Genomic DNA, 71,526 nt, shown 5'->3' on the forward strand with positions numbered 1-71,526 from the left:
TAATAATTCCCCCCCCAGAAAGCTCCTCTCCTCGGGTGGGGGTCTACACAAGGCTTTGTGGAATTTTATTCCTTCAAAATCAAGTGTTCATGTAAGGTAGTATGGGATACATGATTATTAATGAATGATTAAGCATGTAGGGCAAGGGTGGGTGCCAAGCTCCTTTCTCGTCAGACCTTTCTGGTGAAAAAGGAAAATTGAGAGATACATAAAGCCTTGGTTCAGAAAGGTGAGAAGGGTTGTCAAATTGCCTAACATACCCTTTGTCTGGCCCACCTGACACGAAATCATGACAGGCTTTGCTTTTCAATGCACATGCGTGTCAGGATATAAAACCAACCACGGGACAATTGTGTGTTGGCCGAATATTTATTCCGTATAACTTACATAATATACGGAAATGATATAAGATATTAAAACACCAAAATACCTATTCATTTTTCACATAATTTTTTTTGGTATTTATTGCATTACTATTTATGCTACCATAATAATTTTATTTTAATTATTTAAAATTTTTATTGTTTTTTAAAACTTTTTTTATATAAATAATTGGAAATCAATATTATTTTCTATTTTAGATTATAAATAAAGAAAAATTAGGTTCAAAAACTATTTTAAAAAATACTTTCTAAAAAAAATGGTAATATGATATATATTTTTTATATTTTCTTTTTGAAAAAATATTTAGTTAAAAAATGAAAATTATTTTTAAAAATAAAAATTGAAAACCTTGTTCAATGTTATTTTTTATATGAAAATAATAAAAAGAATTAAATTTCATTCATTGATTATCCATTAAATTTTATATGAAAAATTTTTATCATTATTTATAATAAGAGTAAAAAGATTTAATATCTTTTAAAAAAAAGTTAGAAATGAGTAATACTTAATAGGGAATAGAAAAGCGAAAAAAAAATTGAAATTTACACTCATTATGTGCCTATATAGGGGTTAAGGGTATTTTAGGAATTAATGAAGGATAATATCTTTCAACTTAATTTTTACACTTTAATTGGGTTTTGAACTTAAATGTGCATGAAGTATGAATCTTAGATCAATTTTAGGTCCATCTCACCACAAAACACAATTCTCCCTCTAACTTATGCTTTTACTTTTCTTTTTCTTTTTTTAAGTTTGAAGATTTTTATAAAAAAAGGGTAATGATTTTAAAAATTATCAGAAATTTCAAAGTATTATGAAAATTTTACTAATCACATTTTAAAATTTTTTAAAAAAATATACGGTAAAATATATATATATATATATATATATATATATATATATATATATATATATATATATATTATTCTATATATTTTTATATAAAAAGTTCATATTTTAAAAAATAAAAAATTAGAAGGAATATTTGATCCAACGCTTACTTAATAGTTTCATAAGTTTTGGTGTTTTGGAATATCAAAAAATATATTAAATTTTTTTTTTCAAATAATTGATCTTTAAATATCTCTCTTAATTATTTATTTTCAGATATTTGAGAATATGTCAAATAATAATGTGTATAAATTCATTTTTTTCAAATATTTTTATATTAATTATATAAAATAAGAAAAAATAATAATTAATCTTATAATCAAGTGGAATATTAACAGGTTTAATCAAGTGTTTGATGAAGGGAGTTGAGCTAGACTAGTGAATGTTTTTTGAAAAGTCAAACAATTACAATTAAAGAAATGAAGGGAAATGAAGGGGAGGGAACGATTAGAGTTAGGATTAAGGTTTGATGGTGAAGGTGGATGTAAAAAGGATAAAAAAAAAGTGAACAATTTTAACTTTTCATAAATTTTGATGACTATATTTAATAATAATTTCAATGAAAATTATCCTAATTATTCATTTTCTTTAAAAGTATATATATATAAAAAAAAAAGCTCTCAACAGTCATTTTGTCCAAAGTCATACATAATAATTTTTAAAATAAATCTCAATTTTTTCCTTTCAAAAAAAATATATTTTTCTTAATTTTATAATAAAATCTCTTCTTCTTTTTTTTTTTTTCTAACCTTTCTCATTACTTTTAATTTATTTTTTTTTAGTTTTCTTAATAATTCCTTTTATTAATAAAAAAAAAAAAAAAAACTTTTTTCTCAATATTTTCTTTTCAAAATCTTTTAGCAAAATTAAAGTGATCTAAAAGAAGAAGAGATGTATATGGAAGGGATCTAAAAGAATACATTTTAATCGAAGATTTTTTATTTTAGAGTTCACATTCCAACTTTAGACTCAGAGAAAGAGATAATGATTCATAACCCTAAGTCAAGGAGTAAAGTTTACTAAGATCATATTACATTTTTACACCAATCATCATCTAGCATTTAAATCTAAGCTAGAAAAGAAGTTGGAGGGAGTGGATATACTATATAGAAGGTTGTCCAACCAGTATAAAAAGGACCGTTTGCGCTCTCTCTCTCTCTCTCTGTTCGAAGATCCACTCTTGTTCACCCCTAATCTGACAAATTTGAAAGAAGTAATATAAATGAGTATGAGTGATTTTGGATAAATGTTTTAATCGACTATATTCAAACAATTTGAACTTGGAAGATGAAATCTGAATCAGTTTGGCTTTTCATATCACCCTCAAATCCTAGTGGAAACTTTTGTTGAGAAGATCAAGTAATGTAATTTCTTTCCGGAGTGTTCCCAAGTCCTAACCGGGTTTCAAATTATGGATGGTGACCAGGATGGAAAATCTAGACTTGAGAGTCCGCAGTAGTCGCGCCAAATCTATTGGCACCATAATGTCCATCACAGGAGCACTCACTATGACGATGTATGAAGGTCCTCCAGTTGCGTTCACCTCATTAACTTCTACCAAACTCAATGGAAATGTTACGTTGCCACAATCAAACTGGGTTATAGGAGGTATTCTCTCTGCAATTGCTGCCTTCATGCTTGCAGTTTTGTTTGTTTTCCAGGTAAAAAACCATACCAGGGCATACAAAACTCCTCTAGCATTAATATACATTCCTGATCATCCTGCATGCTTATGAATTCCTTTTACTTTCTACAGACCTCCATTATTAGAGCCTACCCTGCAGAGCTGATGGTAACACTCATTTGTTGCACCTTCGTGGCCATGCAATCTTCCATAGTCTCTCTGATGGCAGAAAGGAATCCAAGCGCTTGGAGATTAAGACCAGACATAGAGTTGATAGCTATTGTATACTCAGTGAGTGCCTGAACCATGACAGATCTTCTTCTTTAGCATTTAAAGCGGCCCGTCTCTCTTCATGCCTGAAACTGCAATAACTTGGCATGTTGCTTAATCTCTAGGCAGTTCTTGTAGTTGGACTTCGAAGTGTTGCTTCTGCATGGGTAATGCGCAGAAAGGGGCCTTTCTTTGCAGCCATGTTTAAGCCAGTTGGGATCATAATTGCAGTTGTGATGGGGGTCACTTTTCTTGGAGATACTCTCTATCTTGGAAGGTATCATCTTCTTTGTTTTCAATTCTTAAATGGCTAGTAATCATGACACCAATATTGACACTAATATTTCATCATTTTTCTTTCGGATGACAAAACTGAAATGTTTTGCAGTGTGGTTGGAGCTGCTATAATAGCTATTGGGTTTTATACAGTGATGTGGGGGAAGGATAAAGAGGAGACGCTACTTGAAGACGTCCCAGCCCATGGCATGGAATCATCCTCCCACAACGTCCCTCTTTTGCAAAACAAAACTTTCCAGGCTTAGAATTCTGGTAGGAAGCCATGTTAAACACTTGCGCCCTGAATTTGTCTTGAGCAAATACTTTCTGATAGCTGATTTAACATGTGATGTACAATTTTCATCTTAGTTATTTATTAACCATCTTCCCTTTTTTTAATCAATATTTTGTACGAAATTTTATTTTAAATAATAAAAGAATGCAATATTCATGAACATTTAGGTTTTGTCTAAGAAATGCTTTCAGAGACAGTTTTTCAAAACAACTTTTGATCATAGTTTTTTAAAACTGTTGTCCAATGTTTTATACAACAAAAGTCATTTCGGGGACTTCAAATGTTTTAACTTATTTTCTCTGTTTTTAAATATGTTTTCAAAATAACTTTTATATGACATTATTTTTAATTATTCTCTAAATTTGTATAATTATATATATATTTTTAAACAATCCTTAATAAACAAGTAAAAATAACTTAAAACAAGTCAAAAATATTTTTCTGAAAATACTTTATTTTTTATTTATGGTGAAAAAAATTTTAAATTTATTTTCTATTTTTATTGTCAATCTCCCCTTTAAAACATCATTGTCATTTTAATTTTCTTTTTCATTTTTTTTCTTTTTCATTAACCCATTGACTACTTTTTTCTATCGGTATTTAAAACATGTACCTTTTTAAATATTTTTTAAAAGTAACTTTAAATATTATTTTCTTGTTTTGAAAGAAAAAAAAAAAAAGAAATGATTGTAACTTTTGTAGAGAATGTAAACTTTTTTAAAAAATTTATCTGAATTTTAAAAACTATTTTAAAAAAATGGAGGTATAAAAAAATATTAATTACCCATTCCTACTAAAAAAAATACAAATGAAAAAAATGTTTAGTAAAACCTAATATTTATTACTTAATAATTTAAATTAATTTTAAATTAAATTATAGTTAAGTTGATAACTTAAAACTTATTATTTAATTCTTATTTTAAGTATTAAAGTTGTTTGATAAAATTAACTTAAAAAATTATACTAAAATTAATAACTTAAAACTTAATTTGTATTTTAAATATTAAAATTGTTTGATAAAATTAACTTAAAAATTATTCTAAATCATCAAATTAACATATTTGTCTTCATAAATTATAATTAGGGTAAAAGAAATTGAATAATAATAAAAATCGTGGAATAGTAATGAAGATTGTACAGGTAATTTAAGATAAATAAGAGTAAAAAAGTAAAATAAAGATATGAATTTAAAATTAAATTAATTATTATTTACTTATTATTTAAAGTTGCTTTAGACTTTAAATCATATCATTAAATTATTTTACTAAACATACTTAATTTATTTAAAAATTTAAGTTAAATTATTAAGTTACAATAAGTTATAACCAAGTTAACCCAAAAATTTATTGACATCTCACCATTGCCTATCATCTAATAAGATAATAAAATATTGACATGATAAGTATTTTTCTTAAAATTATTATTGAAAAAAATAATTTTATATTAACAAAGGACTAAAGGAATCATTTGCAAAAAAGACAAATTGGTCACCGAAAAGTTTGAGATAATATTTAGTAAGTAATTTGGATTATTTGTCACGTGGTTTACAGCACCCAAATCCATAATCCAAGCATCATGACTTGAAAATAAACATAAGAAACAAAAAATGTCCACAATTTGAATAGAGAAGGAAGGGTTAGAAAGTTACAAAATTTGGAAGTTGATCAAGTTAAGCAATTTATATTGAAATATTTGGTATGCTAATTTACAACCCATTTTCTCAATCTGAAGTGTTTTTTGAAAAAAAAAATTATGAAAAATAGTTTTTGAGAAAATGCATTTAAAAATGTTTTATAAAATAAAAGTCTATTTGCAATGTCGATGTTTTTAAATGTGTTCTAAAAATATTTTTTATCCATAATATTTTATTTTTAATCATTTTTTATTTGTATGGTTATTTTTAAAAAATAATTAAAAAAATGTTTACTTAAAATATTTTTTTCTATTTTTTTTAGAAAAAAAACTGTTTTTCTTTTCAGAGTAGAAAACTATTTTTAAACTTGTATTTAAAAAAAAAATCATACATGTAAAAATATATCTAATATGTAATCAAAGGTAATATTAAAAGCATGGATGACAATCTTTCAAGTCACCGTCAGTTTGGAATTTTCCATCCTTAGGAGTTAGAAGCCATGTAAAATGATAATCCTTTGTTTTTACATGCATAGATAGTCTCCTTTGCACATAAAAGGGGTTGAAGCCAAAAACCCTTGGGTTTCAAAACATTCATCTTGTCGCTACCTCGCCTTTGGGGATTTAATTTTTAAATTGAAAATGGTGTATGATATCATTCTCCAAAAAGAAAAAGAAGAGGAAAAGAAAAAAGAAAAAACAGTGTTGAAACTTCACAACAAAATGGTGTATGATATCATTCTCCAAAAAGAAAAAGATGAGCAATGCTTCTCCTCCCTATCTCAATCAATCAACTTCTTAGCCTTTTCTTTGAATGCGTTAGCTAGATTCTCTGCAAATAATTTCTTCTTTGGACTGATTTGGAAGGGGAGTGAGACCTCCCCCACTAACATTATATCTTTGCCCATCAATGGTTTTTATTAAAATTTAATATGAAAAAAAGGTTTAAAAAAAAAATGTCCTTATGTTACCCATTAAGTGATTACACCCACCCTACAAAATTACTCCTTATATTTTAGATTTTTATAACCTTAATTATTTTTCCCTCTTTTTTTTTTGAAATTTTTTTATGCTGGCATTATAGCTAATTTCATTCATTGATTTAACTTTTTTTTTTTTAATAATGTTCGAGTCATATCATATTATTTTACTCATTAATATGTATATTAAAAAAATATGATAATTATGGATATTAATATACTACATGGCAATGATCCTAGCTTGAGGGTTTTGAAAGGATGAAAAGTATTTTGCCCTTACTGGTTAAAGACTCAAAATATTCCTTCAGAAAACCCCTTCGGATGTATCCTTAGACTACGTTTGGTTGACCGGATATAGAATGAGATAAGATATAGTATATTTTATCTTATATTTGGTTAGTGATGAAATAAGATAAATTATCTCATCACTTATACTATTTTATGTTTTAACCAAACATGGGATAGGATAAGTGATGGGATATATTATCCATCCTCTATTTTTCATTTATTTCATATAGGATATATTAATCACATAAGAAGATATGAGATATACATATCTCATGTACCAAAATTTTTTTTTTTTTATTAATTCTTTATTTTTAATAAATTTATTTTATAAAATAAATTTTTTTATTATAAATTAAATTTACGATTAAAAAAGAAAAACTAAAAAAAATATTTATAAAATAATATTAATATATATATATATATATATATATATATATATATATATATATATATATATTATTTATATATATTAAATAACATAAAAAAATTATTTTTAAAGTTTAAATATTTTAATCATAAATATGGTTAAACATAAATGAAATTTCATTTTTTTAAAATAAAAAATATTTGAATGTGATATAATTTTTATTTTAAACCTGAAAACATAATATGTATTTCATATTAATTTTTATTCATTTCACAAACTAAATATAAATATAATATAATATAACATATTTTATTGGATATGTTATTTGAAAATATTATATTCATATAATATGTATATCCAATAATATCATATCCTATTGGAAATCAAATCTTAGGATATACATATCTTATTCAATGGGATATGATATCCTACGATGTATAAATCTTATTCTATCATATCCCACCAACCAAACGTAACCTTTATGATATGATAGAGGTTAAGGACGAAGGCTCTTGAGCGTGAATGTTAGAATAAACACTTCTAATTAATTCATTAATCATTTTTAATTAAATTTAATGCATGATAAGATGAGTTGTGGAATAAGATGCTATACTTTCTTATGCTCTTTTATTTGAGTTATTAATATGGCATATATGATAAATTATCTATCGGGGCTTCTTTAAGATATGTTGTATAATATGACTTTTCTTAGAATCAATGGAGTCTAATTAATATGAAATTCATATCTTTTCTTCTTGTTCATATTTTTATAGGTTTGAAATCAAGAGCGCGATGTTGATCTTAGGCTTGACGATCAATTCAAATTTTGGGATGTGACAAATCATTTTACTTGATCATCTACACTTCACACTTGTTTTTTTATTATTCTTTTTCTTTCCTTTTTTTTTTTTTTTTGGGAAAACCTCACACCAAATTAGTTATTGCAAATATGATTGATACTAATTAAATTGACTTTTAGCCTTTCAACTAAACAATTGCTCCTCACCAAGGCTATGTTCCCATCTCTAAGTGTGGCTTCCTCAAATGTAGAGCAAAATTACTTATTTTTAGTCATATTATAAGTCTTGAGTGTTATTATAGGTACTACACTGAATCATTTTTCATCGCCCCCACTTGTTTAGCATTAGGAGTTTTGCTTACTTGACCCTTAGACATTCTAGGAATAGTACTAGAGTTTCTACCCTCTTTAATATTTAAGATATGATTTTTAAAGTTAGACTCATTTCCTAGTTAATGCACTTGTGTAATCTATTGAATAACTTGTTATAGCACCTACTTTGAGTATTCTTTTTTTTTTTTTTTCTTTTTTTCATTTAATGACAAAAGTATATTCTAGACATTTTTTGTTGATTTGCTAATGGTAACGAAACTCAGGATTGTTCACACTAAAAATTAATATTGTATAAGGTTTTAACATTTTACATTCTCTATTTGAATTATCTTATGTATCTCGTTCTTCTTTAGGCTTAACACCATCCAAAACCCTTCAAAAATTTGTATTAACCAATAGAGGTGAACATAAAAATTCAATGGCTTTAAACTTTTTCATTTGACATTATATTCAAAAAAAAAAAAATCCCTTCTTGAGTTTCCAATGGTGTTTGTTATTTTTATTGATGAAAGGTGGATAACTAATGAAAGAGTCCATACTTTGTGGCTTCATAATCCTCCAAAGAAAAGTGGGGATTGGGAAATAGTTTTGACCCACTATGATACCAATGGAAAATGTGCATTTGATTATATAACTATGTAAAATGAGGTTAATAGATAGAGATTAGATTTATTTATTTATTTATTTAGTTTTTTATTGGCCTCCTACTTAGCTATGATTGATTTTCAACCAACTTTAAATCCAATTTAGAGAATGAGAAACAGAGCTCAATCAATTAAGTTCATAATCACACATATTGACAACAAAATTTAGTATGAAAACATTCTTGAAAAAGTCTAATAATAAAATTTAGTGTGAAAACATTCTTCAAAAAGTCTTTCCTTAGTAAGTTAGTACTAGCCTTATGTTATAAAAAGTAGTCCAATAAATGATATCAAGAGTTACAAAATTTTACTAGATTCATAATGTGCGCGTATATCATTCATGAGATTTGTGTTTGGCAAAACTTAACACTTATGACTTCATGACTTTAAGTTTATTTAAGTTAAATTATTTTAAAATTGTTAACTTTAAACTTATTAATTAATTTTTATTTTAAGTATCAAGTTTGATTGGTAAAATTAACTTAAAATTTATTCGAGATCATCAAATTTACATATTTAACTTCATTAATTTTAATTAATATTTATTTTCATTAATCTTAAATAATAAATTTGTTTGTTAAACATGCATCCATATTTAAAATATTGTAGATATATAAGATAATAAAAAATATATATATTTACAATAAAAAATGGGTTATGGATGTGGAATCATGATTGTAAAATATACTCTCACTTGTGTAGACAAATGTAGTAAAAAGGTTTGAGATTAAAAATAAATGAATGATTTTAACTTAATATTTAAATTTATTTTAACTTTAAGTTGTAATATTAAGTTGTTTTATAAAATATGTTTAATCCACTTAATAACTTAAATTAAGTTATTAAATTATTATGTTGATTTACAAAAAATCTTTTAATGGGTGTTTGATAAAATTTAATACTCATTACTTAATAATTTAAGTTGACTTTAAGTTAAATTATTAAGTTAAAACTAATTATTTATTTTTTTACTTTTAAATATTAGGTACTAAGATTCGTAAAATTAACTTAAAATATATTTTAAATCATCAAATAACATATTTACTCTCATTAATTTTAACTAATATTTATCTCATTGATTTTAACTTATATTTATTTTTATTAATTTTAAGCTATAAATTTATTTATAAAACATCTATATTTAAAATATTGTAGATATATAAGATAATGATAAAATATTTATTATAAAAAATGAGTAATAAATGTGAAATCATAATTCAAAAATTTACTCACACTAGTGTGGGTAAACGAAATAAAAAATATTTGAAATTGAGAATAAACTAATTAGTTTGACTAAATATTTAAAGTTAAAAGTAAATTTAAGTTGTAATATTAAGTTATTTTGCCAAAAATGTTTAATCTACTTAATAACTTAAAATTAAATTGTTAAAACATATTAAGTTATTAAATTGATTTATTAAATATCCTCTTAATTAGATTTGTACATTCTTGATATTCTCTAATGCAACTTGATCAATGGTTGGTTATCTAAGGGAATGCATTAATATCTCTCTTAAATTCTTCACATAGTGCTACTATATTTTATTTTAAGAAGGTACTTTTTATGTAAAAAATAATCCTAGAATGGTCACCTTTGGGCCAAGATGATTTTGGATATTTTAAGAAATTAAAAATCAAATTTGAATTTAGAAAATCCAAGGAGACCAATTTGGTCCCAGTATAAAATATGTCCAGCTGAGTGAACAATTGATAATCCAAAAGAACCTATTAATCAATCATATCTTATAAAAATGCTTCCAAGTCTCCAATGTGGTTGATTGATCGTCCATAAGAACTGATCAATTAATCCACAAAATCTTAAAAGCCTATTAATGCACCACTTAAAGGAATGATTGACCATCTCCACAAGGGTGACTAAGATTATGTTTGGTCTTCTAAAAATTCGATGAAAAATACAAGTGAAAGGAAATTAAAAAAAATATATAGAATGGATAAATTATTTTTTTGCTATTTTAAACTCGTTTCACTTAATTTAATTTGAAAATACATAAATTCATAATTGATTTTAATTATATTTGATTTTTTAATATTATTTAAAATAAAATCAAATATGAGAAAATTATTTTTCTTAACATTTTTTCTTTTAATTTTTTTAGAGTTAAACATAACATAATTGTGTTAGCCTAGGCTTTTCCTTAATCAAGCTTTAATAAAAAAAAAATAAAGTTAATGATACTAATAGTTCATTAAGCTTATTTTTGAGGATTCTAAAGAATTAATAAGCTATAAGTCAAGTATCAAATAAGGACAATCATGGATAAATGAAGACTTGGACACTTTGAAGACCTTAGGACCTTGGCTTACATTGGCTACGGTGCCTTAGGGTTAGTTTTAATATTTCACACTTAACCTTTTTAAAATCATCCAAAACATGCCTTGAATTGATTTTTTTTTTTTTAAACAAATGGATGAATTCATGTTTTATTCAAAAGTGAGTCCTAAATCTCTCCAAAAACATATTTAGAGGGTCTATAAAATTTATGAAAGCATTCTCGTGGTTTCTCAAATTTTATTTAACTTTAAATATTACAAAATTCTCCAACCGATCAAGCTACAAGGGGAATTAGTTGAGCCAATTAGGAATTGGTCAAAGGGGTTAATAGCTCCTAGGGTTGGCATATTGATGTTTAACTAATTGAACTAGTTGCTCGATCTAAACCGATTGTTCAACTAGTTAAACCCAAATTGAGCATAACAAGGGTTTTGAGCTTCCTACACACAAATATGAGTTTGGAAGTGTTGGGACGTTATTTGTTTGTTTGGCACTGGTGCCTAGGCTAGAGCCTGCGCGGCGCCCAGAGTGGCCTCCCCAGGATTCGAACTTGGGTCCATGCCTTAAGGACCTTTAGTGTGCCCTCCTGGTACCATCTGCGCTACTAGAGTGGCCTCCCTAGCGCAGATGGTACCAGGAGGGCACACTAAAGGTCCTTAAGGCATGGACCCAAGTTCGAATCCTGGGGAGGCCACTCTGGGCGCCGCGCAGGCTCTAGCCTAGGCACCAAGGCCAAACAAACAAATGACGTCCCAACAGGAAGTACATTTATGAATAAGAGAACTGAAGTATTCAATTGCCTACTTACCAAAAATTCTCATTAAGTCTTGTTGACTAAATTCAATTTAAACAACTTGCAAATCTATTAGTACACCTTTGATTCAGTCCTAAATTTCTTTTGTATCTTGTGAGTTTATCTTGCTATCAAGATTGTTATAAATTCTTATTTCTTTTGAGGAACTTAAGAGGAATATTTAAGTATGAGCAGTCACTTATAAAAATAATTGTAAAGGTTCAATGGAACATTAAAACCCAAGCATACAAGGAAAAGCTTGGTTTAAAATTTTTGAATATTAGTGGATTGCTTCTAAAGTTGGATTGAAATTGAAGAGAACGATGAATTGTTCAACTACTATAAATATCATTTGCAATACCTTCTCCCTTATCCTTCTTTACTTATTGTATTGCATTCATTTCTCACATTAGTCAAAGTTTTGAAGAAGTAACCAGCACTCAACTCATATTCTCCCTTACCCCTTCTAGGAGTATATCTAGGTTGAATTGGCGAGACATTACAAATTGTTCCTTCAAGAATGATCAATGGATGATTTTTGTTTTTTTTTTTTGCTCTGATAACAATTATGAACAATCTAACTTTGCACTATCCCATACACAACGATACATCTATATTTACCTAATAATTTAATTTGATGAAAAGTGGCAACTTAAAATTTGATTAAATTTCTTTGATTCATGAACTACACATATAAGTCCTAATGAGGCATTGGAACGTCAAACAATTAATTAGTACATAAATTCCAAGTAACACTAAATAGCTAGCAAATAAATCTTCACGAAGAAGCATTTTAAAAATTCTCACCAATCAAGTATTTTAGGAACATTTAGTACCATAAGTTATAATTTTTCTTTTGAATTTTTTTTAAAGACCTTATTTAGATTGTAAAGATTAATTAATTGAAAAGACAATTTCTAAAAAGGCAATTTGTATTCTAACCATTTATTAATGACAGTTGTCTCATTTTAATGTAACAAAGGAGAAAAGATCTCAACCTAACAAATCAACTAGTGATTGCTGAAAAAGGTCTCCACCTGTCAACTCAAAGGGTGATTTTATTGGAAATAGTCTCCACCTAACTAATTGAAAAATGGGTATGTAAAACCAAGGTTCAAAATAAAATTTTAATTTTTTTAGGTTTAATGATCCGGATATTCTGTTAAGTACATAGTTAGCATTTTTGTATGGAAGCTCATATTTTCTCATTCATCTCCCACTTTTCACAGCTATGATGTACGAGGGAGGGTTGATTTATGACTTAAGAGCATCAAGCAATTTGAAAATAGCGAGCGTGAAGGATATCAAAATGAGGTCGTATCAAAAGTCAGTTCGAAAGGACGTTGTTCCAACCTCTCTCTGATTTTGGAGACGCCATCTTGGAGATGACCAATATGTGGTCCCGTCCCTTGCCGTCCCTTGCCCTGTCAATCATTGTGCCTTGGAGATTCAGGCCGGCCATATAGGTCCCCTTTCTCCCGCATGTTATCTTAAGTTGGAGCTCAGATCAAGATCATAATCAAGCCAAATGATGTGATGATCTATATAACACAGATATCTTCAGGGCTATTCTTAATTCTCATCCCAACACCAAGTAAGGCAATTCGAGAGAGTGAGAGAGAGAGAGAGAGAGGAAAATGGGAGTGATGGGAACTGTTTCACTGCCTTTTCTGGGAATGGTGATTGTGGTGTTTACTCAAGTTACCAACATGATAGTGAGCAAAATGGCTATGTCCAATGGCCTGAGCTCATTCGTCCTTGTTCTCTACTCTAACGCCATCTCTGCCGTCATCCTTCTCCCCCTTTCCCTTCTCTTCCACAGGTCTTTATCTCTTTTTGTTTTTCATTCCTTCATGCAACTGACACTTTTTATGACGTTTTCTTTTTTTTACTCTGGTCATTTCCGGCAGGTCTCCAAGGCCTCCGCTGACCTTCTCCATTCTCTGCAGATTCTTCTTGCTCGCCCTGATTGGGTTTGTAAAATCCAACAATTTAAACTTATTTATGGAATTCTCATGTGGGTTTTATTTTGGCTAGAAATTTCGGATGGAAATGAACTTCCAAGTGGAGTTCCATTCTGGACAGAGAGAGGTTTGGTGACTTCTGCCTCTTTTTTCTTTGCAGATGTTTTGCTCAAATATTTGGATATGCTGGTGTCCAGTACAGTTCTCCTACACTTGGCTCAGCAATGCTGAACCTCGTTCCAGCCTTCACCTTCATACTTGCCGTCATTTGCAGGTCTTGCTCCTGTTTTTAAGGATTAAAAACACCATCCAATATGCCTTAATTTCTAGGTTACTTCTCAAAAAGAGAAAAAAATAATAAGGATGGTGCCATGATGTTGATATATACATCTATAAGCAAAAAGACCACCAAATTTCAGGTACGAGCTCTGAAAAAAATTATGCAAATAAGATGCCTAAAATTATTCACTACGACCAATGATGGCTTTCTTTTTCTTTTTCTTTTTCTTTTCTTTTCTAACTTCATGGTGGGATAATTTTCTATCTCTAAAGTTCTTACCATTGTTATTACATGCTTTTGTAGATTACCTATCTTTTTTCGATATTTTGTTTTACCTTGATATTCAAACTAAATGAGCTCGATCCAACCCAATTCCAAACCATTTTTTTTAAATTTAAATTGTGTAATTTATCTTTTTGGTTAGATTTAGACAAAAAAAATATCAAACCGAATTTAATTTAATTTAATAATGTTGTACTAAATAAATAAATGTCAACTAATAGAATGTATTAATGTCCATTTCATTTTAGATGTTATAGGAAATGATATAACATTGGAATTGATATTACCTTGAAAGAGTTGGCTATTTTGACTTTATGAATAATCAATTTGTCTTTCTTAATATTTCTTTTTGGGATTTTCTTTTGCTATTATGTTTTAAATTACTTCTAGGAGCGTGTTAAATAAGCTATTCTTTTTTTAGTCGTGATGGGTTGTTTGAATAATGATTATTAATTGAAATTTCAATTTCTTCTTAAAATATACATGAAGTATATTGTTGACTCTTAATTTGATTGTTTACTAGGAAATTACTTTAAAATGTCCTATTGGTTTTTTGTTTTATTTTATTTTTGTTTATATTTTAGAACTTTTGAGTCATGTTACTGATTGTTGCATAGAATTATAATTATTAAATTAACCAACTAAAGGGTGATATAAATTTACATATTAACATATTCATCTGCAAAGATTATATATTTTTAGTTAAATAAAATGTTATTAATAGTTTTTTTATTTGTTAAATTTAGTTTGATCAATAAAAGTAATTAGTGAAATAAATGTTAAATTTATATAATACTCATTAAACCGATCAAATTGAGTATATATTTACTAATATGGGTTTAAGTCAGTTTTTTTTTTTAAAAAAAATGGTTGGATTGGGTTTAGAAAAATGAGTTTGAGTTGATTATCAATCTAGCTCATTTGAGTTGCACCCTTGTATTAAAATTTGAAGAAATTTGATAGGTAAATGTTATTGTAGGGTATATTGAAAATACTAGGTTTTAAGAAGTAATAAATCATTTTAAAGGGAAAAAAGTAAAAATAATACTATAAATGTATAGAAAATATTTAGTTAATTGTTAAAAGCACACGTAACAATGATTATTGGAAATGTTCTAACATTTTTAATACTTGAAAATTTTTAAAAATATTAAAAATACTTTCTAAAATCATTATCAAATACACTCTAAAATAAATAATAATTATCAATTAATTTTTTATAAAATAAACTTTAAATTTGTCTGTTGATTAAAAACTTCCATAATGATTTTTAAATCTAAACAACTCTCTTTATGCTTAATTGTTATTGATGGATGATGCTATACTTGGACAGATAACAAGATGTGAGAAGAAAAAATTAGAGGGAAGAATAAAGAAGAGAACAGAGGAAAATAAAGGGGACAAAAAAAAAAAAAAAAGGGAGAATTGGAAGGAAGAATAAATTGAGGTTTTCAAGGGTAGGGGTTATTTTTCTGAGTTGGGAATTATTTTGCCTTTTTAACCAAATAGCCATGGTTTATAATTACAAAGTATGAGACTGATACTGATTCAAATGTGTGTTTTTAGGATGGAAAAACTAGAATTGAAAAAATCAAGTAGCCTAGCTAAATCAGTGGGAGCCTTGGTATCAGTTGCAGGGGCATTTGTTGTGACATTCTACAAGGGCCCACCAATCATGTTCTCATCCTCATTTTCTGACTCATCTAACCAAATTTTCTCATCCCAATCACATTGGGTCCTTGGAGGATTTCTTCTTGCTGATGAATCTTTGTTGGCTTCAATGTGGTACATTTTGCAGGTTGGTTTCCCTTTTTCTTTTGGAGCTGAAATTAAATTCAAAACAAAAACTCAAATAATAAATATAGTTTTCCCCTTGCTTTTGCAGGCCACGATCCTAAAGAAACACCCAGCAGTGCTGACCATAACCTTTTTCTACTGCTTCTTTATTTCTATCATATCTTTGGCAATTTCTCTTGTTGCAGAACGAGACCCTAGCGCTTGGAGGTTAAAACTTGATGTGGGGTTGCTTGCTGTCTTATATTCCGTGAGTAAACAACAAATTCCCTTAATTTTATTACATTTCCAAGCCCAAGGTAGTGCATATCCTCCCCCTTGGAATCAATAAGAATTCAGTGGGGGAATCACATTGCAGAGGATACATATATACCCATGCCTATTTAGTAACGAAGTTGAATTTTCCGCTACGTAGGCAATTGTTGGAAATGTAATCCGCATTAGCATGTGTACATGGTGCGTGCGGAGGGCCGGACCCCTCTTTTGTTCCATGTTCAAGCCCTTAGGGATAGTATTCGCTTTTGTCATGGGCGTCATCTTTTCAGGGGATGCTCTTCATCTTGGAAGGTATGGTTGATCTAAATCTCCAAACTTAATGTACATTAGTTTTTATTTGTGCCCATTTACATGACTATGCTATTGCTAATAGATGAGAAACGAATAGCTAAAAGTAGGATTGCAACTTGAATGGATTGGTTAGATTGACATATCTATATATTTATATTAAGATTTAAATAATAAATGTAACAAAATCTTAAAATGATATATTATGAAAAATATAAAATATAATTATAATTTGATATTTTTTTTAAAAAAAAATAAAAAGAAATAAATATTTTATATAAATAATATATATTATAAATATTATAAAAATATTAAATTAGTTCGAATAGTTGGAATCTTGACCCAAAACCAACTCAATTCAAGTATTAAAAAACATTGTCCAAATCCATTCAAACATAGAATTGAGTTGAGCCAATTCATCCCAGTTGCATTCGTAACCGTAGTAGAAATTTGCATTTAGTAGATGACTCCTACGGTTAGGAGAAGTGGGAAAAGTGTGTTATTTTGAGCTGGATATTCGTTTTTCTTGGATGTATTCTGTCTTCTGCTGGAAATGTGAGTGGCATTGTTGTGGAATGTGGTTGCAGTTTGGTGGGAGCAATTATAATTGTAACTGGATTTTATGCTGTGATGTGGGGAAAGGCAAAAGAGGCAGAAGAAGGTAGGTTAGAATGCAGCCGAAAGGTCCCTCTCTTGCAAAACCAGACAGATGTATCCGTATAGAGAAATAGAAACTAGCATGAATAGTAGGTTTTTGTTTTTCGTCCCTACTGTATAATCATGTTACGTGCCTTCAACACCCAAGTTGAATAAGATTATCACACTTTGTTGCAAATCAGATTTGGTTCATCAAATTCTGACTCCTACTGTAAATTATTGATTTGAATGGTCAATTCAAGTATAAAGCTTTCATGCACAAATTTCCCCATAAAAAATAGCAATTACATTGTGTAGATGTTAATTATCAAGGAGTTTGATATGCATATTAAATCCGAATTCAAATCCTACAAACTTAAACTTTCTAAAAGATTGGTAATTCAACGTGGTATTGGAGCTTGGTTTGACGAGAGGCTTGTGTTTGAGCCGTTTCTTTGCAATTTGTATTTCTCTTATTTGTTTCATTAGATATTAATTTAAATTTTTCTGGAATGAAAACTTAAATTTTTAGAAAAATTAGTAATTCAATGCTAATAAACATTGTTTTTGTAGAATTGGGTGCATGATCCACTCAAACCCTATTAATTATCTTGTTTTTCTTTTTGGATTATTATAAAAAAAAAATAAAATTTTAGGAAGTGAATTTTTTTTTAATACTTATGTTATTTTAATTAATTTTTAAAAAAAAAATGAAAATCTTTTCCAAAATAAGTCTACCACTTGTATAAAAACTATCTTTAAAAACAAAGTGTTGAATAATAGTTTTCAAAGAATTAGTAGAATTTATTTTTAAAAGATAAAACGATATAGAGAAACAAAAATAAAAATATAACAAAATTCTAAAAAGAAGTAAATAAAATAAAATATCATTTTTAATATTTCTCTCCACCAACCACTAGAGTGGAAACAATCTTTCTTTTAATTTCCTTTAATTTCTCTTAATTTTTTATATTTAACGAATATATTTTAAATCAACAACACTTAATACATATAATCTATAAAAACCAATCTAATTAATAGTAAAAAGTAAAGGAACTCAAAACCTATCCAATTAATATTTAAAAGTCATAAACCAAAACTTATTCAGAATGATTTTGATATGTTCCTTCTTTATTCATAATTATATTTCTCTAAACTTTTTTTATTGACCAAATTAATTCCAAATCAAACAAAATGTAATGTATTGGTTCATTAACAAGATTAATAATCTACTCAAATACAAATAATACAATAAATTTATGAGAAAAAAAAAAGTTAGAATAATCATGTTCCTCTCTTCTATATAGAATTATATTTTTTTTTTCCTAATTTTCTCGATAAAAAAAATAGATTCTCATTCAAATAAAATTTATAATGCAATTAAGAATATCTTTATTCCAAGTTTTTTTCTAGACAAATTAATTTTAAATCAAATAAGGCTTAATTTGTTGAACTTATCAATGAGTTAAATAATTAGATAGCATGGTTTTAAAAACCGGACCAAGTTGGACTAGTCGGTCACGGTTTTGGTTTGATCGGATTAGTTGAACTAGAATTGGACCAATTGAACTAGTGATCGGACCGGTGAATTGAACAGTTCAACCCTTTTTTTTTCCTAAGCCAAAAAAACTATTTTTTTTATAAGCCAAAAAAACTTCTTTTTCTTTTTTTTTTTTATGCCAAAAAAAGGTTTTGATGTATTTTGCACCAATACGACAACATTTCCTAAAGGAACTAGGTTACTCTATGAGGAGCCCATCTAGCTCATTTGTCATTAAACCTAATAAGCTTTTAGTCTTATGAGTTAATGATTCTTGCATACCTTTTATACCCTTACAATCCCTACATATTTTTTTTATCCATTTTCGATGCAGGATTAGTTAGTGAGAAGAAAAAAATATTGCAAACGAGAGAGTTTGAGTGGATACCTTCAGGTGTAAAAATTAAAACTTAACCATAACAAAATGATTTTTTTTTTTCAAAATTTTATTGTATAGAAGTATAATAACACTTTCACATTTATTTTTTATAATAATTATATAATGTAATTAAAAAAATAATATAAAGTAATTAATATAATAATTTCAAAATACTAAATACAAAAGACATGCAGATAAAATTAAATATTATAATTTTTTCATTTTAAATATATCTTTATATTTAAATATTATAAATGTTCTATTTTATAAAGTTTAAAATATTAATATATTTATATTTCTCTTGATCATTGAATTTGATATGTCAAATATAAAAATAAAATATTATTAAAAATTTTAATTTCTTATAATAATTTAAAATTGTATATAATATATAAATTATTATTTATGATGTCATCGGTTCGACCACGGTTCAACTATCGGTTCGACCAGTGAACCATGAACTGATAGCTTTTTTGGTTCAATCACTAATCCGATTATGAAAACATTGCTTAATTATGCAAAAAATAATAATAATAAAAACAACCGGGTGTAAAATAAGTTATGACTATCATTCCTCCTTTTGTATGCCCATGCATTTTTTTTTTTCTCATGAGATAAATAAACTATAAATCAAGTAAGACTAAATTAAACTTTGTTAATTTTAATTAAAATGTTATAAAATATTATTTTTAATTAATAATTAAACATTTTTAATAAAAATTCAATTATATCTTGGTCAAAGCATTAAAAATTTATAATTTGATTATAATATTAATATTCATATTTAACTAAAAACTAATTTATTTTTTCATTTATTTGTAATTAAAAAATTATTTTTTATTTTAAGAAAAGCTGAGTTAAATTAAAATAATATTATCTAAATTAAATAAATAATTTTTTTAGAAATCAAGATCCGAAAAATAACTCAATTCAAAATAGATTTTTACTCTTTCCCAAACCTGATGTTTTAAAACAGTATCAAAAAACCGTTATTATTATTATTTTTTTCTGTTTTTTTTTAAGTTAAAACCAATTTTTAAAAACAATTTTAAAAACAACAGTAGCAACGAAGCTAAAATTGGTATTTTGGAACAAATAAATTTTCGATGTCCAAAGATAATATGACGTGGATGAGATTTTCGAATGGCGGGGATGAATGACGGGATCTCTGATCTCTGACTTTGGGTTTGAATAGAGATTCCTAGGTGTAGGGTGGGTTGCGTCTTTGGGAGAATAAGACAGAGTGGTGACTGGTGAAGGCCCAAGGGGCGAGTGGGTTGCTGAGGAAGGATGGGGATGAAGGGCGCAGCAGCGTATGCTGGGATGGTGATGGCAGAGTTTGCGCAGGTGGGTCTGATGATTGCTAGCAAAGCCGCCATATCAAGTGGTATGCCCAACTTGGTCTTCATTCTCTACTCCAATACACTCGCCTCCCTTATTCTCCTCCCTTCTTGCCTGCTCTTCCACAGGTTCTCTCTCTCTCTCCTTTTTTTTTTCTTTCTCTTCCCATTCCTCTTGGAATACCAATCATAAACGACAACAATTCATCTAATTTTTGGCAGATCACCACGTCCTCAACTCACCTTCTCACTTCTCAGCGGATTCTTCTTGCTTGCCCTACTTGGGTAGTCCTTAATCCTATCTATTTTAAGCTTGCAACTGAAATTCTATACTGGGGTTGTTTTGGTTGATCCGTTTTTTGACAGCTTTTTTGCGCAGATATTTGGGTATGCTGGTATTCAGTATAGCTCTGCTACGCTTGGGACAGCGATGCTCAACCTCGTCCCAGGTTTTACCTTCATACTTGCCATCATTTTCAGGTTCTCCTAGCTTTCCACTCACGCTCTCTCATTTGGCACACTATAATCACCCTCTCTAGTAAATATTAAGAATCCTAATTGCCATTCTCTTTGGTCTTGGTGGGTATAATTTCTGGCTAGTTTGTGGAACTAATTATCTCAGGATAGCAAAACATGGGTTTAGTGATGAGTTTAATGTTTCTCTACTAAAAGAGGGGTGATTTGGGATTTCCTGCGAATAGTGGGTCCATGCTTACAGTTTTGTTCTTACAATCTTTTCAGCATTGTAAAGGTGGGTTCTGTTGATTTGAAAAGTTGTGTTTTTTGGATTTTGTTTGAGTTTTTCTTAAAATTTACTCGTTGGATCTTTCATCATATCAGAGCGGGCTTCCATTTATTCATTGTTCAGTGACCAGTGTACTGTGGAGTTAACAATAACCTTAGAACCCGGTCATGAAAAATTAACTCTATGTGATGATCATTCATCCATCAGACCTAATTCCCTTTAATAAGTTTTTAGTCAAATGTTGGTAACAGGGTATCTGTGTAGGCACTTTGGAAGATCTGTGAGTTCTGCCCATGCATTCTTTTAGTATTCAACTTCAGAGAACTCAATCCATTGACAATGTTTGGGACCAACCTGACTATGAAAGGAAATCTTTGAAAGAAGTTAGATTCAGAGAATTATTTGGGCTAAATTCAAACTTTTAAAAGGCATACCCAGTGGTAGAAGTTATTCAGGCTAGAACCTACTGGTTGGTGAGTATTGAGCCTCTGTTTCTCAAGTAAAATTCCATTCCTCTAATGTGAATTGATTGGTCTACAGTTACAACATGGAGTGATGAGGCCCATTGATTTCTGGTGTCTTCAATGCCTTGATAATGCTGTAGGATATTCACAATCTCCATCTTTTGCACCCCCTCCATAAGAATACATGGAAAAAACACTCAGACAACAAATACAACTTCAATTACCATTCATAGGTTAACATCTACGTTAAGAATTTTTCTTAGAGATCATTGTGGCTGTCTGCTTGATGGTATATATTTGACTATGGAAGCAGACTCAACAGGAAAGTATGAATATTTAGCCTTGAGGGAAGTACTTGGGGTGTTTATGGTTCTTATTGCATCCCTAATAACTCTCTTGTTAATTAGTCTTCTTCCTTGGTTCCTTGGGAAGATCACTGGAATCATAGACCATGTTTGGGAACTATTCTCAAGAACAGATTTTTTTTTTCTTTTGAGAATAGAAAAACATGAAAATACATTTAGTTGTCAATTGTTTCCAAAACAAGTTTTTGAGAATTGTTCTAAAAACAGGTTGTTTTTAGAAAACATGTTTGATTGTTTTAGATTGTTTTCACTTGTGTTTTGGGAATGGTTTTGAAAACATTCTAAACAAACCCATGGCATCTGTTCTTGAGATCAAGGCGAGGAATGTTTGAGGAATTCATGGTGCTACAAATTGGGTGGTTTTTTTTTTTTTTTTTTTTTTTTTTTTTTATCTTTATAACCAAAAAAACTGTCCACCTTAATGGTTTCTCCTATTCCAGCTTGTTCAGGATCTATTCTGTTGGTTTCTTTGCCCTTTCAAGAAATTGATGTTTTAAATCTGAACTGCAGTCTTCTTATGGTGTACAATTTTGTCACAGCAACAGACTGATAACACTCTTTGAAATGAACTATTTACTGCTATATATGGCTCAAAATTGATTCAAATGATTTCTTTCAGGATGGAAAGACTAGATTGGAGAGGCAGTAGCATGGCAAAATCCATGGGAACTGTAGTGTCAATTGCTGGGGCATTCATCGTGACTTTCTACAAGGGTTCTCCAATTCTGATGACACCCTCACCTTCCAACTTTCCTGATCAACTTTTTCTCTCACAACAATCAAACTGGGTCTTTGGAGGATTGCTCCTTGCTGCTGATTGTGTGATGTCCTCAGCATGGCTTATTCTACAGGTGAAATTCATGACAACCCCTTGCAGAAAGTGGAAAGCAGTTGCAAGATAAACAAGTCATGATTTTTTTTTAAATGTTTCTAGGCATCAATTCTGAAGAAATACCCAGCAGAGCTGATTATAAACTTTTATTACTGCTTCTTTGTTGCCATTCAATCTGCGGCAGCCTCTCTGATTATGGAAAGAGGCCCAGGTGCTTGGAGCTTAAAACCTAGTACAAGGTTCATTGCTGTGATGTACTCAGTAAGCAGATAAAAAATCCCACTGTTTGTTTGATTTCAACTTGTAAAGATGGTGAAAGTCATGAAGTTATTTTATGGGCATGAGTTTCATCATTTCTTTCAAACCTCGATTATATGGCCCACTAAAATCCAGTCCTTTTGTTTTGCGGGGCAATAAAACCAACTGCTACATGGTCAATGTGTTAGTGGACTGTGAAAATGGATATGAAGGATGATGTTCCTCAAGGTCACAATTATTTCACTTACTGGATATTAATCTTCTGTAGTGCCCATCTGTTGACTTAACTTTGATGTGTAATAATGTAGGGAGTGTTTGGCTATGTGTTTCAAGTTGGCGCTATTACATGGTGTGTTCACCAGAAAGGACCTGTCTTTGTTGCCATGTTCAAGCCAGTGGGTATTGTTGTTGCAGTTGCCATGGGTGTTATCTTCTTAGGAGATACTTTCTATATGGGAAGGTAAAGTTTATATATTACACAAGCTTTTTTCTCTGACAATGGTAATGTATTGTTGATTGATTATGTGTTCAGGAATTTCTCATTTAAAATTATTCCTAGTATTTTTCTCTTATTTTATTACAGAGTGCAGGAGATATCAGTCATTATTGTATTTTAAATTTGTGCAGTTTGATTGGAGCAACTGTAATTGTTATTGGGTTTTATTCTGTGATGTGGGGAAAAGCCAAGGAAGAGAAGATTGATGAGGACATTGGGATGAGGAGCTTGGAATCAACTAGCCAGAAGGCCCCTCTCTTGCAGAACTATATTGAAGGTCCCTCACTTCCCAAACAAAATTGAAGAAATGAACTCTTTGTATGGTAAATGAAGGGCCCTATCCTTGCCAAAAAAGAAGGTAATCTCCATTTATTTTATCTGGACAAAGAATTAACAAGTGAACCACTCTAGGAAACCTGGTGCTGCATTATTTTCAGACGGGCTTTGGTTTTACCTACAGGTCTCTTGCTTATTGGAAAATCCAATGGCCCAGACCAATGCTGGAAAATGGCTTGAGTGAGACCAACTCAATTCTAATATTTGTCGTTGACCCAGTTATTTGGCTAGGTTAGCATACACTTCATTGGAACTTAGGAACTCACTAGAGCCCATTTCACATTCAAAGGCCAAAAACCAATTCTAAGTCTAGTTACAAACATGGATCTTATTCCCTAACAGTGTATACCATTTCTCAAAGTCTGTTGGAAACTTGGTTCTTGCTTTTTTTAAATAATTCTTCAAGGGACACTATAATTAAAATTGTGCTAATATCCTTTCGAACTGTCATATATCCTTTCGAACTACCAAAGGTGATATAATTTGTTAGTCATTCAAATACTATTTTTTTTTTGGTTGGGCTTGAATCGATCCCTTGATGCATTCTTATGTCAATACACTTACTTGGATAGTCTTCCTTTTTTAGTGAAATGTATGAGGCATTATAAATATATATATATATATCTATATATTTCTCGAAGTCTGTTGGAAACTTGGTTCTTGGTTCTTTTAAATAATTCTTCAAGGGACACTATAATTAAAATTGTGCTAATTTGATCAGGTATCTATGCAGGTGGCGGCTGATTACAACTGTCATATATCCTTTTGAACTACCAAAGGTGATATAATTTGTCGGTCATTCAAATACTATTTTTCTTTTTTCTTTTTTGGTTGGGTTTGAATCCCTTGATGTATTCTTATGTCAATGCGTTTACTTGGATAGTCTTCCTTTTTTAGTGAAATGTACGAGGCATTATGAATATATATATATATATATATATATATATTTGACATTTTTCATGATAATTTTTTCTATTTCTATGGTGTTGGCATTAATATTAGCAGGCAGTGGCCTGAAGGGTGGAAGGAGTCCATGTATGGAGTCTATGATGTGGCATGAACGTTTTCTTTTCCATGTAGTGTGAACCAATGGAGTCATAGACATGGGGGGCACGTCCAAGAACTGGCCCTGCTTAAAGTTATTGAGTTTCCTTTGCTCCACATTCCATAGGCAAATAGCCTCCTAAACCAGGCATTGGTTGATATATATACTCTTCTCTCTCATACAAAGCATTGACAAACCCAGTGGGACTATACAATACAAAATATCTTCTCCATTTCCTTGAGTTTCTTTAGCATCTTAAATGGAACGAGGCGAGCTTAGTGGCTAGCTTGGATGCTTCATGAAAACCGAAGAAGGATGTACTCAAATTTGTTGAAAATTTTCTATTGTTATGCCCTTTGAGCTTCTTACTGGCTAGCCCCACGATCGGCAGTATGTTACATTTTTCCAATATATAAAACTAGTTTTGAGGATAATGTGCACGCGTGCCAGGCGGGCGTACATGGACTAGGTATATTGTTTTCCAGGAAGAAACAGATACCTCCTTTGACTGCCCTCTTGAATTTCGAATGCTGAGTTAGGAAATGATGTGATGTCTATGGCCCTATCTAAATCTTGTTTCAGCATCCTTTCTCTTCACATTTTTTATTTGAAGTTCACAAATGTTGATTGAAGGAAGACAAATTTGAGAAGACTTAAAAAAAATGTAAATGTTATATATATATATATATCTTAAATCATTATTTTTCGTCTGATAAGAAAAACAGATGTGATGATTTGTATTTCTGTGTTTTCCTCCCGTTTGAAGGAGTTTCTTACGTGGTAGAATAAGAAGTGTTTGAAGGTTAAATGTAATATGAAGACATTTCATTATTTAGTTAAATTTTTTAATAAAAATATCCCTAAAATAAAATCATTCACACCTAAGTGAAATCAACCAGCTGACCCTTTGAACCCCAGAAATTGGTGATATGTATATATGAACAGTTGAAAAAAAAAAAAGAAATTGTCATAATGTACATTTAGCCGTGGAACGGCTACCAAGCCATCTGGCCCCTCATAGTTTCTGCAATTCATCCAGCTTGTTTGGTCATCAGCATAAAACGATAAGGTAGCTGGCTTTTCTTCTAGTTTAATACATATATTCTGAGTCATTTATAGGCTTCTTGGTTAATCATGAAAAGAACAAGAAATCTAATAAAACGAAAGTGGCTTAAGATCAATAACTTCGATTAAATTATGTGATACATATCTGTGGTTGATATTTGATATAACACCATAAAAAGTGAGAGTAAGATGGTGGGTGGCAATGTTGGTCATGACCCTAGTTGATTACCCATTGACCTGTTGGGTAAGTTTTCTTGTTGCCGAAGCCGGGTCCAGCCAAAACCCCACCTGGGTCCTGGGATATTGCATCTCCCTCAAGTCTACAGTTGATGAGGAGTTAGGTACAGATGGGAGAGCCAAAATGATATACAATTCTCCCCAAGAGGAGAACAAATGCCAGAGGCTAGGGTTTCTAGTTTTTTACATGGTGGGAGTGACATGGCCCCAAAACTGAATTTGATATTTGTTTCTTGGTGGGGTCTTTTTGAATGTAAACCACAAAGAGCCTCCACGAAAGATTACAAGATTTGGGGGTGTGGGTCATGGTATTAATAATAGAAAATTGATAAGAAATTATGTAAATAAAAGGGAAAGCGACTAAAAGTTGAAGATGTGCCTAAGTTTTGCCCGAAATGATACCCATTATCATTATATAATAAGACTTATGCACGTCAGCTATCTCCTTTTGTTTATGGTTTGGGACACCCAGAGTAGTTTTTTCCACATCACAGGTAGCTTCAGCGCTACCTGAAAGGTTATCACAGGCCTTCTCTCATTCTCTCTCTCCCCATGTAAGAAACTCGTTGCTTCTCCATAAATACTAATACTCACTCTCTTTCTCTCTCTATCTATATTCAGTGTGAATAAGATATAGAGAGAGAAGGAGAGATGGAGGTGCGAATGAGGCTATGGGAAGTAATACCATTTTCAGTGATGGTGTTGATGGAAGGTTGCACAGTGGGGCTGACAATTATGACCAAGACAGTGATGGCGAAGGGGATGAGCCAATTCGTCTTCGTGGTTTATTCCAATGCTCTTTCCTCTATCATTCTCCTTCCTTATTCCCTCATCTTTCGAAGGTCTAAGGGTCTTGTACTTCTTTTTCTTGAGGCAAGCCAGTTGCCATAACTGTTGATTTATTAGTTATTAACACTTCATCTTCTTTTGATTTGCAGGACGCAGCAGTCCTTCTTCACCTTCCCTCTCCTCACTAGATTTTTCTTCCTCGGGCTTACAGGGTATGTTCCTCTTTCTCTCTTTCTTTAACGAACACACTCACACAGCCTCTCTCCCACACACACAAGGATACAGACACTGATCAATCTCTCGCTCACGTCACATCCACGCAAACTGAGGAGTTGTTCAGGAATCAGGACACTATCTCGGACAAACTAACCCGTGATCCAGGTGTTCTGTTCATACCGGCCGCGTGGAGCTCCATTCATATTAGATGTCACTTCAGTGTATGACCCGACAGCACACAGATGGACCAGTGGTCCAGGTGTCCATTTAATATTGGAGCTCCATCAAACTTAGACCTGTTGGAGTTCAGCACTAGCATAGCTTTTTTACACTTAATAATTATATTTTAGAAATATTTGAAAATAGAAAAAAATAAAAAAATAAAAATTAGATTTAAATTAATAAATTAATTTTTTGCAAATTTATTATACTTATTTTAATTTCTTTGTGTAAAGAGTAAATAATTTCAAACTTAATTAATTATATTTATTTATTTTTTCTTATTTTTATAATAAAATTAAATATGATAGAATCATTATTTTTAATTTTTTTTCCATACATTATATTTGATTCTCAAAAAATTTGAAGTAATAAATTATTTTTATATATTATCTTAAACTCATTTCACATCTTTTAAGTCATCAATAAAAAAAATTAAATAATTTAAAAATATATAAAATTTTAATTTGTTTTAATTATATTTAATTTTCTTTGATATTTTTTTGTAAAACCATCAAAGATAATTTTAATATTTTTCATAACTAAACTAATATTTTTCGGAAATCAAACATAGCCTCAAATAGTCTATAACTCCCTTGAGCAGTTTTTAATTGCAACTTTGAAATTTGATTGGTTCATTTGAAAATCTTAAGGCAGGGCCATTAGTATACAAAGGCTGGCCGACGGAGCGATCAGTTTTTTGACGTACTTGACTGGGCGCATAAACTTAAGGTTTTGGTGCATTAGTTTATGTGCCTTGAAGGATAATTCAAATTGACTGTGTTTGTGCCTGTTGCAGGATAACCATAGCTCAGATTTTTGCCTTCACTGGCCTAAGCTACAGCTCACCCATTCTTGCATGTGGAATGGGCAACTTGATCCCTGCATTTTCTTTTGTGCTTGCTATTATTCTCAGGTTAATTTTCCTTAACACCCATTTCTTATTTTGAATCTCTATTTTGATTATGCCCATAAAGGGAAAAAGAATGAGAAAATTGTCTGGATTATGGTGAACTGCATCAACACTGGTTTAGGAATCAATATTTTAATGGGATGTGGCCTAATTAACAAGTGGACCATATTTTGGATTGGACCTCTAATGTGGTAGTCATGAACCTTTTGAGGGTTGCTAGATATTTTTAAAAATTAGGCCTTTTTTTTTTTTGGTTTCTTTTAAACGGGGCCTGCTGCAGAGTTGGTGAGAGGTTGGAATGATCAATGGTGATCAATGTCTACCAGTTCATATAGAGAAGCTCAAAGAAGCCCAAAAGTGAAAATTATTGATGAGCTTCGGCCTGGATAAATATGGAGAAATGATCACTTCTCCCCATCGATCCATACGAAGCTCAAGTTGGTCGAAAATGATCAGTTCCCTATATGCTTGTTTGGATTCTTTTTCCCACCGGTTCTAGCGAAATAAAATTGGAGAAATACCTTAGTGAATCTATTCAGGAAACCTGGTATTATTCATCATTCTTTCTCATGGCATGGTATATTGATTCAGTTTGACTGTTTTAGGACAACAAAGCTGGATTGGCGAGTAACAAGTGGCCAAGCCAAAATCATTGGTACCTTTATATCCATCAGTGGAGGAACTCTAATGATTCTTTACAAGGGTCCACTTGTCAGGAAAACTGCATTTTCTGCACCTTTCCATCATCTCGAACTTATTCCTCGACATTTCATCTTCTCCTCAACACCAGAATATTGGGCTCTTGGAGGCATTTTGCTTGCAGTCGCTTCTTTATCTGCTTCAGTATGGGGCATAATCCAGGTATAATTCTTTGAAGTCATACACTCATTGTTTAGTTTCTTGGGAAAGATATGGAGACTCAAAATTTCCTTTTATTTGATCAGGTGGGCACTGTCAAACAATATCCAGAACCGATAACCATAGCCGCTTTATATACTTCAATGGGGACAATCCAAAGTGCAATTGTGGCTTTTGTTGCAGAGAGAAATCTAAGTGCTTGGAAGTTGGAGCTCAACATGGAGCTCCTTCTCATTTTTCTATCAGTAAGCACATACCAAACTTGAATTTTATACATATGCATCACTCTAAAGGGTTTCAATGACCTTACTGATTTAGACATTTGGTGCATTAATAGGCAATTTTTGGGAGTGCAATTCGTTGCAGTGTTCATATATGGTGCATGCACAACAAGGGCCCTTTTTATGTGCCCATGTTCAAGCCATTCGGGATTATCATTGCATCTATTGCTAGTGTAATCTTCTTTGGAGACAGTCTTCATTATGGAAGGTAAAAGACCTCAATTTTCACACTCACCAACTGGCTAGCTAGTAAGGTCCTCAATAAACATTATACTATTTTCTTTGATTACTACGAATAGAAAGGAAAAAAAATGGGAGCTTTTGTCTCAATCTCATATTCGGTTTCATTATTTCGTTACCCTTTTCCTACCAAATCCCAGCAATCTAACTGGGGATTATAAGGAGGAGGTTAGGCTTTAGTGCTGGTAGCTACTTCTAAGGCACTCCCCTTGTATATAATAAGAATACACAGTTCAATCTACTAGCTCTCTAATGCAGACAAAGTTTTTGACCTTTTTGTATGTCATATAAGAGTTTAGCTGTTCTTGATGAAATGAACAAAATGGTAGTGGAAAATCTCTCTTGAGAGCCCATAGTTTTAATTTTTTATCATGAATTTCTCCATTTGAGATTGCAGGTTTCCAGTGAGATCCCATGACAATTGTGGCAAATTCTGCATAGGTTGTCTATTATTTTCATGCAAAACCTTTGAGGACACATAATTTGTACTTCTTGATAGCAAAAATTTCACTTTCCTCTTTGAAAATCAATCTAAACAATAGAGTTCCAGACATGATTATTTGACTTGTTATTGAAATTCATGATCTTTCCTTTTATTTTCTCTTTTCAGCTTATTCTTGTCAATATAACTAACTATTAATCATATGAATGCAGTGTAATAGGAGCTTACATAATTGGAATAGGGTATTATACTCTGATGTGGGGACAAATCAGAGAAGATGACATGAAGGCAGGTGGTGAAGGCATTGATTCTTCTGAGCAGAAGGTCCCTCTATTGCAAGAAGAGGAGCAAGTATAGAATCTCACTGGCTGCTATCAGAAACTTAGGAGACAAAGGTCTCCTGAATTAGAAGCTTTCACAAGTATGCATTCTGATATGTCATTAATAGTTGTTATAATCGATGTTTGAAATGCTAATCTAATCCTTATTTTTGTCTTTTGTTTTCTGGATTTTGTGTTCGCCAGAGATTGGAGGCAGATTCATTGTGCTTTGCAAATTGGTTGTGGGAAAGCATGTATTTTGTGTTAATAGATTGGGAACTGGACTTGCTGTATATATTTGCATTCAAAGAGGTAGGGTTTTGGGGTTGTGTTTGTATTATATCAGAGATAGAGAGAATGTAATTAAACTGTACTTGCAACAGTTTTTTTCAATGCAAGGAGACTCCTTTGATTTTCCTTTCTTTTAGCTGACTTCCAATTACTTACTAAAATATTTATTTACTGTTAGGAAGTGATCCTTGCAATTCCCCATAATAAAATTATTTCTTGCTTCTCCAATATGCTAGTCCATGTTTTGATAAGAAAAAAATGCAAAAGCAAATAAAGTATCATTTCGAGTTGCCTTACTCGATAGTCAATGCACACATATCAATATAATGCTTTCAAAGAGGGTTCACTACCAAATCCATGTATACTAAAAAGTGAGACCAATCATAATGTGTAGCATAGGCAATTGATTTCCATTGCTCTATACCTTAGTCTCATTTTTTGTACTTCAATCCCATTATTTATACTTTCATCCAATGACTTAAATTTCATTATATACTTTTAAGGATCAGACTTATAAATTCAATAGGTACTAATTCGACATCCAAGCATGTTCCTAAGTATCTATTATTACTTATATTTATTAGAAGAGATTGGAATGAGGTAGTAGCATTAGCTTTAATTAGCACTAATGGCTAGTACAATAATATGTAATATTATTTATTTTGGATGCTTAAGAAATAATGTCATGCTCATTGATTTAGAAAAAGAAAATCAAACTAGTGTATGTCATGCTTTATAATATGAAAAACTAAGAAGAAAATTTTGGTTTATTTTCAAGTGATGGATAAATTTATTAAGGTTAAACAAGAACAAGTATTACATTTTAAGTGAGCATAGAAGTAAAACTTCTCCAGCTCACACAAGTTTCAACTTATATAATGATATATATAGTATTGATGGAGGGTTTTAATAGAATAGGAGATGAGCCATTGAGGAGACATCAAAGCTGGAGGAAGAGTGGAGGTCTTAAGGGGGCAAAAATCCAAGGTGAAATAAGTTGAGTCTTATTTCTTTTTATTTTTTTTTATTTTTTTTACAAATTAATCTTGTAATACATATAATAAGGAAGCCAATTGGGTGATGGTCGATTTTTGCAAATTTATAAATCAAGAATAATTTTAAAAGTAAATTAAGATGCAATACAACAAACATAAAGCAAGTAAAAGAGAGAAAAATGAGTGCAAATGAAGATTTCCATACAACCCTACCTTCGATCATGACCTCAAACCCCAGTCCCATCCCTCATAAGGAAACCCACTAGAAATCAAGAATCCTTCAATTCAAGAAATCCTTCAAATTATACTTTTAATTTGGTAGGATACGAATTATCGACCTTTACAATCACTACAAATAAAGTCTAGTAACTTAAAAACACTTTTTCACAAATTATAGTGGAAATTGGTAGTAAAATGTACAATATCTATCTTTTATAATGAATTGTAAGGGAAAATAGCTCCAATCTAATGGTACAATTAAGAAGAGTATTTAAGTTTTGGAATAAATATAAAAAAGTCTTAAAAAAATTCTCAAAGGATGACAATATTAATGTTTAAATAGTTAAAAGCATCATAAATGAAGTTTATGACATTTAAATAGATGGTTGCACAAACTAGCTCTTAGAGACACTTTCTTGCGCTTCTAGTTGATTGTTTGGTCAAAATTTGTCAACATCTAACGAAAATAGTAGGTGACCATTGAGAGCATCAAGGCAATAATCAAATTTTGGAAACCTTGAGATAAGTTATCTAATTGTCTTAATTCTAATTTAATTTTCCATATCTTCTTTTTTATTTATTTCTTTTGATTTTCTTTCGAACACATTAGAATAAGTTGGGTGTAGACAAATTGAGCCACATATGAGTGTTATTAGATTCAACATTTAGGAAATTATTTGATTGGATGTTGATTGTTTGATAAATTATGATTGAGATTAAGTTCATTTTTTTTCTTTTTTTCTTCGAATTCTCTTATCTAGACAAGCCATTGGATAATTTCATGACAATTGGCTTTGAATAAATGCATTAATTTGGTTTTATGCCTTCTTGAATTTATGTTTTCGGTTAATGTATGCTTTTGGCTTACCTATCACAATTCATATACATTTGACACCAATAGATGATTACTTGTCTAGGCTTGATTAGGCACACATTTAGGACACTTTTGTATCATAATTTAAAACCCAAATTAAGAAACAATTAGTTTTGAACACAATTACACCTTAGGTTAATATTTAGGACACTTGAGTTTCACCTTGGCACACTAGAGAATTCACATACACACTCTTACACTTTTCATTGATAGTTTGTGTTTGAGATTCTGTGTTTTAATATTTTTAAAATTATTTTCAACTTTTTTTCATAGCCAAATCAATCTTCTAATTTCATTTTAAAAATAATCTTAGGTGGTCTGACCGGTTGCCCAACTAGTCAACTGATTGTTTAACTAGTTGCCACTACAAAGAGCCTCCATTTTCATGCACATGTCTAAGTGGAACTAGTCATTTGGTCAAGCAAAAAGCCAGAATATAGTGATTTTTACACATTTTTAAATTTCATCAAGTGCCGACTAGATATATAATTGTCTTTCAATTTTAAGCATTGACCATAGAGTTCAGTTTTCATCATTTTAAGCATTGAAAGTTTTTTCAATTTTGTACTTTTGAGGTGAATTATCTCTGTAAATTGATTTGTAATCATAGAATTGCCGTTGTTATGCAGATTCCCTTATAATATTTGGATTAAAAAAAAAACTTTAAAGTGAGACATGCTTTTGACGAGCCAAGATTCTTAAAATAATGCATTAGCCCTAAAGACTATTTTATATAATGATCTTTCTTTCTAATTGAAGTGATGTCATGTCTTCATCTTTATAAAAAAACATTTGTATTTTATAACCTACTCATCCATACTTAAACAAAGGATTAAAAAATAATCACTTGTTTAATTATTATTAAAATATCTTTTGTTTTAGTATTATTAAAATAGATTTTAAGAAACCTTGGACTAATAATCTTCTTTTTTTATGATGGAAAAATCAAAGATACTACATAAAGCTCCTTTTCAATATACAACACTAAATAAATTTCAATAAAAATAAAATACATAAGTTAGGGAAATAAAAATTTTGGAATATCATCAACAAGCTTAAGCAAGATGAGAGATATTCATTGTCACACCCCAAAACCCAATTTAATGATATGACTGTAATTTAATACTTCAAGCCTGGAGACTCAAAGTACAAATGACTCAAACAAGAATCTTATAATTAGAAAGTTACTAATTATCAAATATTTGTTTAGAATAAGTTAAAAAAAAAAGGACATATTACATTCCTAAAAAACACAACTTTAAAAAAGCTATTAAAAGTAAAAACATCATACACAAAACAACTTCAAATATAAATAATCTAAATAGTCACCATTTTATAACATTCAAGCAATGTGTGTCAAGATAAAATTCTAAACTGAAATCCTAGTAGAGAATAATTTCTCATCATAACCATCACTTCTTGTCCTACTACGAGAACCTAAAAAATAGTCAACAAATGGGAATAAACTCAAAGCCTGAAGCTTGATACAGTTTTATAGATTGAAAAAAAAATTAAAATATGAATACAAATTAGAAGATATAATTGAACAACCATTTTCATAAAATTTCTTAAAGTTCAAACATGTCTAGATACTCAAAAATTTCAACCAACATTATTTATGTCAATAGCAACTTCATATAAAATCAAAATCAAATTATTTCAAAATATTTTGACTTTGACTATCAAACAACAAATGATGCCCAATTAAGTTAGACCTTACAAATTGGTGGCTAACTTCAAATATTATTCCTTTTTTAAGTGGATGAAATAAAACTCCCTAGTAATAGTAGGTCTAACCAAACCTCAAGAGGTTAGAGTTTAATGTAAATTCTCCACTAAAGGAATGTATAGGTCAACAATAATTCACTTGCCAATTAAGACCAAACAAACCAAAGTCAAATAACAACGAAAAATATAATATCTCCATATTTTTTTGTTATCAAAGACGATCTAATATATTTTTCATGAAAAAATGTATTTGATTCATAGGAAAAAAAATATAAATTTTCTTATATATTTCTACGATGGATTTTAATTTATTCTTTTATTGCTATATTAATTTTTATTTTTATTTTTTTTTTATAGTACTAAGGATGATTGAAATACATAGAGATAACTAGGTGAGATGGCCTCATAGGAAAAATGTGATTGATAGAACATTGTTTCCAACCCTTAATGTAATCCATATCCATATATATATGTGTGTGTGTAATAAAAAATAGAAAAGAGCTAATTATAAAAACAAAGAAAATTTAAAATGAATTAAAATTAGAAATTTATCATATTATAAATTTATAGTTTTGGTATAATAGGATAAAATATTTATTTTTTAAAATAAAAATCAAATTCATATTTATGACTATCATGTATGTAAAAGTTTTAGAAACATTTAAATTATGAAAAGTTTTAAATTTATTTTAAAAATATATAAATGGTATTCAATGACTTAGTCTTTAAGAAAATTATTAAACTAAAGAAACCTGACAAATTTTAAAAATATTGAGATCAATAAATCATTTCTCTTTGAAATTTATTCTTACTTGTACAATATGATAATAAATTATGAAACTTTTAAAATAATCATGCTCTATTTATTTTTTATGATCTCAAAAAATAAAATAAGAGAATGTAAATCAAATTCACATTTATTAGTACTACATGATAAAAATGCATGAAACATTTTAAGTATTCATTAATAAATATTTTATTATTTCCTCCGTAAAAACTTCCAAATTATTTTCAACACCTAATTCCATAACGAGTAAAAAATGCTAAGATTTAATTTGACTTTTCTGTATATATTTTTCTTTATACTTTTACATTAATAATTTTTTTGGTAAAATTTTATGAAAAACATGGGTGTTTTTTTAGTTTTTATATTTTTAATGTTTTACCATGTAAAATTCTTATGATAGATTAATTCTTTGAAAATTTCAATAATCAATATAATATAGAGTAGTAAAAGTTTGAAAGAATATAAAAATGTATTAAAGAAAAAGAAAGTAGATATTATATGATAGATTTTGGCCTATTTTTTTACTTCTATTTTAATAATTTTTATTTGGTATATAATATTTAGGATAATTGACAAGGTAAATGAAATTAAATACTAAGAGATAATTACATGAGATAGTTTTATAAAAAATATAAGATAAATATGATACTAAAAGTAAAATTATTATAACGGATTAATTTTTAATAATATTGCCTTATATAATTCACATTATGAAGGATTAATTTTAATAATATTGACTTATATAATTCACATTATAAAATTGTCTATAAAAAATTAAAGGAGAATAGATACATTATTGATTGGGAAAATTCTTAAATATGTTGGGTTGAGACGAAAATTACCTGAAAGGTCACTTGCTATGATAATTCTCATGACAAGTTTGTCAAATTCCTCTAAAAGCCATTTTTAAAAATTGTCAAAAATATTTTTAACAACCAAATAAATAAATAAATGTCTCATGACCATGAAGTCAAAACCTCCCCAAGAAAAAAATTCATGTTGTGGGCATTAACAAGGAGTTTAGCAAGTGTTATGGTAAGAAAAAGATATCTCAATTTGTGAAGTGAAAAAAATCTCCAAAATACTTTTTCTTTCATGTGTGTACAAGTAATCCAACATGGATAAGGAGATATATTTTTTTCTCATTCACCCAAAAAATTAAAGAAGCATATGAATATGTGAAGTGAAGAATAGATCTGATATGCTTTATTTATTTATTTTTTATTGTAGAATAATATTTTTTTTTTTAAAAGGTTTAAAACTTATATTAGGGAACGAAATGATCATGGTTTTAACAATATAAATCTTACAAATTAGATCTAATAAATTGAATGAGGTTTTGAGAAAAAAAAATGTCCTTATTTTTTATGTGATATGCTTTCAATTTTTTCTTAGTTGTTTGATATGATTTTTGTCATTTTTTATGTAATCGTGGAAACATATTAGATTATCACTAAAAATGTTTTTGCTTTAACTTTATTGTTGGAACCACTTAAAAATATCATAAAAAATAAATCTTATTTATTTTATGTTTGGTTGGGGCCACTTTGTGTATTTTTGAAAGAATGGTGTAAATAAAAAAATGTTATTTAAATTTCATAATAAATAAATAAAATGTTATTTAAATTTCATAATAAATAAAATTTTAAAAATGTAAGAAGGGTACAAAAAATTGTAAAGATATGAATACTATGAGAAATGTGTAAAAAAAAATGTGAGAAGAGTATAAAGATTTTAAGGAGGATACAAAAATGTGTGGTAAGTACGGAAAATATAAGAAGAGTATGAAAAATGTGAGGAATGTATGAAAAATGTGAGAGTATAAATAATATGAGGAGGGTATAAAAAATGTAAGGAGGTTACGAATAATATATGGAAGAGACGAAGAATGTGAAGAGGGAATAAAGTGTGAAGAGGGGATGAAAAATATGAGAATGATGTGAAAAATATGAATAAGATATAAGGATTGTGAGGAAATTATACTCTCCTCATATTTCTCATACATTTTCCCATTTTTCATTCTCTTCTCATTTTTTTTGTACTCTTCTCATTTTTATTTTTATTTTTTTTTGTATCTTCTTAACATTCTTTGTACTTTTCTCACATTGTTTATGTCATTATCACGTTTTTCATACCATCCTTATAATTTTTGTACTCTCCTTACATTATTTGTACATTCATTACATTTGTTGTACCTTCTTCATATTTTTTTATACAATCTTTACATTATTTGTACTCTCTTCACATTCTTCGTATCCTCCTTACATTCTTTATACTCTCATTATATTCTTCATATATTCCTCACATTTTTATACCTCATCATATTTTTCGAACCTTATTCACTTTTTTTTTTTTATATTATTCTCATATTCTTTATATTCTCCATACATTCTTCATTCTTCCTCATATTCTTCGCATCCTCCTTGTATTATTTGTACCATTCTCACATTATTCACTCTCCTCACATTCTTATTATTATTCTCATATTTTTCGTACCTCTTCACATTTTTGTACCATCCTCACATTTTCTTGTATTCTCTTTACATTTTTTCACTTTTCTCACATTCTTCGTATTTTCCCCACATTTTTTGTATCCTTCATAAATTTATAATTTTTACTTTTTAAAATTTATTTTAATATTCTAATTGAGTTTAAAAAAAAAAAAAAAAAACACTCTCAATATTTCACTCAATACCCTCCATATAAAAATTGAAATATCATATTTTATTAACTATAAATTAAAACTTAAAAACATAATTACAATTAAATAAATTAATAATACTATTTTGGATTGATAATAAATTCAATATTCTAATTTTTAAGAATAAACACTTTAATAAATATATTTTTTTTTAAAAAGTTGTTTACATAGTCTTAGAGTAATAACTTAATATTATAAAATAAATTATAATTATTCTCTTACTAAATTTGTATTAATACTTAAAAGTGGTAAATTTGAATAATCACTTAATATGATCCCTAGACAATCACTTTATAATATATATATATATATATCAAATGCATTACAAATAAGATAAAATATTTACTAAATATGTTGTAAAAATTATTATTTTTAAACATGATTTATGAGTTACAACTTTTTTTTTCCAAATTTGTTTAAACATAACATAATTTTAAAAAGTTGTTAATCTTCCTTACTAATTTTTTTATTTCATAAAATATAAATAAACTTTTTTACCTTAATAATCAAATCTTCAACTTTAAAATGTCTTCATTACCAAAAAAAAAAAAAAATCTTCTAACTCCTTTATTCACCTTTTTATTCTCAATGATAATTCTTCATTCAACTTTGCAATGTTTCAATTTATATTTATAATTTGGCTCTTAAGTAAATTAAATTTCATTTTAAATTTTTACCTTATTTATAAAATAAATTCTTAAATGTTAGGATTGGTTATTATAAATTCTTTTTTTGGTATAGTTAAGTAGGTAATATTAATTTTTAATTCTTAACCAATCAAAAATCAACTATAAAGATAATTGGAATGTTTAATGCATAGGATTTTAACTCTTTGAAATTTACTTTAACGAGTTGGTGATTTGTTCAATAGTTTTTTTTTTTTAATTATTATGATACTTTTCACATGTCCTCATTTTATTAGTTGTAAAAAATAGGTAGTGAATGAAAAGTGTTTTTGGATACCAAAGCAAAACCTTTTTTAAAAAAGTAAAAACATCCTCTTTGAAAAGAGTGGTCATGAGGGTCAGAATGGGAGTAAGTAGAAATTGAAGAGTATTGTGAGTGACCATGAGGGTCAAAATGGAAATAAGTGGGAATGAAATTGTGGTGGATTTCATTTGATGTGTGATGTGTAGTGAAATGAGTGGTAAAAATAAATATATATATAATATAGGGAAAATGCTAAAGTAGTGAAGTGATACCTATGGAATAAAAGTAAGAATAGATCTAATGCATGCAAACCCAACACCCCCTCCTCCTCCCCCTCCGAAATTATTTGAACTTTTTCCCATGAATATGTAAAGAGTGTCTTGTTACCATTAGATTTCATACACATTTCATTCAACTTTTGCCTTCTTGAAAGTAATAGCCAAATTTGCTCCCTTCTCTAGCCATTTTCTGGCTCCACAACTGCATAAGAGATTTAGCTCGTTCAAATATGTATGGTGAAGTCTAGGTCATTAAACAAGGGTACAAATAAATGAGGTTAAAGTATAAGGGTATAAACAAATGAGATTAAGATATAAACAATGAGATCAAAAATTGTATATATGTATGGTGAAATCTAGACCATTAAATAAGGGTACAAATAAATGGAATCAAGGTATAAGGGTATAAACAAACGGGATTAAGATACAAACAATGAGATAAAAAATTGTACATATGTATAGTGAAATCTAGGGCATTAAATAAATGTACAAATAAAAGAGATCAAAATATAAAGGTACAAACAAATGAGATTAAGGTACAAACAACGAGATCAAAAATTGTAGTGTATGGTGATGAATAGAAAAATGAGAGAGAGAAAATAAGAATGGAAGAGTAGTAAGGTCTCATATGATATGTCGTAAAATATGTGAAATAATAAGGGTATGTATAATACTAATACTAAATAATAATTATAAATAAAATTATATATATATAAACACCATACTTACCAAAACAAAATTAGGGGTCTACACCTTCATTTTAAAATGTTTTCATTCATCGAAAAGAGTTAATCTATCTTCTTTAAAACAAAGATATTATATTTGATATATGACTTCCAAAAAAACTCAAACTTTTAAATAAAATATTTTAAAATTAATTAAATTACAATTATTAACTTGATAGGTTTTTTTACAGTCTTAAAGTAATAACTGAATATAATTATAAAATAAATTCAATTAATCTTTTACTAAATTTTTATTAATACTTAAAAGTTGTAAATTTGAATAATCACTTAATATGATCCCTAGACAATCATTTTATAAATTATTATTTCAAAAATCACTTATATATATATATATATATATATATATATATATATATATATATATATACAAATAATATAAAATACTTACTAAATATTGTAAAAAATAATTATTTTTAAACATAATCTATGAGTTTGAATTTTTTTTAAACATAACATAATTTTAAAAAGTTGTTAATATTCCTTACATAAATTTTGGTTTCATAAAAAATAAATAAACTTTCTTACCTTGATAATCAAATCTTAAACTTTGCAATGTCTTTATCTCCAAAAAAATAATAATAATAATCTTCTAACTCCTTCATTCACCTCTTTATTCTCAATGATAATTCTTCATTCAACTTTGCAATATTTCAATTTATATTCATAATTTGGCTCTTAGGTGAATTAAATTTCATTTTAAATTTTTTACCTCATTTAGAAAATAAATTCTTAAAAGCTAGAATTGGTTATTATAATTTTTTTTTTTTTTGTTTGGTTAGTTAGGTAACATTAATTTTAAATTCTTAACCAATCAAAAATAAACTATAAAGAGAATTAGAATGTGTAATGCATAGGATTCTAACCCCTCAAAATTTACTTTAACGAGTTAGTGACTTGTTCAATAGTTTTTATTTATTTATTAATTATTTTCATGCTTTTCACATATCCTTATTCTATTAGTTGTAAAAAAGAGGTAGGATATGAAAAATGTTTTTTGATACCAAAGCAAAACTTTTTTTAAAGAGTAAGATGAATAAAACATCTTCTCATAAAAGAGTGATCATGAGGGTCAAAATGGGAGTAACTGAGAATGGAAGAATGGTGTGAATAGCCATGAGGGTCGAAATGGGAATAAGTGAGAATGGAAGAATGGTAGATCTCATATGATGTATGATGATGTGTAGTGAAATGAGTGATATATATAATATAAGAAAAATGTTATGGTGTCGAAATGGTACACATGGAATAAAAGTAGGGGCAGATCTAATGCGTGTCCTCCCTCTTCGAAATTATTTCAACTCCTTCTCATGAATACATAAAGAATCTTTTATTACCACTAGATTACATATATTTTGTTCAATTTTTACCATTCCCCCTTCCCTGAAATTAATAGCCAAATTTGTCTACCCTTCCTCTCCAAGCCATTTTCTGACTCTACTACTAAATAAGATATTTGGCTCATTAAAATATGTATGGTGAAATTTATGCCATTAAATAAGGGTACAAATGGGACTAAGGTATAAATAATGAGATAAAAAATTGTATGTATGTATGGTGAAATCTAAGTCATTAAATAAAGGTACAAATGAATGATGTTAAAGTATATGGGTATAAACCAATGGGATTAAGGTACAAACAATAAGATCAAATAATTGTATATATGTATGGTGTAATCAAGGCCATTAAACAATGATATAGACAAATGGAGACAAGGTATAAAAGTACAAACAAATGAGATTAAGGTACAAATAATGAGATCAAAAATTGTAATGTTTGGTGATGAATAAAAAAAATTGGGGAAAGAAAAATAGAGTAGTGGGTCCCATATGATATATGGTGATGAATAAAAAAATATAAAATAAAGGAAAATAGAAAAGTAGTAAGGTCTCATATGATATGTCGTAAAATGCATGAAATAGTGAGAGTATATATAATACTAATACTAAATAATAATTATAAATAAAAATTAAAAAAAAAAATATAAACAACATACTTACCAAAACAAAATTAAGGGTCTACACCTTCATTCTAAAATGTTATCATTCATTGAAAAAAACTAATCTATCATCTTCAAATCAAAGATATTATCTTTGACATATGATTTCCAGAAAAAATAAAACTCTTAAATACAATATTTTAAAATTACTTAAATTGTAATTATTAGCTTAATAGGTTTTTTACATATGGAATAAGAGTAAGGACAAATTTAATGCATGTCTCTTCCCCTAAAAATTATTTGAACCTCTTCCTATGAATGCATAAAGAGTCATTTGTTACCACTAGATTACACACATATTTAATTCAATTTTTACGCGTCCCCCTCCCAAGCCATTTTTTAGCTTTGCCACTGAATAAGAGATTTGGCTTATTGAAATATGTATAGTAAAATATAGTTCATCAAACAAGGATACAAATTAATGATGTCAAGGTATAAGGATACATATAAATGGGATTAAGGTACAAACAATGAAATAAAAAATTGTATATATGTATGGTGAAATTTAGGTCCTTAATTAAGGGTACAAATGAATGAAATCAAGGTATAAGGGTACAAACAAATGAGATTAAGATACAAACAATGAAATAAAAAATTTCATATATGTATGGTGAAATCTCGACCATTAAATAAGGGTACAAATAAATAAGGTCAAGGTATAAGGGTACAAACAAATAGGATTAAGTTACAGACAACGAGATCAAAAATTTATATATATGTATGGTGAAATCTAGGTCATTAAATAAGAATACAAATATATGATGTCAAGGTATAAAGATACAAACAAATGGGATTAAGGTACAAATAATGAGATCAAAAATTGTAATGTATGGTGACTTGTTCGATATTTTTATTTTTTATTTTTAATTATTGTGATTCTTTTTACATATCTCCATTCTATTGGTTGTAAAAATGAGATAGGGTATTTAAAATGTTTTTTGATGTCAAAGCAAAACTTTTTTTAAAGAGTAAGAAGAATAAAACATCATATCAGAAAAGAGTGGTCATAAGAGTCAAAATGAGATAAAGTGGGAATAGAAAAGTGTTGTGAGTGGCCATGAAGGTCAAAATGGGAATGAGTGGGAATGGAAGAGTAATGGAACTTATATGATGTGATGATGTGTAGTGAAATGAGTGGTAAGAATAAATATAAATAATATAAGGAAAATGCTAAGGTATTGAAGTAGTACATATGGAATAAGAGTAGGGGTGGATCCAATGCATGTTCATTCCCCTTGGAATTATTTGAACCCCTTCCCATGAATATGTAAAGAGTCCCTTGTTACCACTAGACTACATACATTCTATTCAATTTTTGCACCCCCTAAAATTAATAATTAGATTTGCACATCCCCCACACCACCACCACAATTTGTTCAATTTTTGCACCTCGAAAATTAATAGTCAAATTTGTCCTCTCTCCCCTCTCCCTTTCCTACTCAAACTATTTTTTAGCACCGCCACTAAATAAGAGATTTGGCTTGTTGAAATATATATGGTGAAATCTAAGTCATTAAACAATGATATAAATGAATGAGGTCAAGGTATAAGGGTACAAACAAATGGGATTAAGGTACAAATAATGAGATAAAAAATTGTATACATGTATGGTGAAATTTAGGTTATTAAATAAAGGTACAAATAAATGAGGTCAAAGTGTAAGAATACAAACAAATGGGATTAAGGTACAAACAATGAGATTAAAAATTATATATATATATGGTGAAATTTAGGTCATTAAACAAAGGTAAAAATGAATAGGGTCAAGGTATGAGGGTACAAACAAATGGGATTAAGATACAAATAATGAGATCAAAAATTGTATACATGTATGGTAAAATCTAGGCCATTAAATAAGGGTATAAATGAATAAGGTCATTATATGAGGGTACAAACAAATGGGATTAAGGTACAAATAATAAGATAAAAAATTGTATATATATATAGTGAAATTTAGGTCCTTAATTAAAGGTACAAATAAATGAGGTCAAGATATAATGGTACAAACAAATGAGATTAAAGTACAAACAATGAAATAAAAAATGGGAGAATTGTGTTTTGGGCCCGTCTGGGCCCAAAAATTAACAAAAGGTCCATATAACTCTTCAAATTGAGTTGAATGATATGAAATAGTAACGGACAAATATACCCTTTAAAACACATATAAAATATTTTATAAAATTAAGTTAAATAATTTTTTTTCAATAATTTTTTTTTCAAAAATACTAAATTAAATAAAAGTGGTTTTCAAAAATATTAAATTAAATTTTTTTTCAAAAATATTAAATTAAATAATTTTTTTCAAAAATATTAAATTAAATAATTTTTTTTCAAAAATATTAAATTAAATAAAACTATTTTAAAAAATATTAAATTAAATAATTTTTTTAAATATTAAATTAAATAATTTTATTTTTTTTAAATATTAAATTAAATAAAAGTATTTTTAAAAAATATTAAATTACATAAAAGTATTTTTTTAAAATATTAAATTAAATCAAAAATATTTTAAAAAATATTAAATTAAATAAAAGTATTTTTCAAAAATATTAATTTTTTTCTCAAAATCAACAAAGGGCATTTTTGGAAATACTGAAGGATAATATCCTTCAACTCAATTTCCATACTTTCATTGAGTCTTGGGCTCAATTTGAAGAGTTACACGAATCTTTTGTTAATTTGGGAGCCCATCTATCCCTAAAACATAATTCTCCCATAAAAAATTTCATATATATATATGGTGAAATCTCGACCATTAAATAAGGGTACAAATGAATGAGGTCAAAGTAAAAGAGTACAAACAAATACGATTAAATTACAAACAACGAGATCAAAAATTTGTATATATATATGGTGAAATCTAGGTCATTAAATAAGAATACAAATATATGAGGTCAAGGTATAAAGGTACAAACAAATGGGATTAAAGTACAAATAATAAGATCAAAAATTGTAATATATGGTGACTTGTTCAATAGTTTTTTTTTTTTTTAATTATTGTGATACTTTTTAGATATCCCCATTCTATTGGTTGTAAAAATGAGATAAGGTATTAAAAATGTTTTTTGATGCCAAAGCAAAACTTTTTTTAAAGAGTAAGAAAAATAAAACATCATCTCAGAAAAAAAAAATGGTCATAAGAGTCAAAATGAGAGTAAGTGGGAATAAAAAAGTGTTGTGAGTGGCCATGAAGGTCAAAATGGGAATAAGTGGGAATAGAAGAGTAATGGATCTTATATGATGTGATGATATGTAGTGAAATGAGTGGTAACAATAAATATAAATAATTTAAGAAAAATGTTAAGGTATTGAAGTGGTACATATGGAATAAGAATAGAGACGGATCCAATGCATGCTCATTCCCCGTGAAATTATTTGAACCCTTTCCCATGAATATGTAAATAGTCCCTTGTTATCACTAAACTACATACATTTTGATCAATTTTTGCACCCCCTGAAATTAATAGTTAGATTTGCACACACCCTCCCACACCACCACCACAATTTGTTCAATTTTTTGCACCCCTAAAATTAATAGTCAAATTTGCCCTTTCTTCCCTCTCCCTTTCCTACTCAAACTATTTTCTAGCACCACCACTAAATAAGAGATTTGGCTTGTTAAAATATATATGGTGAAATCTAGGTCATTAAACAAGGGTACAAATGAATGAGATCAAGATATAAGGGTACAAACAAATAGGATTAAGGTACAAACAATGAGATTAAATATTGCATACATGTATGGTGAAATTTAGGTCATTAAATAAGGGTACAAATGAATTGGGTCAAAGTGTAAAGATACAAACAAATGGGATTAAGGTACAAACAATGAGATTAAAAATTGTGTGTGTGTGTGTGTATATATATATATATGTATGGTGAAATCTAAGTCATTAAACAAAGGTAAAAATGAATATGGTCAAAATATGAGGGTATAAACAAATGGTATTAAGGTACAAATAATAAGATAAAAAATTGTATATATGTATGGTGAAATCTAGGCCATTAAATAAGGGTATAAATGAATAACGTCATTGTATGAGGGTACAAACAAATGGGATTAAGGTATAAATAATGAGATAAAAAATTGTATATATGTATGGTGAAATTTAGGTCCTTAATTAAGGTACAAATGAATGAGGTCAATGTATAATGATACAAACAAATAAGATTAAAGTACAAACAATGAAATAAAAAATTTCATATATGTATGGTGAAATCTTGACCATTAAATAAGTGTACAAATAAATGAGGTCAAGGTATAAGGGCATAAACAAATAGGATTAAGTTACAAACAACGAGATCAAAAATTTGTATATATATATGGTGAAATCTATGTCATTAAATAAGAATATAAATATATGAGGTCAAAGCATAAATGTACAAAAAAATGGGATTAAGGCATAAATAATGAGATCAAAAATTGTAATGTATGGTGATGAATAAATAAAATAAAAATAGGAGAGAGAAAAATTGAAGAATAATGGGTCCCATATGATATATGGTGAAGAATAAAAAATGAAAATAAAGGAAAATGGGAGAAATGAAATAGGAATGGAAGAGTAGTAAGGTCCCATATGATATGTCATAAAATACATGAAATAGTAAGGGTATATATAATACTAATACTAAATAATAACTACAAGTAAAATTAAAAATAATAATAATAATATAAGCATCATACTTAAAAAACAAAATTAGGGGTCTACACCTTCATTTTAAAATGTTTTCATTGGTTGAAAATAGCTAATATATCATCTTGAAAATACAAATATCGTCTTTGATATATGATTTCAAAAAAAAAACTCAAACTCTTAAATAGAATATTTTAAAATTAATTAAAAAAAATAAAATTCAAAATATTATCATTATTTTCCATCAATCCTAATTTCAATAAAACTCTAAATTAAAGAAAAAAATTTTAACTTTTACATTTCTCCTCAATATCATTAATCAAAGTCGAAACAAATAAAAAAAAAAACGGTAATATAAGTGAAGAAAGAAGATAAAATAAAAAGATGATATATTAGAGAATAAGAATTATGAATTCTTGAGAAAGCAAAAAATGATTTAAATAAATAAAAATAAAAACCTAACATATAGAAGGTTAAGAAAAAGAAATTTAAAAGGTTTTCATCTCCTTAGAAGTTTTTTATTAACATCTTTTCTAATGTTTATGTATGATTCCTCAATTTATTAATATCCCATAAATCTAGTTCACCAACATTGAAATTATAGTGTTCACATTTCTTCTTTTTCATAGATTTATACTACTAATAATAAATTTTTCCATTAACTTTTTTCATAGAACAAGAAAATCCTAAACCCAAATCATCTACACTCTAAAACCTCAATGATTTTATTATTTTAAAAAAAAATCCCTAATATTTTTCAAAATTTCAATTTTGTTTAAAAATGTTTAAAATAAAAATAAATAAATAAATCTATGTATGTTTCTACTCAAAAGCCTTTAAAAAATGTAAAACAGAAATGAAGAAGATGAAATGACAGTGGTGATGAATGATAATGAAAACACTTGTCATCGATATAAAATTTAGGATTTTGGAAATGAATGTAAATGAGATAGGAAAATAAAGAAAAAGAAAATATAAGGATGATGGTGAAAATATTTTTCAAAAAGTGTGATTTAGGATTTTATATATTTGTGTGTGAAGCAATTTAGGGTTTTGGAAATAGGAAAATAGGAAAATGAGAAAGAAAAAGCAATGCATAATTGAGAGGAAGAATAAGTATTGCGATTGAATCTAAGTTTTCAAATTTGAGGATTTTCTATTTGTATATGTTTTTTTTTAATATAAAAATTAATTGAAACTCATTATTTACCTTAATATTAAGTGAGGGTATATCAAATAATGCTAATTGAAAATATCAGTTAGAAAATGCAAAAGTGTTGATATAATTGTTAGATACCTCAAGAAAAGACAATTGTAACTTACCAAGAAAATATTAAGGTGAAAATTATAAATAAATAAAAACATTTAAATTAATTATTTAAAAAACTTTAATTGTATAGAATGGATGAAAATAGATAAAATCATCAAATTTTGAAATCTTCATTTTCTACTTTATACATAAAAATGCTGATTATTTTTTATGAAAATAATAAGAATAGAGATTAATTTTAAATATTAAACTAGTGATGTGTTTACTTCATTCCTTAGGAAAAGAAAGTGAGCAACTTCATTTGTAATGATTGTAGTTTTTTTTTTTTTTGAAAGTAAAACTATCAATAACTTTACTCAATTCCTTTTTTAATGTCCTACTAGTGAAATAACCTAAAGCCATATCGAGAAGATTTCATTGGAATATAATAAGGGGCATTAGTGTATAATACTAGGTAGCAGTCCTTAAATATAAATCTATGTATTCATGGTTTAATATGACTTAAAAATTCAAAACATGTTAAGATAGATTGTTATTATATACCATGCTTCATTATTTTTGTGCACCTTACTTCTAGTAATACTCTCACATGATGATATGTTATATAATCTCTATCTTGATTTGGATTATTTGTTATGATAAAAAAATTCAATTACACATTTAAGAAAATCAATTCAAGACAAAAGAAATAATTTAAAGTAAGAACAAGAAAAAAAAAAAAAAAAAAACCTAAAAATGAAAGTGGTTCCAAGACCCCTTCCGAAGGTTGACTCCAAGAATGATCAAGAACATGCAAGAACTCTCTTCCCCAAGAAAGAAGATCTAAACCCCCTAAATGGTTATCAATGTTTTCTTTTATAACTTCCGAAGCCAACTCTCAATCTTTTGCTATGTGGAAGCATTTTCAATCCAAGTGAAAGATCAAGGGTGGGTAAACAAGTGGGCCTCAAGTGAAATGAAAAAAGATGAATTAGATTACAACTTAAGTATTTAAAGGTCGCAATGGGCCTCGTTTAAAAGCCTTTGGTAGGCTTAAGTGAGGGTTACATGTTAAGCCATGGAGAAGGCCCAAAAGGGGCAAATTTATAGCAAAAGGGCAGTAAGCTTCACCTTGTGCTCTTGTGGTGCCTTTTTTTCCAAAGAAAGAGGGAAAGATGGTGGCAATAGCTAGGTAGTGCCCTTGTGAGGCCCTTATAGATCCTTTGTGTTGTGACATCACTCTTCTAGTTGGTTCTCTGGGCAAACGACCTTCAAAAATTCTAAAACTTTATCAAATTGAAGTTTAAGAAATGGGAATCCAACAATTTTTATTTTTTTTTAGTTTGTTTGGACATATTTAACTCCTTCAAGCACTTCAAAACATTTTATTAGTTGAACAGCGACAATGCTAGAAAGCTAAGAAGATCATCATTTTATCTCAAGTTGGTTTCATGGGAAAATGACTTCCAAAAATTATAAAAATTGACTAAATCGAACTTTAGGAAGTCAAAAATTCAATAAAATTAGTTTTAGATCATTTGGATATCTCTAGCCACTTTAACCATTTCAAAACATTTTATTGGTCAAATTGGGATAGCACCTGAAAGCTTCATGCAATCTTAGTTACTCCTTTTAGTTCAATCTCCATTTTCTCATCTGAAATGTCCCGAGATGATCTCAATGCCATCATTATTCATAAAACATAGTTGTAAATATAAAATGAAATAAAAAGTTACAAAAAATATGAGAAAATTGGGTACATACAAGGTGACATACAATTACCTAGTTAAATGACACTTTTAATGCTAGAATTAAGCTTAAAATGTGATCATTGTCCCTATTTCTATGCAAAATATGATTTTAATCACCTATAAAGCTTCTTCATTGGATTAGGATTAATCTAGGAACATCTAAATATCAAGTATGACACATTAAACCCTCTAGATTTAAGTTTTTATGTATATATGCTTCTACAATTTAAATATAGATAGTCCTAAAAATAACTTGCGTGCATCATAAGTGATCCAAGGTTAGAAATGGAGTGATCCAAGGATTCCTTAAACTAAGAAGTGAATGTGTCAACACTCCTCAATTTTGTAATCTAGTTCCTTTGTTATTCACAATGGTGACGCCGCTCCCTCTACAAGGAGTCTTCTCTCATAAGATTTGGCCACTTAAATGTCAGAATGTTATGGATCATTAGGAGTTAAGTCTAAGTGACTGTGAGGGTGGTTGCCCAAACGTTTTCTCTTTTTCCCTTGTTAGGTGTCCTCGACTTCTTACCATCCTACATGGGACCTTTTCCCAGCCACTTCTTGTTCTAGTTCTTGGCTTCTTGAACTAGGTATGACATGGTCAAAACATGTTAAGAGATGGCTCGCAAGTTGTCTTTGAGCATCACACATTTATTGGCCCTTTTGAACAAATCATCTATGGTCTCTAGAGGTTTTTTCAAGATGGATTCAAAAAAATGAGTGTTTAGGCTTATGCACCTCTTAAAAGTTTGTGTTAGGGTGTTCATGCTACAAGACTCCACCAATAGCACAACTTGTCCAAACCGTTTGATCGATTGATTTTTCTAATTTATCGTATCAAAACACAATTTATAACCTAATTCACTATTCTAGAGTAGTTTGTATCCGATCAAAAAGTGGTTTTAGTATAAACTATTATAGTATAGTGGTTTTTAGGTGTCGTCCACTAGAATGGATTGTTCTTAGTAATTATGGCTTGAATGAGAGGAGAAGAAATGATTGTGATCAAATGAAATTGATTTGACAATTCATGATAAAAGTTTAAAATAACAATGATTCCAAATTGAGATGAACAATAAAATGTAAAATAAAAGGAAATTAATAGGAAATGAAATTCTGAGAGTTATGATTTTTAATAAAACAATTTCATTGTGAATAGATGTTGAGATCTAATTTTCATCAAGTTAGATTGAAAGCTAAATTTTTTATCTAAACTGATTTTTTATTTAACTTTAAGTCTAGATCGAATTTCTCTTCAAATTAGGTTATTTAATCCAAGAGATCAATTCAAATCATATATTCAATTCATCTTAAATTTTCTTCCAATGATTCACACAACGCAACTATTCAATCTCATCAAATCTAACTTTAAGAATTTAATGAATCTACCTAATTTGCATTATAGTAGTCATCTAAGACAATTTAAAAAGAAAAATCCTCAAAATTCAATTAATCAATCAATTGGATTAAATTACATTTGCAATTAAAGCTCATTTCTCTAATTCACCATAGAGCTTGCCTCTAGATCCTCATTTCTTCGAGAAAAATGAGATTTAGTCATTCATGCTTGGAGATTTGGTCTCACAAGGCACGTTTGGATATTGAGAAAATGAGACAAAATGAGAGAAAATGAAGAAAAATAGAGAATTATATTAAAAGAGAAAAATTGGAAAATTCTACCATTAGAAGTGTCCAAAAAGCTCCACATGAGAAAATCAAGTTTCTATTTATAGGTCAAGGTCAAGTGGACACTTGACATCATCTAAGAGGTCTTTCGGAAGCTTCTTCATCAAGTAATCTAGAGTTTAACAACAAAATGACCATTTCGCACGAGCTCAACAAATTTCGCATGGTTGTGCGAAATCAGTAATTCAACAGTAGCAATTACAGCTTTCTAAAGCATTTTGCATGATTGTGCGAAATTTTCGTATGATCATGCGAAATCAACTTTCACATCTTCCTTAACCTGTAGCATAATTCCACCTTCTGGTCCATTTTGCATAGTCATGCGAAATGGAAATATTTTATTTTTAAACTTTCTTTTATCATTTATTCCATTTCTTCCTTTTGAATCCACCTCAACTACCTCCAAACTAGTTCAAAATCCTAGTTCAAGTGCATTGATTTTTCCTCATCATCCACATTATTTGCCCTCCTCAATTCCATTTCTCTTTTGTCACTCAATGCTTCAAAAATCACCTTAAAATATCTTCAAAGCTTCACAAAGATCAGTAGTATCTCTTGTAAGAGCAACAATGTATTACTTGGGCATATTAGACATAATTACTACTCAAAATGTATGAAATTCATGATAATTATTATTTAAAATGTATTGTTTTTAAGTAGTAATCACCACTTCATAAAGTAGCACAGCAACTCATTCTCCGTCATTTTCACATTTTATAGCTCGCTAATTTTCTGCTTCTTTCTTAAGAAGCATAAGTAGTGGGCTGTGAATACTTCGGACATATCTCTAAAGGAGCGGATGAAGTGGATGAAGTTTGGAGGCAAGCGATGGAACCAAGACAGAGTCAGTTTGGGTAGACTAGTTGGGAAGGAGGAGGGCGTCATTACCAACATCTAAAGTCATGACCTAGTAATAGTGCATGATGTGGTCACATGAGTCATAGGATCCATCATATATCATGAACTTTGGGACTGTGAATCCCCGCAGCAACTCATACTAGACTATGTGTGGGGCAAAAGGAGTGGACAACATGTCGTTAAGGCAGACAGTTAGTTGATCCCGCGAGTGCACGAGGTGGATCTTCAGGATGGAACCACGTTGGGGGGTGACGTAATCCAGTCTTTCAAAGTCAACATTTCGAGGGGAACGGACCAAGATCCAGTTTCCGAGCCAGTACAATGGCTGAGATGGCGAGGTTTGAGAGTTTTTTCCCGCATGATGCCCATTTCCTCGTCTGACCTGGGCTCTAACGAGAGTATCTCCACCCATGGTTCAGGCAAGGTTGGCATGAAAATAGGACCATTGGAGAGATGTCGCCAGTCGCAAAGCGGTAAGGGCGATGTGCAGAATATGGTTCTTTCATGGTGGTACTTTTTACGGCCTCATGCAGATAGCATGCAAAGCCACTAAGGTTTTGATGGCTCGCCTGCTACCCTTTGGCTAGTTGTGTTCAAAGAGCATCATTTTCCTATTTGAACTGCTCGGAATGTCTACGAAGGGTTTCCCTTTTCCTTTCATATTTTAACTGTCGCGCTTCCATTTCTGTGTAAGGGGAATCAAGTCTTTTGCCCAAATTTACAGGGGGGCGCACTGGCTGGGTCATCCATTCGTGTGTTGAAGGGAGTAGTCACCATGCTTTTAATGCTTCTTGGCTTTTTTTTCTGTTCCACATACGGCACCAATTGTTTATACTCATTTTCATCCGACGATGATGGGTAACTCGAGCCACCTGCAAGGAAAATCCAGGTATCACTCCGAGATCCTCATCCAATGATTAAATCAATTAATGGACTTAAAGCTATTTTGAGATCAAAAGTGTGTCGTTTTTTTCTCCCTTCGCTGATTGCTAAACTGACCTTTTTGAAGCTCCTACTCTTACGGTCCATTGCTATGCCTGGGCAATAAGTGGCTTGATGGTGGCTTGCAAGGTACCCCTCCCCATCTGACATTCCGGTCCTTGGTTAAAAAGAAAAAAATGGGGGTGGAGTGGTCGACTACTCTTGCAGGAGGCCATCGAGGCCATTACTAGATGTCGACCATTCTTACACCCTAGCATCCTTTCGACTAATGTGGAGTTGCTATCAGTGGGCGAGGCAAGCAGCCCCTGCCATTTGATGCTGCCACGAAGATGGGGTGGCAGTATGTGCTCACATTCCTTTGCTATTGGGGGCAAAACAACTTTGCGATCGAGCAGCCAACTTTGGGTCCTTAACTAGGGTATCCCTTCCCAGTCTCTGATGCTCGAGCGACTCGCCCGAGAAGCTTGCTAAGACGTGTTTGAACACGACCCGATCAAGATTCACGGGGACACATATAACCTCCCCGTGTACGAAAGACGGAGACTCCACGCCCATCCTCTCCCCACTAATTGGAAGTACTCTGCCCTTCCTCAACATGCACCTTCACTTGCTCCTTACGACCAGAACATCGACCTTGAATATGTGAGCTTCGCGGGTCTCTTTCCAGTCAAAAGAGGTGTTTTCTTTGACGGAGATTTCACGAGCCGAATTAGGAATGTTGGAGGGAGTGTTTGGAAAGGGGAAGCCTTGAGAAGGGTCCCAAACGTCCAGAGAAAAGGGGTGGAAGGCGCTGCTTCGTCGGTTTGGAATGATGAGACAAGACATCTCGGCGCACTCTTTTCTCGAGTCTGAAAGAGTTCGAGTGTCGTTTTAAGAGACTTTTGAAGAAATCATTCTAAGCTTTCGACGACTCTTGTTGATGAAATTGATGCAGATGCGTGGCTTATATAATGGCAAGAAAAATGATTCTGGTAATGTCCTTTCTTAACTTCTACAAGTGACTCTACTTCGAGAGAGTTTCAGAAGCTTCTACCACCTTAGATTAGGCTTTTCCAGATCATTACCCCCCATTCCCACACGCATGCCAAAATATAGAAGAGTGCTTGGAGCCATGACCCCACCTGAAAGAAGAGGTATTTATGACTTCATCCTTTGATTTCTACCAGAATTCCTGTGTATTGGGTTGTTAAAAACATTCATGATCTGACCTTTTATTATTTCACTCTCTATTGAATTATATTTTCCCTGCTACAAATTTACCCCCAGTAGCATGTACATACTGCACATTGACAAGTCATTTATGATAGTAGTGCGTTCCAAATCATGGCGCCACTGCAAATATACTGAAAACCAAGTGCAGCCAATAAATTGCCCATTAAAGGGTCTGGAGTATTCTGAAGATTTACACTCTAAGCTTTGAATATTTTTTTAAAATAAACTCCAAATACAGGGTTGATGAGGAGATTAGGTTAGAAGAGCAATACATCCCTACCGGTCTGTCAGATCTAGCCATTATAAGATGTGGCCCATCAGGGGGCTGGAAGACATTCTCTCTCCAAGTGGATTCTGGAAATTCATGGAGCCTCTTAGTTTTGGTGGTGGAAGGGGACCCAATTAGTGAAAGGGTCCTTACATTTAAAGGCATTACAAACATTTCAATATAAGAGATAATAGATTAATTAGAACTGGGTGAAGGAGACATTAAGCCCAGGGTGGAAAATGCTTATTCTAATTGTATTCAATTTGTAATTAAATTCACCCTTGGTATTAGCTGAAATTTCTCAAAAGCTGGAATACCCAGAGTTTGAGTCATTTAGGATAATATCAGGAAGATGAGACATCTGGAACATTAAATCAGGCAGCAAATAGAAAGGCTACATCACGCCATAGACCAAATTAAACTTCTCACAATATTAACTAAGACGAGTTGCAGAGGGGGACTCCACATTATTTACTTAGAACAACATAAGCCAAGTTATTCGCAGAGGGAACAGCTAGTTTTCTCTATGCCTGCATTGTCTTGTGAATATAGTCATCCAGCTCTATGAAGTTCTTGACAGCAAATTCTTTTATTACGTTTGGATCAGGAATCTCTGCACTTGCCTTCTCAAAGTCACAGGTCCATTTCACCAAGCTCCCATCTCCCTTTGGAGTGATAACCAGTGTGGCCTTGAAATTCTTGTAATACTTGAGGAGATCCCCACCAATAACACTGTAAGAAACCTTCTTGTCGGCTTCATCCACTATGTCGACCCTCTCTTCGGATTCCTTAACAAGTGGAGACCCTACAAAACAAATCACCAATTAGTTTCTTTCCTTGAGGTTAAGGTTAACCACAAACAAGTATGAAATTTGGTTTTCATTGGTACCCTTTCTCATCTTCATTCATAGTTTCTCTTTTTGGCTGAACTCTAATGTTATTACAATCCTTAGGGGTTTTCTATTCCACAAAGGGAGCACATCACCCCATGCCACGTCCCATGTGAAATTTTGTTCAATAAAAGTACATGAGGCGATGGGCCATTCTCACAAGCAAGAACAGACAGTAAGGGTATTGATTTGCACATTTAAAACCACTCCATTTGGACACATTTTAGGACCCTTGAACCAGAGGTCTCGTCCAGGTTTGTTAATCACTAGTAATACCAACAAAAATTTGAAAAACTTTTACCTTCGCCATATGTTATGTGACGAACAGATCCTACAGACTTCCCGTCTCCTTCCAGCACTTTAATGCACTTGTACTGGTCAGGGAAGGCCTTGGGGAAGATAGTGTTGGAGTCCCTGATGCTTTCCCAATACTTTTCTGCATTGCACTTGACCTCCACATCTACTTCAAGCTTGGAAGCCATTGTGATGTGATGATTGCTAGAAAGGTTCAGTGAGAAAAAGGAAGAAAACTGTGTGAAGAGTAAGAATCACTTGATTGATATATGTGAGAACCCAACACAGATGTGTGTATATATAGTAGTAGTGTTGGCTTGGTTTGCAGATAGGTGCTTTAAATTCAATAGGGACTAGTTCAACTGCCATTCATATCACGCGTCCTACCGAGAGAAGCTAGTTGATGAAGTCAAGTCATACTGGAGCAGAGTAGAACAGAGATTTATGGTTGAATGTGATTGAAATGTGTTTTAGCAAATGACTTAGAAGTATGTAGGTGGGAGCATTAAGAATGGGTATGTTGTGATCATAATTAAGATTACTAATCATAAGTGTTTGATCATGTTGTGAATGAATTGAGATTGCTATATGATGCGACAGTGACACAAAGGTTAGAGGGTGAATGAAGGTTCGTCCATGGGGCTATGGGCTACCCATCAAAACCTCAACTTTTTAATGTTCCCTCAATCCTGACAGTTTAAGGGTTGAACTTTCCGACCATGTGGTAAATTTGGCGGTGCACAACCACCGCCGCCCCTCTACCAGTCACGCACAACAGATATATTGAGGCCATTCAATGCTTACTGATGTAAATCCGTCAAACACTATACCTCCCTCCGTCCAATAATTTCAACACTCTGCCAACAAATTGTAGGTGCTTTAATTTTATTGCAAAAATTCTAAATGCAAACCCATGATGGAGCGGTGACAAGTCCCCTCGCAGTGACCACCGGTCCACCACCAGTGTCTCCAGTCTACAATGCCCCGCTCCACTTTAAGTACTTGACAAATTGGTACCTATTCTAAAAAATGTTTTTAAAATAAAAATTAGGTACTCGACAAATTTGAAAAAATAAATAAATAAAATAAAATAAAATATAAAAAATAAAAAATTCATCTAATTTGTTGTTTCTTAGAAAAATGTTTTGTAAGTGATTTTTCTAAAAATACTTTTAGAAAAAACGTTTTTATTTTAAACAATTTAAAGAAAAACACTATCAAATGAACTCTTATAACTTGTTTGAAAATAATTTTAGAAAACGTTTCCATCATTTCTAATACTCAAAAACAATTTTTTTTAATAAAAAAAATTAAATACTAGAAAGATAAAAAGTGCTTATTATCAAACTGATTATTAATCAAATTTTTTTAACTATTTTGAACCAATACATAGAAACTTACCATGACAATAGCTTAATTAATTATGCTCTTTCTTTTGAGAAAAATAAATAAATAAAAGGAGAGGCTGGTTAAAAAGGGTATAGTAAGCCATATTTGCAAGGTCTATCCATAGGCCACATCATATTATGAAGGTTATGGGAGAGGCAAGGAATGGAGCATTTAATTTAGGGATAACCCAAAGGAGTAAGTAGGGAGTGGGCGGGCAGTTGCACTTTTATTAGGTCTGAGGCCCTCTTTTAATGAGTGCAGATGGTGCCGACAAAGTTGTTTGCAACTGCAAACCTTCAATTTTAGCCTGACCCTCCCGTTAGCTTGTGTCTAATGTTGTGTGATTTTCGGAGTTGAGTCGTTGATTTCATCATCTGCTTTAAAAAGGAGACTATTGATAGTATAGATGTGATTAATAGAAAGAAAGTATATGTGAGCACCACTAAGACATTGATGGTTAGGACAATTGTGCTGAGTGGTGGAGCATTTCCATTTGGTCAAAACTCAAAAGAGCTCTTGCAAAACAAAAGATGCTTGTATAATTAAGTTAGGCAATTTGCCATGTGAAGGAAGAAGATCGGAATCATAACTACCCAATTTTTCTCTTATGAAATTTTTTTAGGCTTGCATCATTTCTCCATTGGCTAGGCCAGCAACACATGGTCCATAGGAGACATGATGAGATTTGTGTCATAAGCGACAGCCCAAAAAGCGGTCCACAGTTTCTGTTGCATCATCGTTGTGGTATTGTTGGTTGAGAGTGTTACTATACGTTGACCACACCTAAGTACAAGTCTCTCATACCCATTAGAATATTATATATCATTGAATAAAAAATATATATATATGGTAAGATATCATTTATATGATTTTTAATGATATTTTTAAATATACATATTTTATGGATATAATATTTTAAAATAGTATATCTAATGTGATATATTATATTATGTTTATATTTAATTTATAAAATAAATAAAAAATAATATAAAATATATATTATTTTTAATATTTAAAATAAAAATTATATCACATTCTAATATTTTCTATTTAAAAAAATAAAATTTATCTTATATTTAATAATATTCATGATTAAAATATTTAAACTTCATAAATAAAAAAAATTTTGTTTGATAACCAAAACAAAAAAAAAACATTTTTAATAACCAAAAACTATTTTTTGTTTTTTGTTCTTAAGAATATAAAATAAGATGTTTTCAAGAAACATTTTTTAATTGTTTTTTATTATTTTCACATGATGATTTTTAAAAAATAATAATTATTATTATACAAATATATAGAATGATTAAAAATGAAACACTGGATTTAAAATTATTTTTAAAACATATTTAAAATTATTTTTAAAACATATTTAAAAATATTAAAAACAGGTTTAGAACATTTTATGCTGTCAAACTGATTTTTGTTTTACAAAAACATCATAAAACAGTTTTTAAAAACTATTCTCAAAAATTTATATTTATAACTGCTTTCAAAAACAGTTATTGAACATGATCTTAGGTTATAGCTTTGGATTTTCATCCAATTATACATAAAGATAGCGTGTTTTAGTACGGATTGTTACATGGGTTGAGAATCAAATATTTCAATACAGTATCACATGGATCCTGTTTACTAGGGTTGTTAATTGGGCCGATCCAGATGCCAAACCTGAGTGCCAGGACTGTTTTAACAGCCGTGGCTTGACCAGCCCACAAAACTTGGCCCAATAGCGTTTCATTACTTTGAGCCAGGCGCCATTAACAGCCCAAACCCTGTCCTGGTTGTCTTTGAATCCAGGTACTAAAATTTTAATAATTCTTTCATCCAAAAATATAAAAAAATAAAAAAAAAATCCCAAGACAACCCATTCTCTAGGCCAAAAATCAACATCATAATCCTCTCCGTAGGCCGCAAATCAACATCATTATGATAAAATTAGCAGCATTTCAATTCCAAATTTCCCATGATATTTTCTGTTTTCAATTTTTGACCCCTAAAATAAAATCATAAAGGGGATAGTCCAGCTTGTATGATCAACTTCTTGTCTTATCAGTTGATCTCAGATGTGAGGCGACACTTCATGTTTAACTCATCTGGGAAATTGAATAAGACATCACCCCCTAAAATTAGGGCATGGTGGATGAAGAGGCTAATCAATTTCTGGGTTTGTTATAGGATTTATGCATACTCCTGCAATTGCCACAACATAACATAATTACAAGGGCAACAATATTTTCCGGTGTACCAAACACATACTTAGAAGTTGGTAAGAAACAACATACATACTGCATAATGAACCTGTTTGTTTTGAACTTCATCTCAATATTTCATTATTTTACATGGAAAACAATAATGAAAAACTCTTTTTAAGAGTCTACTTCTTTGGATTCCCCACATTATGAAGAATTATGAGAATGCTACAAAAAGAATAAACATAGCACCCAAAAACTATTAAAAGACATGGGAAACAATGGTACTGAAAAGCACAATTATATTAATAGAAATAATAATGGGCATTTTTCATGATGTAAGAGAGAAGGGTGGAGAAAGAAATAATTAATAATTAAAGAAAAACATGATAACGGCCCCTCAACTTCCAACTTTCCACCCTTTGGAAAACCAGGTAAGAAAAAGGAAAAGGTTAAGAGTCCAATTTCCTTATCAAACACACCCCACTCCTGTACCTCTAATCCAAAGTTAAGCAAGCACTAGCCTATTTTTTCCCTTTCCTTTCTCTGCTTTTTCTTATTCTTCAAGTACAACTTTCTTCCTTCCCTCTCTCCTCTCTTGGAAATCCAGGTTGTTGGGGGATGGTGGTGTTGAGTACTCTCCAAATCTAGCTTCACTTGCGCTATACGTAGTCTTTAATCTTTATGGGGTTCTTACACCACACAATGCTTTGCAATTTCTTCTTCCTCCTTTTTTGTTAGGAGTTGGGTGATAATTGGGCTTGAATATTCTGATTTACCCACTCAAGTTTGTTGGGGTCGAGTGTTTTTATCTTTTCTTCTCTCCTTTTCCTTTATGGGGGTGTCAGGAAATTGATTATCTCAACCCCATTGTGTGCTTCCTGTAAAAAACTGTCATTTCGATCCTTGAAAAGGAGAAGTAGCTAGAGTGATTGGGGAAGAGACACTATGCCTTTTGGGTTGGTCACAGCATGGAATAAGCGCAGGAGAAGCAAGTCTCAGGATCACTCTGACCCTTGTATGTTTTTCTTCTCATTCTCATTTTCTTTTGATGAGACGAACTGGGGAATGGTTTTCACTGTTTCAATTATGAACACTCATTTTCAGGGATGTATAAACCTGTGGAGTACTGGCAGCTGGATGATCAAAATCCATCTACAAAAAGACGGCATGCATCATCAGTTTTCACGCTCAAGGAAATGGAAGAGGCAACATGCTCTTTCAGTGATGAGAAATTGGTGGGTAAAGGAGGATTTGGCCGAGTTTACAGAGGTACTCTGCGGTCAGGAGAGGTATGTTTATGGAAATCATTGTAACGTATACACTCCCTCAAATTGAATGGGGAAAACATAAGAAAGAATAGCTAACCCTTTAAGCAATTCAGTTTCAATACACATACTAACTGATTGGCTTCTCTCCGGAATCCCAAGGTTGTAGCAATCAAGAAAATGGAACTGCCTCCATTTAAAGAGGCTGAAGGAGAACGCGAGTTCAGGGTAGAAGTTGATATCTTGAGCAGACTCGACCACCCAAATCTGGTTTCCTTGATAGGCTATTGTGCTGATGGAAAGCAGCGGTTTCTAGTTTATGAATACATGCACAATGGGAACCTACAAGATCATTTAAATGGTTACATTTTTTTTCCCACTCAAGAACACTCTCTCATCTCAAATTTCTAGCTTTGAAACTTCTGACTGTGTTACTGGTTTCTAGGAATCCAGGACACCAAGATGGATTGGCCTTTGAGGCTCAAAGTGGCCCTGGGAGCAGCAAGGGGACTTGCTTATCTCCATTCAAGTTCCAATGTTGGGATTCCCATTGTTCATAGAGATTTCAAGTCCACCAACATTCTTTTAAATTCCAACTTTGACGCTAAGGTAATTAGCTTGAGGCTGTAACTCGAACTTTCGTTTCAGAGATGTTTATAGCTCAGACTCCACTGGCTGTTTTATGCAGATATCTGATTTTGGGCTTGCCAAGTTGATGCCGGAGGGCCAGGATAGCTATGTGACTGCCAGAGTACTTGGCACTTTTGGCTATTTTGATCCTGAATACACATCGGTATGTTACCAGGTTTCATCAGACTATGTTTATATATTAATACAATCATCTGTATGTCGTGAATAGAGCTATGCCTCCACAAATTCAAGTAAAGCATCTTGATGGTAGTTAGGTAAGTAAGATGGTGGCAAGACGGGTTTGGTAGATGGTGACGGTAGAAAGTCTGAATATGAATCTTGACCATGCTTAAAGATTTTCCTTATTCTTCTTTGTTAATATAATATTTTAGATTTTCCAACTCTTTATGTACCATAGTTGAACTCAGAAATGAATTATTCAACAAGTTCTCCAAAAAGAGCTTCTGTGTTGATACAGGCACTATTGGGCTGATTGAGAACTGTTAAGGGTTTACCGGTGAACACTATGACACAATATTTGTCAAAAGATTGAACCATGCCCCCAATTCAATGCACTTAAACTCATAGAGCTTTGGATGTAGCTAAGTTTGGATTGATCCAAATCCAGTGTGGTTATTGTTTTCAAAAAGAATGTTAGCCAGATATTTGCCAACATCTGCCTAACATCTGTTCAGTTTCTCCCGTCATTTTCTTCTTTTTTCTACTTTCTTGACCATACACTTTGCATGTCCACTGCATTCATGGTTTTATGATATAAAGTGATTCAGCAGGTAGGGGCAGCCTTTTTCTTCTTTAATTTATTTGAATGACAGTAAGGAATCTAAGTATTGGATGCATCTCCCTTGGTTACAGACAGGGAAACTCACTTTACAAAGTGATGTTTATGCATTTGGAGTTGTACTACTTGAGCTTTTGACTGGACGACGAGCAGTGGACTTGAACCAGGGACCCAATGATCAAAACCTTGTACTACAGGTGGGACCATTTCTTTACATCCCAACACATTCTGCTTCTCTACTCCTATGGATATAGATATTGTAGTTCAAAAAAAAAAAAAAGGGGACTCATAAATGGTATATGAATGCTTGCTAATGTTTCAGGTTAGGCATATATTGAATGATAGGAAGAAGTTGCGTAAGGTGATAGATCCAGAAATGGGTCGAAGTTCATACACAGTGGAGTCCATAGCAATGTTTGCAAACCTGGCTTCTAGATGTGTCCGTACAGAGAGTAGTGAGAGACCCTCAATGGCAGAATGTGTAAAGGAACTCCAACTGATTTTCTATACAAATACAAAAGGCTTGGGCATGCTCTAAAAAAAAAAAAAAAAAAATAGATGCCATTAACACAAGGAAGAAACTGTTCCATACCAATAAAACAGATGCTTTATTTACTTTTTGGAACTTGGAAGCTTGTGGGGTGTCAATGAGCTTAACAGTGCAACAGTTATACATTATAGTAAGTGATGCATACAGAGAGAAACCTCTAAACTGATTTATGAGAAACCATAATCGAAATTCATGCAAGATCAGTAAGGAGGCAATTTCCTAAATGGAACTAAGTGAACTTGACCATGCATTGAGATGACTAATGAGAGATGGATGGAAAAGAAGAAGTTCCTTATGTTTGGGTTTCCTTCTAGTATCAAATTTTCTTGTGGAATATTTTTTCTTTGTTGCCTCTGTTTCTATTTGATATATTATTTTTCTAAAGATATTTATTGTTCAAATACATTACAAGGAACGAGTATTTTGGTCTTGAAGAAAGATGTACTCCTGAATAGAGTTTGCATCGGCTTGTTGTGGAGAAAACAAAACTGAAATTTCTTCAATCCCCAATGGTTCTATATAAAATCAATTATGCAGATAACAAAATCCTTAAGAAAGAAGAACAATGCTAGTATAGGTTCAACAGATAAAAATGCACATTCCAACTCAAGGTTTTGCAGCCTCCTTTTGTCCCTAATTGAGAGATCCTGCATGACATAAATCAAAGAAATGATGGAATACAACAGTCTTCAGGACACTGGAACCAAAAGCTGCTAAACTATTATAGTATCTAGTTCTCATAATGTGTCCTAGCAATTGATCCAGCATAATAATGCAAGCTGCTAAATGGAGTAGACATAATTTGGCATTATATAACATTGTGCAATCATCCAATAATTTTATAGGAAATAACATGTAGAAGAATTAAATCACTCCAAAATTCATACTCATACTCGTTGATGTTGAATTTATTCACTCTATAAGATGAAGGAAAAAAATGGGAGAAGAAAGTTCAAGTTGATACATATACAAAATATGAATCCACATATAACAATACAGGAGGGAAGGAAGAAAACCTTGCATTGGAACTTCTGGTCACCGCTACCAATGGAAATATTCTTCTCTCTAGACCCTTGGTTTTTGAAGGCACTCCCAATTCCATTCATGATCTTGGCAAGACGAGCAATGCAACAACTCAAATGATAAATAAAAAAACTCAAAGGACTAGCTTCAAAGATTGAGAGCATAGGATAGGATAAGGGATAAGGTAATCAAGGATATCTTTGCAACCATTGAATAGAAGTTTTATTTCAGACTCTGCTCACTAAGAAAAACAGATGAATAAGTTAGGCCAAATGATGAACTTAGCAGTGGTTTCTCTGTACAATAGTATGACTAGGCAACGCTGGAGCAAGATGGACATGTCTAGTGGAACTCAACCACAAGAAAATGGATCTCTACCAAAGACATGATGAAACATAGGCAATGGAGCATGGACCATCAGATTTGAACACAGCCAAAAATCAACCTAGCTGGATGAACAATGTTGGTACCAGGAGAATCCAAGATAGCAATCAAATACACATCTTACAAGGGAGATGTTAGGAAAAGAGAAATCCGAATATCTTATCAAAAAGAAAGAAGCAGTGGAAAAAGAACAGTAATTCCTCCACAAGTTTAGAGAGAGGAAAGAAAGGGAAAAGAGTGGGTTACTCGAGAAACTATGAGTTTATGTGGCAGAGTAGGAACATTAGCAGTTTCCACATGTCTACTCATGAAGTGCCTCATCAGGGCCAGACAAATAGATTTCTGAAGGGTCGTCTAGGACTGGAAGTTTCTTGCACATCAAGTGCTTACGCCTCTGCAATGCCAACAGGATCAAGATGCTGTCTGTCTTAACAATCTTGTAACCTGCTTTTGTATACATGTTGAAGGGAGCTACATCAATCATTCTGCAGTGCAAGTATATGTCTCTCATCAAACTCATCTGAGAAATCAGCTCCTCACTTGCTTTTAAAAGATTCCAACCAATGCCCCTCCTGAAATAGTCCAAGACAAACACTTGAATTCAAAGTTTGTTCAATATGATGTACAGAACTGCTATGGGATTTGATACTGATACTATAGCACCAAGCAGTTGTCTGTATGATTACAAGTCATCAAGCAGTCAAGAGTACAAACAAATCAAAGATAAATAATAATAAAGGAGAAATAATGACTAATGTTATCAGTGGTACGACACTGCAATTTCCTTTTTATGCCACCAACAGCAAGTGAAAGATGAGTTTTGGTACATCACAAGTTTGAATGTAATGGTGGTGACATTGAAGAAATTTTACATAAAAAAATTGCATCATTTTCAGAATAAGTAAATTTAGGTTTTCAGAATGTTTTCTTAATTAAAAATATCAAATCAACTAGAGACATTTTGTTTCCCTTGAGCAACCACCTATGAGTCCACACAGTTATTTACTGTCCCATCCCTCAGATCATTGGCGAAGCCAAAAATGTAGGGTAGGGGGCGCAAACATGGTTCAAAGTCGCAATATCAATCACCAACTCAGCAAGTCCCGAGGCACATTGGTCTCGACATCTCAAATCAATATTGGGTGATACACAAAAAATATAGTTTAAAAGCTCAAAACAATTTAAAAACATTATGAAAATTATTAAATAAATAAATATAAATAGACAAAGTGAAAAATTAATAAAATAAACTTCTATTATATATAAAATTACTCGAATTGTGATAAAAGCATACATTCAGAATGATTTATAATAATATTAAAAATCTAAAAAAAAATTAATTTAATCACTTAATATTAAATGTCTTATTGAAGATCAAAATAATAAAAAGTGAATTTATTGTTTATAAAAAAAAATTTAAATTAAATATTTTGAATTTTTAAAAAATATTTTCAATCATTAAAAAAAATACATCTAGGAATCATCGTTAAAAAAAATAAGCATCATTTTTCTTATCAAATATATTCTAAATAAAACAATTGTAAAAATGGAGAACATTTATTTGAATGAGCATATTTGAAAATAAATATATCTTTCCTATAAATCTATTCATTAATCTGAATTTTATATTAATATTTATTTCCTTTTTTTTTAACGTAAACCTAAATATTCATTATTAATTTATTAGAATCCTAATTCGCATCAAATTTTCATTGTCCATTCAAATACAAATATTCACCACATATTCATTAACCACTTAAAAAACAAATACCCATGATTCAAAGCCCAAATTCTTAATTCTATCAAATACCCATAACCCATTCACCCAGAAAAACACTCATTTCCCTTCGTTGCACAATACCCATTTCCCCTCTAAAACGATAGCTCCCTATTTCTCTGCACAATACCCATTTTTAAAGGCTCTAAATCGAAGACAAAATAGCCCTATGAAGATGCAAATACAAGGATGAAGATGCAAAGGGTCCAAACTCTCCATACTTTTTTCACTTTTATGGGTTTCAATCTTCTCCTCTTATCCACCATTTCTGCTCCAACATTACCGTTTTTTCCATCATTCATCACCCAAAGAGCTTAGTTTGGACATAATCTTAGGGTTATCTCAAAGTTGCTATGTGATTCGCCAAGCTTATTCACGAGATAACCAAATATCAAACTCAGGCATTGGTTCGTACCAGTCATGGCCAAGGCAAATATGACTCAGCCAAGTCATAACGATATCAGCTGAGATTTTGAATCTTGGGGGCAAAACAAAAATAAATAAATAAATAAATAAATATAAAAATAAATAAATAAATAAATGAGGCAATGTGATATCAAGATGTAAATTTGGCTAAGTGGTTAAGTCTCTAATAGTTTAATGAGAATTTGGTTTTTAAGGGGGGGCGGACTTGTCCCCCCTGGGCATATACGGGCTTCGTCAATGCCTCGGATCATGCAAGTCAAAATTTGTGAAAACTCATTTAAACTTCAGTTGGTATCACGAACACATTCCCACAATGTAGACTATAAGATCACTGACAGATATTAAAATGCATGAGATTGTCCTCTATGTCATACAAAGTTCATTTCCAAAGTTTTTTTGCCAAGCATCCAACACATATTTGTCAATGCTGATAATTTTTTGCACTAACACACGGACCTATGATCCTACATCATGTGAGGATCATGATATGCAAGATTGGTGACACATGGAAGTCTCATCACTAGAAGCACACCGTTATTCTAGTGTTACCAACTATAAATGATGCAAGGATATAATTATCACCAAGTCACTTATTGCTTCTATTACAATGAACCACCCTCCTGCTATTTTGGTAGTATAAAAAAGACACTCACCATCTCTAACCCATCTGAAGATGAAAGGATTCAGAGATGAATAAAGTAGGGGTCACCTTACATGCTAAGATGGGTGATGAGAGGTCCTTTTCCTACCTTCATTGTGGGCTTCACTAGATTTCTCACTCCATCAAGATATCTCCAATAGTTGTCTCCACGTTCCTCCAATTGGGGTTCTCTAAGTGTAATATGATCACCTAGAGATACCTTCTATACTTCTATTAAAGATGCACGGTGGCTTAGTGCCCAAATGTTTCACTTGTACTCAAGTTGGAAGCAAAACTCATGGGTCTAGTTGGACTTGGTGCATCTCATTGATGGATTTGGCTTTCCTCACCATCAAGTATATGGGATGATTTGAGAACCTTGCTTTGACATTATAGCTAGAAGATTATCAGGCTAGCAAAGTTTTTTTTTTTTTTTTTTAGCCAATTTTGGCCAAATTGAGAAGGAGAGAGGATCACCTAGTGAGACACTTTTGGTTGTTGCCACATGCTTCACCATTTAAAAGGTTAAAATTTTGGCTCTATAAAATTAGTTCTCTTCATTTTTGAAGTCTATTAAGGATTACTATCATTCTCCAATCTTCTCTTCCCTCACTCTACTCTACTCTCCCTTCAAACTAAAACACCTCACAATTCACATGGCTAACCTCCTCTAACACTGATGTAGATAATCAAGATACAAACAATCATGAGTTTGAATAATCAGAAGATCCAATAGTCTTAAAAGAGTAACCAAGAGAGGTAGAAAGCTTTTTTCCACATGACAATCAATGAACAACCGGGTTAAACCAAGTGAGACCAAACATATGTAATAGGATTCTCAATGTAGACTTTCTTAGTCTCAATAATTCAACTTAAATAAATTTGCAAAAGAGTAAACTTATTCCAGTGGGGGAAATGGGTAGATTGACATCTTTATTTGGAAGTAAGGGAGGTAGGTTCCCTACTTCTTGTCTTAGACTACCTTTGGGAGTATCTCATAAGTCTTATATAGTATGGGATGCTATTAAGGAGAGATTTAGGAGATTGGCCTCTTGGAACAAGTAATACTTGTAAAAGGGAGGAAGATTAGTTCTTATAAGAGCACTCTCTTGAACGGGAGACACTCACACAAAATAAATAAGCTTAAAAAATTAGGTCATGGGAGACAGTCTCGCAAAAGATTATCCATCATGTATAGTCTCTACAAGTTCATCTCCATCTCATAACTTTTTCCCCCTCATGACCTAAAAAATTTATAGAGATATTTTTAATAACTTTCCTTATTCTATAAGGAAATCTAATGTTACAATGACATATGAATATAGAAAATATTCTATGTAATGTTCTTCACAAAAGGAATCTACACTAATTAGAAATTTGAGACACTTTCCAACAATCTCCACCTTGAATCAAATTCCATTATGTCAATCTTCAATCTCTCCATGATACAAGCTTTTTGTATCACATCCCCACAAGAGAACAATCAACTCTACTTCAACTAAAATTCCTTTTGTCATCTTCTTGTATGCTTTATTCTCTTTGACTTTTCTAGAAATCTTCATCTTGGGCTCTGATACCAATTTGTCATGCCAATGGAAGCTTTTTAGTTCAAGAACACAAAGATAAAACAATCCACACAAAGATACATATTAACGTGATTCGACCAATCATACCTACATCCATGAATAAGAAAGAATCATTCTACTATACCATAAATAATATTACAAAGAACAAAATCAAATACAACTATTGGGTTCTCGAAACATCTCATATTTCCCCATTTCTTGTATCTACACCTTGAACCACGAGCCCCTCGCTCCTTCAGGTGTCTCTCATTCTTCCTTATATCTCTATCCACCTCATATAATCTTTACAAGTCTATCTTTATCTCATAACTTTTTCCCCTCATGACCTATAAGATTTATAAAGATATTCCTAATACTTTTCCTTATTTTATAAGAAAATCTAATATTACAATGACATATGAACATAGGAAATATTTCATATAATATTCTTCACAAAAGGAATCTATACTAATTAAGAATTTGAGATACTCTCCAACATTATAGTGTAAGATCTTAAGTAAAGAGAGTGTAGAGTCAGTTGACCACATCTTGATTCATTGTGATAGGACAAAAGAGTTGTGGATGTTTCTTTTAGCCATCCTTGGCCTAAAGTGGGTGTTTCCAGCTTTAGTTAAAAATCTCCTCCTCGAGTAGAAGTTTAAGGGGATGGATAAGAAGAGATGACCTGTTTGGTGCATGAATCCCCTACGTCTATTCTGGTGCATGGGGAAAAAGCAACAAAAGGGTAGAACTTTTAATGAAGAAGAACTTTTAATGAAGGAGAACTTTCATATCAAGGTTAAAGGAGTACTTCATTAAATCCCTTTTGGAATGGCTCCAAGCTTTGTTGGAAATGGGAAATTTCTCAACATTGGAACTCTGAGATAGCCTCAATTGTGGGTAGCTTAGGTTTTCTAAGGTTGTTTTTTGTAGATACCTTTCAGTATGTTTTATTGGTAGCTTTGTGTATACTACCTATATACAAAGTATGAATGCCTTTTTCTTGGTGCTCTCTATTAATCTCTGTTTGCTTATCAAAAAAACCTTAACTTGAATGATAAATACGTTAAGAGAAATAAATCTCAACGAACTATATCAAATCTCCCTTTGTATACCTCCCGTGTACTTGGAGTGCACCCTCTTTTTTTATTTGGCATCTTTAATATATTATTGGTTGCCTATCAAAAAAAAACATGATGAACGTGCAATGGCAAACTGAAAAGCACAGCAGGATGGCAATCCGAAGTTACATTCTGGTTACTAATGCTTTGCCATTAGTCTCAAGCCCAAAACTTACATAATTGACTAGTTTGGCACAATTCCCAGAATTGATTTTTAAGATAAATACTTGAACCTAGTAACTCTTTTGAAAAGTAATTTTTTTTATGAAGTAAGCTGGTAAAAATTATGCAACTATTAATTAGTTTACATAAATAAAATATAACATGATCTTCTATATTGATTATGTTATATTTACATAATTCGAGGGAGTTACTAGGTTCAAGTCCTTATCTTAGAAAGCAATTCTGTTACGGTAATTTGCTAATCATATATTAGTTTTACTTCAGGTGAATCTCTAGTTGGGTTGGTCCAGAGGAAAGCAGGTATGGCCAACTTGACCTTGGTTTATACAGTTTGATTGAAACCATGCTGCATAGTTTGACTTGCACCTCTAATGAGTCATTCAACTTAAATGAAGGTTGATGTCCAGGATACAGAAATTTGTATTTAAAGAACAATACTTGGATACAACATGATAGTCCTAAACAAGGCCCAAAAATTTTTAATTCACATCCCTGGCATATCTGATGATGTCATGATGTCAGCCCAATCTCAACAATAAGGCCAAAGGTAAGTGCTATCAGCATGCAATTAGAATGCAAGTGAGGATTCAAGTCGAACTTCATATGATCATATAGAGGACTAAAATACTACCTGCCTACAAGATTTTGATCATCTTGTTGTACAACAGTAGAATGGTTAATACAACATTGACAAACACTGGCATCAGAAGATGTTATCAGGATGAAAACAAGAATAGGATTGAGGATGCAACTCAAACCTCAGATGTTAAAACCTATAGATAAAAAATAAAAAAATAAATAAATAAAACTAAAATACTATCTGCTTATCAGCTTAGGGTTTTGATCATTCTGTTGAACAGCAGCAGAACCACTAATACACCTTATGCAAAAACTAGCATCACCAAGAATCTAAGAGCAGCCAATCGACTGTCTACTTAGACCCCTATCAGCTAAAGGCAAAGCAAATGTAGATGCCATGATGCCAAGTACTTTGGTGGACATATTAACCTCAAATTCCTTCAAATGAATATGTTCCTATAATAACACTGTTAAACATGTCATGGGGCATTACATGCCTCAAGTGTTTCCCAAACTTATATACTATTGACAATATCTGGAAAAGAACAACCACATCTTGAATTTGTGCTGGTCAAATAATAAAATAAAATAAGAGTTAATTTCCTCTTTTAAGGTTTTGGCTAAATACACCTAATCTTCATTGGTTTGAAATTTCATCGAATACCGTTTCTATCCTTTTAATTTGTTATTTTCACTCATCTTCCCTCTCACCCAAAATTGGGAAGGTATTTGATGAAATTTCAAACCAATGGGATCAAGAATGTTTAGCCGAAGTCTGGGGGAGGGGAGTCCAATTAACCCATAAAATAAAATAAAAGGCAGAAAACATGATCTGTAGAGCACAAGATCACTTGATATTCACATCTTGGCCAGTTATATTATAGAAGTAATGGCATAAA

At 30.7% G+C, this 71,526-nt stretch overlaps 8 protein-coding genes across 10 annotated transcripts in view; 5 read left to right on the forward strand and 3 right to left on the reverse strand.

Annotated features, from left to right (window-relative positions):
- Positions 1-224, reverse strand: part of LOC109122316 (uncharacterized) — a 13,965-nt gene extending 13,741 nt beyond the window's left edge. The window contains exon 1 of the mRNA XM_059736670.1: positions 1-224. This exon is cut by the window's left edge and continues 232 nt beyond it. The gene's annotated coding sequence lies outside the window, so the exon portion shown is untranslated.
- Positions 225-2,702: 2,478 nt separating this feature from the next.
- On the forward strand, positions 2,703-3,711 carry LOC100253486 (WAT1-related protein At5g40240). Its single transcript, XM_002266603.5, has 4 exons — positions 2,703-2,936; positions 3,032-3,190; positions 3,295-3,446; positions 3,558-3,711. The coding sequence occupies exons 1-4, from the start codon at positions 2,703-2,705 to the stop codon at positions 3,709-3,711; spliced, it is 699 nt and encodes a 232-aa protein (XP_002266639.3).
- A 9,314-nt stretch (positions 3,712-13,025) lies between these two features.
- LOC100262193 (WAT1-related protein At5g40240) lies at positions 13,026-17,588 on the forward strand. The gene is made up of 7 exons (XM_002266103.4): positions 13,026-13,691; positions 13,780-13,842; positions 13,994-14,107; positions 15,962-16,193; positions 16,281-16,439; positions 16,605-16,756; positions 17,341-17,588. Exons 1-7 carry the CDS (start codon positions 13,507-13,509, stop codon positions 17,474-17,476), a joined length of 1,041 nt encoding a protein of 346 aa, XP_002266139.1. The 5' UTR covers positions 13,026-13,506; the 3' UTR covers positions 17,477-17,588.
- Positions 17,589-20,436: 2,848 nt separating this feature from the next.
- Positions 20,437-25,110, forward strand: LOC100248371 (WAT1-related protein At3g28050). Of its 2 annotated transcripts, none has more exons than XM_010654884.3 (8): positions 20,437-20,777; positions 20,871-20,933; positions 21,015-21,128; positions 22,842-23,073; positions 23,157-23,315; positions 23,621-23,772; positions 23,940-24,166; positions 24,878-25,110. In XM_010654884.3, the coding sequence occupies exons 1-7, from the start codon at positions 20,599-20,601 to the stop codon at positions 24,109-24,111; spliced, it is 1,071 nt and encodes a 356-aa protein (XP_010653186.1). In that variant the 5' UTR covers positions 20,437-20,598; the 3' UTR covers positions 24,112-24,166; positions 24,878-25,110. The 2 variants fall into 2 exon arrangements, with proteins under 2 accessions (XP_010653186.1, XP_010653192.1); XM_010654890.3 differs by having other exon boundaries at positions 20,442-20,777; positions 24,866-25,110.
- A 754-nt stretch (positions 25,111-25,864) lies between these two features.
- LOC104879964 (WAT1-related protein At1g70260) lies at positions 25,865-31,191 on the forward strand. The gene is made up of 8 exons (XM_019220442.2): positions 25,865-27,333; positions 27,430-27,492; positions 28,515-28,631; positions 29,234-29,489; positions 29,573-29,731; positions 29,824-29,975; positions 30,662-30,870; positions 30,974-31,191. Exons 1-7 carry the CDS (start codon positions 27,143-27,145, stop codon positions 30,804-30,806), a joined length of 1,083 nt encoding a protein of 360 aa, XP_019075987.1. The 5' UTR covers positions 25,865-27,142; the 3' UTR covers positions 30,807-30,870; positions 30,974-31,191.
- Positions 31,192-55,150: 23,959 nt separating this feature from the next.
- Positions 55,151-56,754, reverse strand: LOC100243241 (MLP-like protein 423). The gene is made up of 2 exons (XM_002267183.5): positions 56,109-56,754; positions 55,151-55,722 (listed from the first exon to the last, which is right to left on the reverse strand). Exons 1-2 carry the CDS (start codon positions 56,287-56,289, stop codon positions 55,442-55,444), a joined length of 462 nt encoding a protein of 153 aa, XP_002267219.1. The 5' UTR covers positions 56,290-56,754; the 3' UTR covers positions 55,151-55,441.
- A 3,397-nt stretch (positions 56,755-60,151) lies between these two features.
- On the forward strand, positions 60,152-63,332 carry LOC100251958 (probable serine/threonine-protein kinase PBL28). The gene is made up of 7 exons (XM_002266186.4): positions 60,152-60,700; positions 60,790-60,974; positions 61,113-61,311; positions 61,396-61,559; positions 61,639-61,743; positions 62,454-62,576; positions 62,702-63,332. The coding sequence occupies exons 1-7, from the start codon at positions 60,631-60,633 to the stop codon at positions 62,915-62,917; spliced, it is 1,062 nt and encodes a 353-aa protein (XP_002266222.1). The 5' UTR covers positions 60,152-60,630; the 3' UTR covers positions 62,918-63,332.
- A 97-nt stretch (positions 63,333-63,429) lies between these two features.
- LOC100246822 (GCN5-related N-acetyltransferase 5, chloroplastic) overlaps positions 63,430-71,526 on the reverse strand; it is a 9,181-nt gene continuing 1,084 nt past the window's right edge. The window contains exons 2-3 of one of the 2 annotated variants that reach the window (XR_002030249.2): positions 63,946-64,908; positions 63,430-63,576 (exon numbers count right to left, since the gene is read on the reverse strand). Coding sequence is in view for 1 of the 2 variants with exons in the window: in XM_010654861.3 (XP_010653163.1) it covers positions 64,638-64,908 (271 nt within the window). In the remaining variant the exon portion in view is untranslated. Of the gene's footprint in view, positions 63,577-63,793; positions 64,909-71,526 lie in introns of those variants that run through there. The other variant, XM_010654861.3, reaches the window with a different exon arrangement.

Source organism: Vitis vinifera, chromosome 1 (genome assembly GCF_030704535.1).
Source record: "Vitis vinifera cultivar Pinot Noir 40024 chromosome 1, ASM3070453v1".
Classification (NCBI taxonomy): Eukaryota; Viridiplantae; Streptophyta; class Magnoliopsida; order Vitales; family Vitaceae; genus Vitis; species Vitis vinifera.

Coding starts and splice junctions, on each gene's coding strand:
- LOC100253486 (XM_002266603.5), top strand. CDS start 2,703: ATGGAAAATCTAGACTTGAGAGTCCGCAGTAGTCGCGCCAAATCTATT. Junction 3,191..3,294: donor TGATAGCTATTGTATACTCA/GTGAGTGCCTGA, acceptor CTTAATCTCTAG/GCAGTTCTTGTAGTTGGACT. Junction 3,447..3,557: donor GATACTCTCTATCTTGGAAG/GTATCATCTTCT, acceptor AATGTTTTGCAG/TGTGGTTGGAGCTGCTATAA.
- LOC100262193 (XM_002266103.4), top strand. CDS start 13,507: ATGGGAGTGATGGGAACTGTTTCACTGCCTTTTCTGGGAATGGTGATT. Junction 13,692..13,779: donor CTTTCCCTTCTCTTCCACAG/GTCTTTATCTCT, acceptor CATTTCCGGCAG/GTCTCCAAGGCCTCCGCTGA. Junction 14,108..15,961: donor ATACTTGCCGTCATTTGCAG/GTCTTGCTCCTG, acceptor GTGTGTTTTTAG/GATGGAAAAACTAGAATTGA.
- LOC100248371 (XM_010654884.3), top strand. CDS start 20,599: ATGGGGATGAAGGGCGCAGCAGCGTATGCTGGGATGGTGATGGCAGAG. Junction 21,129..22,841: donor ATACTTGCCATCATTTTCAG/GTTCTCCTAGCT, acceptor GATTTCTTTCAG/GATGGAAAGACTAGATTGGA. Junction 23,074..23,156: donor CAGCATGGCTTATTCTACAG/GTGAAATTCATG, acceptor AAATGTTTCTAG/GCATCAATTCTGAAGAAATA.
- LOC104879964 (XM_019220442.2), top strand. CDS start 27,143: ATGGAGGTGCGAATGAGGCTATGGGAAGTAATACCATTTTCAGTGATG. Junction 27,334..27,429: donor TATTCCCTCATCTTTCGAAG/GTCTAAGGGTCT, acceptor TTTGATTTGCAG/GACGCAGCAGTCCTTCTTCA. Junction 27,493..28,514: donor TTCTTCCTCGGGCTTACAGG/GTATGTTCCTCT, acceptor TGCCTGTTGCAG/GATAACCATAGCTCAGATTT.
- LOC100243241 (XM_002267183.5), bottom strand. CDS start 56,289: ATGGCTTCCAAGCTTGAAGTAGATGTGGAGGTCAAGTGCAATGCAGAA. Junction 55,723..56,108: donor TCACATAACATATGGCGAAG/GTAAAAGTTTTT, acceptor TTTGTTTTGTAG/GGTCTCCACTTGTTAAGGAA.
- LOC100251958 (XM_002266186.4), top strand. CDS start 60,631: ATGCCTTTTGGGTTGGTCACAGCATGGAATAAGCGCAGGAGAAGCAAG. Junction 60,975..61,112: donor GTACTCTGCGGTCAGGAGAG/GTATGTTTATGG, acceptor CGGAATCCCAAG/GTTGTAGCAATCAAGAAAAT. Junction 61,560..61,638: donor ATTCCAACTTTGACGCTAAG/GTAATTAGCTTG, acceptor TGTTTTATGCAG/ATATCTGATTTTGGGCTTGC.